The sequence below is a fragment of the Capsicum annuum genome, chromosome 7 (genome assembly GCF_002878395.1).
Source record: "Capsicum annuum cultivar UCD-10X-F1 chromosome 7, UCD10Xv1.1, whole genome shotgun sequence".
In the NCBI taxonomy this organism is placed as follows: domain Eukaryota; kingdom Viridiplantae; phylum Streptophyta; class Magnoliopsida; order Solanales; family Solanaceae; genus Capsicum; species Capsicum annuum.
In genome coordinates, this window is record NC_061117.1 from 211,518,706 (window position 1) to 211,570,186 (window position 51,481).

Sequence of the window (51,481 nt, forward strand, 5' to 3'; positions counted from 1 at the left end):
ATTGTGAATATAGTGTTTTAATCAACTATGTGGTGTATAAATCTAGTTGAGCATGAATTGAGATCACAAAGGTCCCCTAACTCAAGGACGAGTTGAAAGCTTTTCCATCGATTGAGTTTTAGTAGTCAAAACTTGGGTCAACTTCAATCGGTCATTAATCTTTGTATATATTGTATTATAGTACCTACTATATATCAAATGAAAGGCCTTTGTATTATATTTCCAATGATACCAATTTTGCAAAAATCCAACACCCTAGGAAGAAGTTATGGCTGTGTGTTGTGCAGCGCAAGGTGTACGATGCACACCCTAACTTATGCCATAAGGTGTGCGATGCACAACCTAATGTGTGTGATAAAGAATGCGCCGCACAACCTATATTACGTGATAAGGTGTGCGCTGCATACATTACTACTCAAGTGACTTAAACACTCCATTTTTTGGGGCAAAATGGTCCTTTACCCACCCTTATTTAGCCATAAACATGAAATTCAGTCCCTAAATACCCCAAAATACACCTATCAAAATTGCTCAAGAACTCTCCTTAGAGTTTCAAAATAAAAACCCAAGAAACTCAAGATTCAACCGTGGGTTTTTGAAACTAATTGCATATTTGGAATTCCCAGAACGTAGGCTTCAAGAAACCCTTATCATCTTCACATATAGAGGTACGTGGGGTTATCTCAAAAATATCATGGGCTTAAAAATTCATGTTTTAAAAATGAGGGTTTTAAAATTATGAATATAATCCCATTTTAAAAGTTTTATGATATTGATTTGGTCTTTAGGCCTATTCCCGAAGTGGTTTGATATATGATATATGTATATGCATGTATTCCAAAAAGATGTTAACTTGAGAACATGAATTATATGAAATCCCTCTCTTTATATGATCTTGTTTTAAATTCTCATATGATGTGAAATGTTTGAAATCATCTTGACAAGCGTGACATGAAATATTTTAAAAATGGTCATGGTTTTGACTTGCAATGAGAGGTTTGTTATGTTGAAATATGATGAATATAATGGTTGAATGAGAATAATGATGTGATAGTGATGGCTTGCAAGTTGGGTATGACGATACCCTACAGAATATGATATGTGATTGAATCAAATGAAATTTGAATGCATTGATTTTACATGTGGATGCCCGAAGAAGGCGTTTGAGTGTAAGGGCTCATCGCTGGAAACCGTGTTTGGTGACATGGGAATTTAGTACCCTGCTTTGTGATCTTGCGTACCTGACTTTATGTCATTCCCAAGTTAGGACTATGGTTAGGAGCCCTGCTTTGTGATCTTATGCACTACCATAGGGTCGAGACACCCTGCTGTGTGATCTTATGTATCTTCCCCTCACTTATCCTCTAATATCAGTGGCAACCGAGGTTTGACAGTTGGTGTAAATATGATATGTAGGGTATTCCACCTGGCTCAGTTGCATTACATTGTTGTTGAAAACAATTACATTTTGCCCATGTGCTTTCAAATGATTTGATATGAAACTGCTTTATAATGGCTCTCACTATATTTTGTAAAAATATTATGTTTTGTTTTGATATCTCTACGTACCAATACTTTTGTATTGACCCCCTTCTCTCCCAGGTTTAGAGGCACAGTCTAGGGGTCCAAAAAATCAGTAGATTCCTCAGACTGATTTGCAGAGTCACTTGGTGAGCCTTCTATATTTCGAAAGGCCTGATATCTGCCAGTTTCACTTATCATTTATTAGTTTTGGGTCTACTGGGGGCTTTGTCCAAGTTTTTAGATAGATATTTATTTCAGTCATGTAGTAGAGATTTCGCAGGCGTTATAGAGATGTTGTGTTGAAATTGTGGGACATTATTCCCCGTTATTGATTTCATATGATTCTTGACTATGTTTCTATAATATTGTTTATCTTTTGCATTTCTTTTATCATATGAGTTATGTGAATGATTATCAGACAAATAGGGGTGTTTTGGGCCTTCATGGTTCGGAAAACTCGTCACGGCCAGGGCCCCAGTTCGGGTCGTGACAAACTTGGTATCAAAGAACGGTTCATAGTCCTAGAGTATCTGCAAAATCACGTCAGGTAGAGTCTTATTTATGGGTGTGTAGCGCGTCACACTTATAAGCAGGAGGCTACTAGGCATTTAGGAATGTCTCTTTTTCTTTATGTTCCATTTCGTGCAATACAGTCAAAATTTTCCTCTTCCATATTGTCATTCGTGCTATGGTGTTTCCCATATGAAGGTAAAGTCATCCCAAATTCTTTCCTTACTCTGATGTTCTCAGACATGTCCCATTATTGGGGTGATTCAAGTGCAAAAAGTTTAGAATCTACATGATATAGTCTTTTTCGATTGTGTCATATAAGATTAAAAAAATTGTGCAAAGACTCGAGAGGATTCTGTTGGTGCTTCAATATGTGTTGATTCTGATATAAACATTGATCCTGATGGAATCGTGCTTTCCATCTTAAGGTATAAAGTGCATCTAGTCCCTCCCAAAAATCTTGATACAAATGTGGACGGTGTATAGCAAAATATTGGAACTGTATTTCCACCCGAATAGTAGCATAAGTTAAAGTGTTGTTGTCATGACCTAGCGGTAACAAAATTATACCAAGAAGTTAGTGATGTGAAGTCACAAAGTTAGAAGTCAGAGTGAAGGTGATTTTTGGTGTAAATGAATATTTCAGTTGAATAACCGATGTTTGAGGATGATTTACCCCTTTATAGTGATAAGCTAATGTGGTAGATAGTAGCATGTGTGGATGGTATGGTAATCCATGGGGGAAGTATTTTACTCAGATTTTTATTTATACAGAGTAAGATGTGTATTGTAGTAGTTGTAAACTAGTACTACTTATGAGAAGGTATGTAGAAAATTTTGAGGTATTTGGATAGAATGTTCCAATTTGATGGATTAGTATATTATGTTGCACTCGTCATTGGTGATGATTGACACTAAACTATAGGCTTGAATTCAAGTGTAGAATGTGGTGGTAAAAATAATGGCATGAGATTAATGATGTATGCTTTGAATTTAGTAGGCTTGATGTGTTGAAATAGTACGTGCTAATGAGTTATAATAAGGAAGACCGTAAGGTCAAGATTGATTATTGTGGTTATGAAGTTCTAGTGTACTAGTGTTTCTTGATGCTTATATCATGGTTTCCAAGTGAGAATCACGTGTAAGGTGGGTTTGAAAAATCATGTTTAGCACTAGACCTTAAGTTTTGAACAGTTGAATTCTATGAAGGTAGATGTGATGATTTCTTGTTTAATGATGCTAGTTATATGGTAATGAAAGTGATCTAATAGTCTTGAACGGTGTATGAAACGGCTTAAGTTTAAGTTGATTCATAATGAAGTATAATGTTGTAGGTATGGTGTGTAAGTATGCCCAAGGAGATATGGAGTTATGGCATTTCTCTAAGACTATTACATGTTGCGTGTGACTAGTGGTACTATTGAGTTGCTAGTTGGAAAAAGACTAGTTAGATGGTATATGGTGTTCTAGATAGCCAAGTTAAGGATCCTTGATTCATAGTGTTAAGCCTTTTGATGTGATCTCGATTCTCATGGTAGCGAGATATAAGTTTGGAGTAGCAATATTGGTATGCTAGGACAGAAGTGGTATGGTTCATCAAAGGCTTAGTGATATCCATGTTAAGTGTTAGAATCTAAGTTTGAGTTTTGAAAGTTGAATCGATAGAAATAAGTGTGCAAGCATTATACTATGACTATTGGGGCTATCGAAATATAGAGTGTATCTCAGAAGGTAGTATTAGCAGTGGGCTTTCCACTTTCATGTGTGGGCTTTCGGGTTAAGTTCTATTAATTTTGTGTATTGTCATATTTCAGACCCCAGAGTACAGTGAGTGCGGTTAAGTTTAAAGTCTAGTAAGGGATCTTCCAAACTTAAGATGATGGCTTAAAGCCAAGGGGTAGATGATAGAACAAATAACCAAGTTAGGCTCTCAGATTCTAGTAGTGATGTCATGACGAAATAAAACATCAGAAAGTGAGACTGAGACTTAACCCATTCCTATCTCAGTATTTTTCAGTGATCCCAATACATACTCATGCCTTATATGTCAGTTCGATAATCATAGTTCATGATCATGCTTGTGATAGCGAATCATGTACTCTTCCAGTTCTAAAATAAAGAGTTCCAGTTCATTTAGTAGTTGAAATTACATTCCATATGTTACAAACTCCAAATTGAGGTCATGCAGCTCATGAAATATATGTTTACGCCCTATAGTATGCTCAGTCTCCATAACTCATGCTTTATGCCAAATGATTGGCGAGATTCAGCTTATAGCCATGAATACCCTAAATTCAGAGTGCTTTAATAAATCCTGAATGTTGATTTGCAATTCCTCATGCCTCAATTAAGTGTTAAGTTTCATATAATACCCTTTTATGTTTCAAAATCTTATGTTTTAGCCGTTTGTGACTCCTTCTTATGTAAGGATGGTTGTGAGGAGTAAATGTTTTCCTGTTGATAAAAAGCATAGTATGCTTGTTTTAGATAAGGCCTTAAGTGTTAAGTAAGTTTGGGGCCAAATCTTTGATATATGTGATGGTTAGTGAGAATTTGTGTGTGTATGTTCTTGGGGTAGCGCGTGGGAGTTACATTGATAGTGATTTAGAGAATATGTGAAGTATGTCCTTATGGGTGTTTGCCTTGGAGGTCATATGTGGTTATAAAGATAGGCTTGAATGACTTGTTGGGATTTAAGTGGAGGGACACAATATGCTCTAGTAAATCCATAGTAAGAGTTAAGAGCTGGTCGTTGAAGTGGTAAGGCACGTTATGTAAAGCGCACTCACTCTAACGGCTTACCTTTTGCATGATGGGTCAGCGAGGAAATGGGAACAGCGGCTTAAGCCATTAGGTGTAGGCGCTTTCCAGAGGTGGAATCTTCTAGTTCTTCCTGGTTAAGACTAGTATCGTGGTGTGGCATGTTGTATTTTGTGATTTAAAATTTGACTTGATCACCGTAAAAGGATTTAAGCTACTTTAGACAATAGTAGAAAGATTTATAAGGATTATAACTTGAATCAATGAGTATGGTAATTAAGGAGAATGGTAAGTTAAGGGATACTCAAGAAGTGTTCTAAGCTTGAAAGTATAAAGTCGCATTGACTAAGGCCTGATAATTCTATCCTGATTTATGAATTATATGTCTATATTCCAGACTGTAGAGTAGTGTAAATGTTGTGATTTCCTCAGTTGGATGTCTCGTATAATCCATACCTAAGATTCGTTGCTCCCTATTACTGCTAGAGCTTCTTTATAGAGAGTATTAAAGAGATACTCCAGATTGAGTATAAGTTTCCAGTATAGTTCAGTCTATGTGGCCAGCAAATCAGTTTAGCAGTCAGATTCGCATGACTTGTTTTCTCGTCTCTTTATTTAATCATGCTACCCAAAATCTCAGATATGTTACTATTCCAAGATAGAGTATACTAATATTTGCGAGTATAGCTCAATTCATGTGTCATGTACTAGATTCAGATTCCAGATGTTCAGATATGATTAAATTTGTAGGTGCCTAGTGCATCGCCTCAGGTTTCTGAGCATCTTAATAAATTGAGCATTCATAAAGGGACATAGGGTCCCAAGGGGGAGATACCCCATTCAATTGCATGCATAGATTCTTATTACAAGATCCTCACCAGTTATCATTGTGTATTCAGTATACGTTCCTACATCAGTCCAGTCAGATATACATGCATTAGAAATGCATGTCCAATAGAAAAAGTTTAGCTTATCAGTGTATTTAGTTCTGCGTTCATGAGAACAACTTAGTAACAAATCCATGCATCTTATGTCCGATATAAGAATTCAAAATATCAGTAGTTCCAGTCGTGTATTCCATGCATCAGATATGCATGTCCGATATGAGAATTCAGAATATCAGTAGTCCAGCCATATGGTCATGTTTCAGATCAGTGTATTCTTTATTAGAGGGAATGTCGTGTCCCATTATTCCATACCTTTAAGGCTTCAACAAGTTCCTACCCATCATTTGAGGACGAATGATCCCAAGGGGGAGATAATGTAACACCCCATAGTTTTAGACTTGAACGCAAATTGTCATTTCTACTTGTACACATTCCAAAAATCATAAATCTATTGTGAATATAGTGTTTTAATCAACTATGTGGTGTATAAATCTATTTGAGCATGAATTGAGATCATAGAGGTCCCCTAACTCAAGAACGAGTTGAAAGCTTTTCCATCGATTGAGTTTTAGTAAGCGGCAAAACTTGGGTTAACTTCAATCGGTCATTACTCTTTGTATATATTGAATTAGAGTGCCTACTATATATGTATATGCATGTATTTCCAAAAGATGTTAACTTGAGAGCATGAATTATATGAAATGCCTCTCTTTATATGATCTCGTTTTAAATTCTCATATGATGTGAAATGTTTGAAATCATCTTGACAAGCGTGACATGAAATATTTTAAAAATGTTCATGGTTTTGACTTGCAATGAGAGGGTTGTTATGTTGAAATATGATGAATATAATGGTTGAATGAGAAGAATGATGTGATATTGATGGCTTGCAAGTCGAGTATGACGATACCCTACAGAATATGATATGTGATTGAATCAGATGAAATTTGAATGCATTGATTTTACATGAGATAGGTGGATTCCCCAAGAAGGCATTTGAGTGTAAGCGCTCATCGCTGGAAACCGTGTTTGCTGACATGGGAATTTAGTACCCTGCTTTGTGATCTTGCGTACCTGACTTTATGTCATTCCCAAGTTAGGACTATGGTTAGGAGCCATGCTTTGTGATCTTGTGCACTACCATTGGGTCGAGACACCCTGTTGTGTGATCTTGTGTGTCTTCCCCTCACTTATACTCTAATCTCGGCGGCAACCGAGGTTTGACAGTTGGTGTAAATGTGATATGTAGGGTATTCCACCTAGCTCAGTTGCATTACATTGTTGTTGAAAACAATTACATTAAGCCCATGTGTTTTGAAATGATTTGATATGAAACTGCTTTATAATGGCTCTCAACTATATTTTGTAAAAATATTATATTTTGTTTTGATATCTCTGCGTACCAGTACTTTTGTATTGACCCCCTTCCCTCCCAGGTTCGGAGGCATAGTCTAGGGGTCCTGAAAATCAGTAGATTCCTCAGACTGATTTGCAGAGTCACTTGGTGAGCCTTCTATATTTCAGAAGGCCTGATATCTGGCAGTTTCACTTATCATTTATTAGTTTTGGGTCTACTGGGGTCTTGTCCCAGTTTTTAGATAGATATTTGTTTCAGTCATGTAGTAGAGATTTCGCAGACGTTATAGAGATGTTGTGTTGAGATTGTGGGACATTATTCCCCATTATTGATTTTATATGATTCTTGACCATGTTTCTGTAATATTGTTTATCTTCCGTATTTCTTTTATCATATGAGTTATGTGCATGATTATCAGACAAATAGGGGTGTTTCGGGCCTTCATGGTTCGGAATGCTCGTCACGGTCAGGGCCCAGGTTTGGGTCATGACATGAACAAATAACTTGCATCTCTGTGCAAAAAGTTTTCTAATACGACTCTTATTTTTGTAGTATTTTATGTTTTGGACATATAAGAAATGTCGTAAAACATCGGTTAAGTAATAAATTGTAATACTTAGGCCAAGGGTTCTGTTCTTTTCCGGTATCTCTATTAGTTGGTCTTTTTTTAAGGTATTACTATTCTGCTAGTTGTTTCAATTTACTTTCTTCTCTCTTTCATTTTATTTAAAAGAACTCTTTCAGATTCATTTTTTAATGCCAAGTTCACTTATCATCTCTTCAGGTTGCTGATCATTTACTTGTAACTTGAAAATATAAAACTACTTACACCATTGGTAAAAGTTAAACTCTGTTGGAAAAAGAAAATCACTATTCTCTCATCTCTCGTCCAACTACATTTCAGTAGCTTTCAGTTCTCACTTCGACAAAAAACGCTTGTCAAGAAAGATAACATTTAGTAATTTCTCAATTAAGGTAAAGAAAAAGGTACACCTTTTCAGCCTTTTTCTGAGCCTCATTTTTCCTGGTATTGGGACATCATAGGCAACAACAGTTATATCTTCTCCACCAACACATTCCTTCCTCCCGTCAGCTCCATCAATGACCTTCCCATAGAATTTTATAGGATATCGAATATCATTCCGGACAATTTCCCATGGATTTCCCATCTGAGAAAATAATAGTCTTATCACTTCAGAGCATAGGAAAGAACGTATCCAATCATGTAATTTTTGCTTTTTGTCCAACTACACTCGTCTGTTTCATAAAACAACAGAGCTAAAGTGAAAGTAATTAAACTTTGACCATCCAACTCCACATGATACAAATTTAAATCAAATGGAAATATCAAGCGATTTCCAAAGTTCTAATCATTTGGAGATTAAGAAATCAATAGAGTGAACATATTATAGTTCTGGAAGTATGAATACAATTCCTAATGCGAAACTGAGTGCATAAATAATGAAGAACCTTGTTGAAGTATTGAGTTATTTGCTGTTATTTTTCTTTTTAGTTTAGTAATTTTATTTTTGATATTCAGTTATTTAAGTTGATATAGAATAAGATTTATTAGTGTCCTAGTTAAAGGTAGAATAGGATTTTATTCGTTTCCTAGTTAGAAATAGAATAGGATTCTTTTGTCCATTTATATTCTCAGATGTGAATGAATAAACAAGAAGAATATTTTTTTTATCCTCAAACGTTTTCTTCAATTGGTATCAAGAGCTAATTTCTTGAGAGATCTGTGAGAGAGAAGACCCCAAAAATAACCCTACGTAAAAGTAAATATTGTTATGGCTTCCAAAAATTTTTCAATTCCTTCACCCCCAATTTTTTCTGATAAGAATTATCCAATTTGGGCTATCAAGATGAGAACATACTTGCGAGCATATGATCTGTGGCAAGTGGTAGCAATTGGAGGAGAGGTAAATCCTTTGCTAGATAATCCAACTATGGTGTAAATTAAGAATCACAGAGAAAGGTTGCAAAAAACTTTAAAGCTCTCTCTTGCATACAATCAACACTTTCGGAAGTAATTTTCGCTAGAGTTATGGCGAGTGAGACTGGAAAGGAGGCTTGGGACATGTTGAAAGAAGAATTTCATGAAAGTAACAAGATTAGGCAAATAAAAGTGATAAATCTGAGAAGAGATTTTGAAATTCTCAGAATGAATGATTCAGAAACTATTGAAGAATTCTCCAACAAGTTGATGAAGGTTGTAAACCAAATCAGACTTATGGGAGAAGAGCTTACAGATTCAAGAATTGTGGAAAAGGTTCTTGTGGGTTTTCCGGAAATATTTGAAGCAAAGATCTCCTCACTCGAAGATTCAAAGGATCTCACAAAACTATCACCTTAAGAACTTGTCCATGCTCTTCAAGATCAAGAATAAAGAAGATCCTTGACACTAGAAGAAGATACTGAAACTGCTCTTCAAGCCAAGTTCAAAGTGAAGATGCAGATGCAAGAGGAAGGTAAAATCCCAGAAACTTCTACTAATTCTAGTAGAAATAATCAAGGCAATTCTCGCAATGGAGTCAAGAAAAGAGAAAACTTTTCTCCATGCAAGTATTGCAGAAAACCCAATCATAAAGAGGATGATTGTTGGTTTAAGGGGAAGAAAACACCTCTCTAGTGTAGATATTGCAATAAGTTTAGTCATATTGAAAGATTTTGTAGAGTTAAGAAGGAGAACAACCAACAAACTCAAAAAGCCAACGCTTTTGAAGTTGAAGAACAGGAGGAGTTTCTGTTTATGGCGATAGCTGCAACAAGATTGAATGATGAAAACACATGATTTCTGGACAGTGGTTGCACTCAACACATGACCAGCAAATGAGAATATTTTACGAAGTTGAAATATGCTAAAGGTAGTGTCAAGTTGGCCGATAAAACTATGTTGGAGATTGTTGGTAAAGGAACTATGGCAATTAAAGCACCCAAAGGTACTAAATTTATTCAAGATGTTTTGTCGGTACTTGATCTTAACCAAAATCTATTGAGTATTGTTGACACCTAATTTTTGTCCTCCATAATCCAATTTAATTTTGAGTTTCTTTAATTGTAAGATAAAATCACGACAATTATTTTATTCAAATAAATGCAATTTAAAATATTTATTTGATTTAATTTTATCATTTGATTAACGATTATACATTTTGTTATTCAAATGAATATTTTATCAAGTTAGACTTTTATTGATTAAACTTGAAAACTAATCCAAATGGATAAAGTCTTGATTTTTAAATATGATTTGTTCTCGAAATATTTTGTTTGGAGGAATATTTGTTGGATTTTTATCAAATTAAGAAACTCGAGGTTAATTTGTTACTTGATTCGTGCCAGATTGCGATTAAATTTAGCGAACGAATTGAATATGACCTCAATTGAAATCCAATTGGTCCAATTGTAATGCAGTTGACCAATAGATATTCAATTTGGTTATAATTTAAATAAGTCATTTAAATTGTAATTTAATCATAATCCCAAAAGTTACCATTTCTTAATTGGAATTATTTTAATCCAATTAAATTTAATTTGAGTTATTCTTAATCCAATTAAATATAATTATGATTATTCTAATCTAATTAATTTTAATTTTGGTTATTTAATAACTCAATTAAATTTAATAGGGGTTATTAAATTTAAATCTCTCAGCTTGTCGACCGGACGTTCTCATACTGTCCTTTTTTACATACATATGATGTTCATTTAACCCTTTTTAGTTCATAATGCTTGCGTTTTTACAATTCTGTTTGTTTGTTATCTCTTCGAAATATAGAATAGGAGACCAATGAGTCCGTCAAAAGTCCCGAAGCACCGATTCAATAAGGTCGGCTAAAGCTTCTGACTTTACTGTTTTGCACAACTTGATCAAAAGAATGGAAGATTTGGTTCAGGACTTGAGTTTTTGATTAAGTATAGTTGGCTCCATGCTTGAAATCATTTGAAAACTTGCTTCCTTATGATTTCTTTGACACTTTAAAAGGATTTTATTTAATTTGTTGTTAGTATTCGGATTGTTCCCTCTTCCCTCTTTTATTTATTCACTATCAGTTATCCTTTCCCCTCAAATAGGTTAGGTTGGGAGGTTGAATCACTGTGTGAGTAATGAATCTTTATATGTTTCAAGATCCTTCTAATTTTTGTCGTTGGTTGAACTATAGCTGCATTTTGCGGCAATTTTCTTTAGTTGTTTTGTCTTGATTTCCTATTGGGCTTGAGTTCCTCATAATGACGCATATGCTTTTGGGTTCAGCAATAAGACTTGATAAATTAATTTAATATTTCCGTTGATTAAAGGAATTGGGTGTTTCGGAAGTTACTCCAAATGATGCTCATATTTCAAAATACAATGCTCGGAACCATAGCGGATAGATATTGCCTTTTAGCTTGCTAGAACGAGTTGAATTTGAGCGAATTCCAAATCATGTATTCGTATTGCCAATTTTGAATCGCTATTATTTTACCTTCTATTAATGTAGAATTCTTTGGTCGATATATGCTTCTCTCTAAATTCTTGAATCATTTTTATATTCTGTGTGTTGGTTGCAAATATGGAATGAGCATTAATTTCTTCACCTCTTTCTTTGCATGAACCCGCTTGGGAGTCCAAACGGACTCTTTCCCTTGGCATTTCATAATGGCCATTGAGTCCCGTCGCATTGAGTCGAGCCCGTAGGAAAATCTAAAGTCGCCCGAAGGAAAATCTAAAGTCGGACACATGGGGTACGGATGCGAGAGGATGGAAGCAGAAGCAATGGGTAGAAACCTATTGGCAAAGAGACTCGAAAGTCTCATTTTTTATTCATTTATTGCGTCTTTTATTTATTCATTTATTTAGTTCATTATTTATTCATTTGGGCCTCGAAGCCAAAGTTGTATTTAATACAGGTGAAGTGAAAACTCGAGCCGAAAAGGGTTCGAAAACATAGAATTAGGATAGGTGAAAAATGGGTTGAAAACCCAACTAGATTAGGACAGGGTCGACGATTTGGGCTTAAAAGCCTAAATCACTACTTTCCCGTTTTTTCCCCTTTCCCTTTCGTTTACTTGTTTACGTGCTTCTTTGCGAACCTAGTTAAATCCTTACGTCGCTAAGAACTGATTTCGCGAAAAGCTTCTCCTTAATCAATTACTTTTCTAACAAATCAATTTTCCAAAGTTAGTCAAAAGAATATTTTCAAACAGATCGGATAAAAGTGTCTAACACCTTCCTAAAACGTTAATAGGAACCGCTTATTCAGAATCTCTGACTTAAACAATTTTATTATTTTGAATCATCTAAGTATTTTTACGAAGGTTTCTTAATTCCTTTTTTTCAAAATTAAGTGGCGACTCTCTTCTAAAAAGTCAAAATTTCTACAAAACAAGTGTTGGTCAAATGCTAAAACGAGATTATATGTTACTGTTCAAAGAAAAAAATGTGTTGTTTCTGATTCTAGCAGCAAAGAAGTGATTACAGTTGAAATGATAAAAAGAAGTTTTCCTTTGAATTGGAACACAAATTCTGAGCAAGTTTGTCGAATTAGTCAATGTGACCAGGTTATTGTGACCACCAAGCACAACGATGATGATTTTATTTTTTATTCTGGAAAAAATAAAAATTGCTGCGCTACAATGGAAATTGAAATCGAAAAAATCACTTCTCAAGAAAATCCTCAAAAGCTTCAAAACAATGAGGCAATAACTAAGGATAATCCACATACTGTAGCTGGGACCACATCCGGATCTGGCAATAATAACAGTTCCAATTCAAACCTCATATTTCATGAAGATCAGAAGGACGGAGATGATGGGATGGATGATTGCGATGATGTGTCAAACTATGATGATGTTGATGACTATTTATCAGAATCCCGTTGCAAGAATGATAGTGTTCCAGACAATGCTTCACCTCATTCTGGTCCTTCACAGAAATCTGGTTAAGGAGAGCATCCTCAGGAGACGTTTCTTTAGATCCTGCAACATCGAGTTCTGAACCCAGTAAGGATGCAACGTCAAAAGATCTTAACTTCGCAGATGAAAATACTACTACAAGTGAAAAGCAGGTGCTTATAAGATATTGCTTTATGGTATCTGAAAGCAGTTGTTATGCCGACCCATAGTTCTTAATTATAGCCATGTTTATTGTGAAAATTGTGTGATCAATCTTTGCGACAAGCTATGTAGATGTTCAATTTTTCAATTGGAACATCCAAATGGATACCCCAGCATTTGTTTGATTCTTTCACACTACCTAGAAGAGTAGTTTCCCAAGTTGTATGCATCAAGGGAAAAGGCATCAGTGTACAAAACTACTCGTCAGATCCCATCAGCACAAAATTAGGACGAAGCTACTGGCTGCAAATCACTACCTAGATTTGATCTTTCTGCATGGTTAACAGGAGGAGTTGTGATCATTGTGGGATGTGTCCTATTGTTGGGAACGGTACAAATGCAAAGACTGCAAAGAGAAAATAGGAGCTTGGAAGATGTTCATTATGAATAACTGTGAGGAGCTTATGCCCGAGTACCTTGGATTTGTGAAGGGTGTTGTGGACTCTGATTATTTGTCTCTCAACATCTCTGGTGAGATGCGACAACAAAACAAGATTCTCAAGGTGATTAGGAATAACCTTGTGAAGAAATGTATTGAGATGTTCAATGAAATTGCTAAGACCAAGGCGGATCAACTCGCTGATATATTTACCAAAGCTCTTCCCAAATTCAGATTTGAAACTCTTCGTGAACAACTTGGAGTTACCAGTAAACATCTCAAGGAGGAGTGTTGAAGTATTGAGTTATTTGCTATTATTTTTCTTTTTAGTTTAGTAATTTTATTTTTGATATTCAGTTATTTAAGTTGATATTGAATAGGATTTATTAGTATCCTAGTTGAAGGTAGAATAGGATTTTATTCGTTTCATAGTTAGAAATAGAATAAGATTCCTTTGTCTATTTATATTCTCAAATGTGAATGAATAAACAAGCAGAATATTTTTTTATCCTCAAACGTTTTCTCCTTCTCTGTGTTCTGTAGAACAACAAACCTCATGGTCCCTTTCTTATTAGGTTACCGGACAAGAAGCTCCAAATTCTCTCACTGGTTGAACTACTTGGAGTTACGACAGATGCAAAAATAAAGGCTTAGAGAAAGGTTGCAGATGCTTAAAATTTAAGAGCATGTCAAAGCAAAGCAAAGGAGAAGTTCTATGTCTCTTACTCTCTTTTGTTGACTACAGTCTTATTAAAGTTCAAGCAAAATTTCTCCATCAAATCAAAATGATTTTCATTGGAAATTCTATAGTTCCTATTTTAGATGATAACATAGGCACAAGTAAAAAATGACATATCTGCATAAAAGTAAAAAACGATTAAAAAAAACATAAAGAGGTAATAATTGAAAATAACAAAAAACGAAAACAAACAAAACCACCCACCATTACAACTCATAAACCAACCACATCAGCAATACCCACATGCTTCACCTTCACCATCGTTGGCTTCGTCACCATCACCGGTGACAGAGGAAGTCTAGAAGAGAAGTTGGTGAGGTTTGCTTTATCTTAAAAGTTCAACGAATAACTCAACGGATCATAACGGAAGTCCGCTGAAGAATGCCGGTTGTGTCTATTCCCGTTATCTTTACCGTTAAGAAAACTAAAGATGCTACACCACTTTCCAGAGTTATCATCGAAGGAGGACGACGGCGGTGGTTGCAGCGGATGAAGCAGAGGAGAACGGTGGTGGTGGGGGGGGAAGCAGCACGAGAAACACAGAGAGTTTTTGAGTGTTTGTATCTATGAAATGGCTGATGAAAGAAACTGATTGTTCTAGAGCATTGAAAAGGTGATTTTTATTGGCATGAAATTACTTCTTCGCCCTTGGTCGTCCCTTCATTGCCTTTTTTATATAGTAAGTAATAGGTGGATGCCGTGGATTGAATTCAGACCACCAATTATATTGAGCTGTAGTTTTTTTAATCTCTAGTCAATATTCAACCGCTGCAACAGAGGTTAGAAGTCAACCAAAATTTGCAAGATATTAGCACATTGAAGAAGTTTCCATGAGGCCCCTCTACATGTTGACTGGGCAAGTATTGACAGAGATAAATGTTAGAACTTTGTTATACTTTTCTTTCCTTATAATGTACACAATGTTAGAAACTTTTTTATCGGCCAAAATGATCATGGAAGATAAAAGTTCAATAGATGGCTTTTGACTATAACATCTTACTTTTATTTTATTTAGGGATAATACTCACAAAAATACTTGAACTCTGACCGGATTTTCAGTTGAGCATACTGAACTTTGCGGGGGTTCTATTACCCCCTAGACTTTTTTTTTCATATTTTAATGGCATATATTTGTCCACTTGGACACGTGTAAATATGAGGTTGGCGCGTGTATTACACACACTAATACACGTATAAAAATGTGATTTGGCGCGTGTATTACATGAGCCAACGCTGAAAATGGGTATAGAGTTTCGGCGGAATAAATCCACTTTAAAAAGTCTAAGGGGCTAATAGGGCCCGCAAAGTTCAGTATGCTCAACTGAAAATTCGGTCAAATTTCGGGTATTTTTGTGAGTATTATCCCTTTTATTTACTAAAGAAACTGATTTTTGTTATCATCCTATTGCAAAAAAAAAAAGTCTCACATCGGTTATATGGGGAACTGATGTAGGGATATATTATATAACCTTGGACTCTCCCATGCATCTTAATAGTTAGTTTTTGGAGTGTGGTTCTCATTCAAATGGCCGCCTTAGCTTTCAATGACATCATTCAAATTCAGTACGTGGGGCATCAATCTTTGGTTGCATTAAGGAAACGTCATCCTACATGGAGGGGCCGATTTGAGTACACCAAAGAGCAATCCTACGTGTGAAAGATTGCTTGGAGCATTGATGATTGAGGACTCACGGTTTTGGGCCTTCATTAAGGACATTTTGGTTACTTAGCCTTGTCCAAGTAACACTCCATGGCCACTCCTTTTCATAAAGGGTATTGTGGTTATTTTGTTATATAATACGTTAGACTATAAATAGGTTCTATTAGTTCATTTGCTAGTTAGTTTATGAAAGATGAAAGATTGAAACACTCGAAATTCTCTCTCTTAAGAGTAGACCACCTTAGTTTAGTCTTGGTTAGGACTCGGAAAAGTCATCCTTAATATAGGGCTTGGAAAAACCAATATTATTCTTTTCTTGGAAACGGTGGATCTTGAGGTGAGGGTCACCATAAGAGTGTGGTTTTGATTATTACATTCATTAGGGGTTAATATTGAAATATACTTGGTTCTTAATCTTGTAATAATCTTGGTCTCACTATCTATCCTTTTATTATTTTGAAAATCCGTGTGTTTTTGTGTTTGTCATCTTGTATCCCTTTGTGTTGCTTGTTCTTCTCATATTTTGTGGACTATTTTGGCATCTTGGTGGACTGATTTGTATCATCTTAAGGTTGTATCAATGGTATCAGAGCTTTATGTAACCCTCCGTGCCCTAAAGCCGGTGTGATAGTATTCGACCAGGCATCTTAGTGTATAAAGAACAACAATCCCGGCGCCTAGGCACCTGACTCTAAAAGGGCTACCCGGGATAGAGCTTCCTGCACAAGAAGAGTAAAAGCTATTCTCTGGGGCAGAGCCACTTTATGGTTAGGGTTAGGGGTTTCATCTGAACCCATTCGATGAAAAATTATACTATTTCAATATGGTTAAAATTAGTTTTTCTATATATATATATAATTGATATTTGTTCGCAACAAATTTCCATAAGTGCACCGAAAATTAACTGTTAGCAAAAATAAATAAAAGAAAATAATAATTTTAGTAAGATGAAACTTGGGAGTACAATTCCGTTATTCTCTCGATTCTTCTCTCCTAAGTTTTTCCGTGATTTGAGGACCTTTGAAGCGTGATTCTCGAATGTAGGATGATTTGAGCCTCCTAGAAATGCATTTGGATCTCCAGGAATGTGAGACAGCACTTAGTCTTGTCGAGTTGATCTCCAGGCAGAACTCCGCTAGTCAATTCTTTAAAGAGCTATGTAGTCAATGCAGAGCTTTCTCCAATGGTTGCAGAATGTCCTCCTTTTTCTTTTCTCCCCTTTAGAATGTTATGTTACTTCCCTATTTATAGTTGTAGGGGGTAGGCCTAGTTGCTTGTGATTGGATGAAACATATCACTTTGCCACTTGGCCCCTTTTTACTGGTTGTTGAGTTTGAATGAGATTTCCACATCATTTGTACATGTGGAAGTGTCTCATTAGTCTTGGATTTGACTGGGATACCTCGTCACTTGATGAGTTTGGGCTGCAAGGTTAGATGGACCTTGATGAGGAATACAATAGGCTTATTATTTTTTTAAGCCCAAAATAAGTTTAAACCCAATAAAATGTGGATCAAATTTAAATTTTATATGAATTTGATCCAATAAATTTTATGTATCCACAGATGCCCCCTACTCAAGGTTGGTCGATGTGTAGGCTTGCCGAAACTTGGCGGCGAGACTTAAAGTACTCATGAATGTATTTTCATTCTCTTGATTTCAAAGGTATTTGTTTCTCCCAATGTTGATCATGTCAAATTGAAGCATCGTACATTTGGTACCGGCACTTATCGCCAGATTGAAGTTTTACATAGTTGGCATCAATCCGCATAGAACCGAGAAGCTTCATCCGATCAACACTATAGATGTGTTACATCTTTATTTTTTTGTGCAAGTTTATGCAAATGGTCTTGATGTCACACCAAAAAAGCCAACATGATTGATGTTGAACCATTTAGTGCACTACTTCCTTACTGATTGATAAGAAAGTGACTTGGAATGATCTGATTTTATCCTTGACAACGCTGAAAGTTTTCCATTTTAGCTTCAGCGAGCATGTACTTGGTGTCATTCTTACAACCTTGTGATGATGAAGTTTTGAGTGTCTTCAGTCCATCGTTGCAAAGTAAGCATGTGGTGTCTCATCCGTGGGGCTCGGTGATAAAGAGGCTTCGAATGAGAGCATCCCATTCTTTTCAAGGAGCACGTATGTGGTGCCATCCAGCTTGATAATATTGACACAAGGAGTAGCCTTTTCTGACTTTGGTGAACAAGTACTTGGCACACGTCCATAAAAATATTTATTCTCCGATGGGATAACAAAAATATGAGTTGTTTGATTCATAAAAAATGGAATTCAATGTCCTATTTTATTAGTTTCGCGCAGCGTCACGATAAGTTCCGTATTTTGATATAGGAGTATCAAAATCAAGAGCCATTTTTTTTCTTTTGCGTTAGAAAATAGACTCATAGAGCTACGTATTACGCAGGAATTGCAATCAGATTGCATCCGAATCATCCTAGATATTGCTCCAAAAACAACCTTCTAATCTTGGTTCGCTGTTTATTTCAGCTTTGCGCAGCGTCACGATAAATTCCATATCTTGACGTGAAAGTATTGGAATCAGGTTCTAGTTTTTTCATTGGAAATTAGATTTTTAGATCTACATCTCGCGTGGAAACCACAATTAGATTGCATCTGAATCGTCCTAGATATGCTCCAAAAACATCCTTCTAATCTTGGTTCGCTGGTTATTTCAGCTTTGCGCAGTATCACAATAAATTCCATATCTTGACGTGGAAGTATTGGAATCAGGTTCAATTTTTTGCATTGGAAAGTAGACTTGCAAAGCTACGTCTCTAGCAGAAACCACAATTAGGTTGCATCTGAATCATCCCAGATATTGCTCCAAAAGCAGCCTTCTAATCTTGGTTCGCTGGTTATTCCAGCTTTGCGCAGCGTCACCATTAATGCTATATCTTGTCGTGGAAGTATTGGAATCTGGTATCATTTTTTGCATTGAAAAGTAGACTCACAGATCAACATTAAGCATGAAATCCATCAGCATATAACCTTTATATTTTCTCAGGTACTTTTCTAAAGTTTCAGCCTAAATCTTGTGATATTCTAGTTCTCCTCAGATTTTGGATACTTCATGAATTTCTTCATCTACTTCAATTTTTGGGCCACATCACTTCTGTAATATGTTGAAGGCCAGACTAGAGTAATATTCAAAGTATCACGAGTATTTTTCTTATAGAAAATACTTTATTGCTTGGGAAATAATGAAGAATCCTTTTGCTTTAAGACGACATCTCCAAAGGACTCCAAATATGCATTCAAGCTTCATACTTTTCCTTTCTTTTTTTTTAGATCCGTTTACAGTTTAGACTCATGTGGTCTAGGAGTGACATGCAGTTTAAGCTCGTGCCTTAAGGAGCATTTTGACTTGCAGTTTAGGCTTGTGCGTCGAGGAGCGGCTTGGGAAAGAATTCTTGTAATGTAGCTTTCCTCCAAACCCTTTGTAATGAAGTATTGTTGCACTTCAATTTGGTATTTATTGCCCCCATTGATTGAAGCAGATATGCATTTGATCTTTTGTCATCTTTTGAAAGTTGGAGTGTAGAAGCTCTTTGACAACTTTTTCTTTTGTGAGCGATCAATGTCCAAGTGTCACCCATCTTGCTATTGGAGAAGTCGTTTTCGATGAATTTACTTGTTGTTTTCTTCAGGGCTGGAATCTCAATTGGGTCAAAGCTCCCAAATTGTAGCATGATGATTTCTTCAATTTTTGGTGATTCCACGGAGCGCGTATCTTGTAGAACTTTTGAAATTGAACCTTTTTATAGTCCAGTTCAGTGCTAACATAATTTCCATCATCTGTATCGCTATCATCGATGATGATCTTTCCCTTTTTCATTAATGTCACGATGTTTTTATTCAAGGTGAAGCATTTTGTGGTGTGATGACCAACAATGCGGTGAAATTTGTAGTACTTAGGATCGTCCACTTTGTTTGATTCTTCAGGTCACTTTGACTTAGGAATCTTAATGACTTCTTTAGCTAGCAACTCGTCAAGAATTTTAGGAACATCAGAGTCGGGAAAAGGATATACCCTTGCTTGTAACTCTTTGAAGGTTGGTTGATTTTTCACCTCTCACATTTGTTGCTTTGGAGCTTCCTCTTTTAACTTCTGTCTTGTAGGGGACTTCGTAAAACTCACAGTTTTTGTCATAGATTCCCCAATTTGGTTTTCAGATGAGTCTTCGAATTTCGTGACTTTCTTCCTAGGATAAAAAAATAGGTGACACCATTCTATGACTTTCAATACTGATACGAGTACGATCACAATCACGATCATGGATACTTTTGATTATTTTGAAGACCACCTAAATATTGCACAAGTCTAAGTATGAAGGAGGCCCAAAACCATCCCAATCACACACCGCGGGCTGTTTTTGGAGCCCTTTTCACTAAAGGATCTTTTAGTCTTTTGTCTTTTATTTTGTAATGTAATATAAATTGAACATTTTAGGGTTTTTGTTGGTAGTTTTTATGAACGTTGAAGAAAGAACACTCCTCTTAGAGAGAAAGAGTCCACAACCGAAACTAGGTCATAGCATAAAGGTGAATTCTCTTGTGTATTGCATTTTTCTTGATACGTTGGTGCTTGGATGGTGGACGCCTCTCTTGTTTCAATTATAAGAGTGAGGTATTTTTTGTGTGAATTATTAAAGGTCCTAGAGTGGAATATGCTCGTGGGTTGTTAGGACTACATCAACACTTGTCTAACTATCTATCTTGTATCTTGTTTTAGTTTCGACTTCTTGTGTTGTTAATGTAACTCGTTTGTTACTGTTGCTATTGGAATATTGTGGAGCTTCATCTTGTGTTGCTAAACTTGTTTTTGGATGGCTGTTTTGGTGTATTAACACCTTGTATCCTTTTCTTTCTTGTTCTAGATAGTGAATTCGAGAGAGGTCCCCCATTTGGTCCCCCATTTGTTTTTATTTGTGGACTATTTTGGGGTGTGATTTCGTGTTTCGTTGTTTTTTCCATATCATTTGGTATCAAAGAAAGGTTTGATTTTTTTTCCAACAAAATCAATCTTGGGATTGTTATCTTGAAAATAAAAAAATAAAAAAGAAGAAAAAAGAAAAATGTTATTGTTCACGTTTTTTGGGTCTTTCAAAAAACTTGATTTTTGTGTGTTTTGTGTGTTTCTAGTGTTAGATCTTTGCTCTCTAACACTATCAGAGTCTATAAATTGAAAATCCCAATAGAAAAGAAGTGTCAAAATTGAAAATCTCAAAAAAATACTAAACCCGTTTTTGACCCTATGTCAAATTTTGAGTTTTTAATTTTGTGTTTTTCTTGTGTTTTTAGTGTTAGATTTGTGTTCTCTAACACTATAGGAGTATTGGGTTTGAATTTGAGCTAAATTGGAGGTTATTTGACCCATCCACCATTGTTGAGCTTGAGTTTGAAGAAACTTGAAGGGTTATTTTTGGTACAACCCTCATGGAACCTGAGGCTTCAAATGCACAAATAATGGAAAATAATGCCATCAATCTCATTTTGGCTCGCCTTGATGATATGTCCCGAGACCTTGCTAGGGCGAATGTGGGTCTTGAAAAAATTGGCTCGTATGTGGTAACTATGAGTGAGAGATTGGATCGAATAGAGAGTCGAAGGAACTCTCGTGCTTTGACTCCCGACACTTTACTTCCAATGACCAATCCTCCAAGACCATCACTTGATTCCGCAAGCCAAGCTCCAAATAGCCCTCAAAACCAAGACATAACTAGGCCCATTTCCCTATAATTCGATCAAGTCCAACAAGGACTTGGACTCCAAATGCCTACACTAAAACCGAACCCTCCCATCCAAGATCCACTTAACCAAAGGCGTCAACTTTCACCAATTCAAATTCCTTCCGTCCAAGCTACACAACCGAAGCTCCACTTTACTAAACCAACCCTCTTGACCGAAGCTCCACTTTACCAAAACCGATATGTCCATGTAAAGGAGAATGGTAGAAAGGAACATAAAGGATATGGGGTCTACAATAATGCTTGTATGATGGTAGGATACTTAAATTGGATGAGATTGAAGGTAAAGCTCAAGATGGAGAGGAAGCCAAGATTCAAAATGAAGATGTCGGCCAAGATTTTGTTGTTATTGAACTTGTGGATTCTCCATGTTTTGAGGACTGTTTTGGGTGGTTTCTTTTGGAGGGCCAATCGTACGAGATGAAGCCGTGAATTTGTGGTCAAATTCCTCTCAAGATGGAGTGGATGATATGAGTACGATCATGATCATGGCCACTTTTTGAGTATTTTGAAGACCACCTAAAGAGTGCACAAGTCTAAATGTGAAGGAGGCCCAAAACCGTCCCAAGCATACTCCATAGGCTGTTTTTTAGAGCCCTTTTCATTAAAGGGCCTTTTAGTCTTTTGTGTTTTATTTTGTAATGTAATATAAATTGAACATTATAGTGTTTTAGTTGGTAGTTTTTATGAATATTGAAGAAAGAACACTCCTCTTAGAGAGAAAGAGTCCACAATCGAAACTAGGGCATAGCATAAGGGTGGATTCTCTTGTGTGTTGCATTTTGCTTGATACATTGGTGCTTGGGTGGTGGATGCCTATCTTGTGTCAATTGTAAGATTTAGGTGTTTGTTGTGTGAAGTGTTAAAGGTCCAAGAGTTAAATATGCTCTTGGGTTGTTAAGACTACATCAACACTTGTGTAACTATCTATTTTGTATCTTGTTTTAGTTTCGGTTTCTTGTGTTGTTAATGTAACTCGTTTGTTCTTGTTGCTATTGTAGTATTGTGGAGCTTCATATTGTGTTTCTAAACTTGTTTTTGAAAGGCTGTTTTGGTGTATTAATACCTTATATCCTTTTCTTTCTTGTTCTAGATAGTGAATCCGAGAGAGGTCCCCATTTGGTCTACGATTTGTTGTGATTTATGGACTGTTTTGGGGTGTGATTTTGTGTTTCCTTGTTTGTTCCGTATCAAATACTTAGCTCCATGTCATGACCGCGCGTAGCTAATTCTTCAAAAGTTTAAGGCTTAATTCCTTGGAGGATATACACAAGGCCCCAACGCATCCCTTGAATGCAAACTTCAACCGCAGAAGTTTCAAAAAGTTGATCCTTGCAATCAAAGCTTAATGTTCGCCAGTGATTTATGTAATCCAGTACAGGCTCATCTTTAATTTGTCTTGTATTTGTCAACTCCATCATGCTGATCATACGACGGGTATTGTAGAAACGATTTAGGAACTGACTTTCTAGTTGCTCCCAACAATCAATTGATCCAGACGCCAAGTCTGTGTACCAATCAAAAGCATTGCCTTTCAAGGAGCGAACAAATTGCTTGACAAGAAGATCACCGTGTGTACCAGCACTGCTACAAGTCTCAACAAAATGACCGATGTATTACCTTGGATTTCCCTTTCCATAAAATTATTAAAATTTGACAGTTGATATCTAATTGGCATCGGTAAGCCCTCGATCCACTTAGAATACGGCTTTGAGTATCCTATAAAACTTTATGACGGACCGTCATATTGTACCTTGATGGTGTTTGCAATCATATCTTGCAGTTGTTGAACTGTTAGAGTAGCCACTGAAGTGGATCGATCATCTCACTTGTCTTGATGAGAGATTCACCATCAATTTTTTCTCACGGTGTTGGATTATAATTTGACTCTCCAGGATTGTAGAGATCTAACTTGCTCATAAGTCGGGCGATTTGATGATCTTTCTCATCAACAAACTTCTTCAAGGCTTCAATAGTTTGCTCCATCATTGCTAACATCTCGTCCAAGTCAATTTCATCAACCATGAAGGTGTTGACTTTCATTGAAGTTGGAGAATTCATTAAGTTTTCAAATTCTCCAAAGTTGCAGCCAGTTTTAGATGGGTCATCTGATAAAATAGATGCAAAGTTGCCCCCAGAGGTTGTAGTTACTGCCGAAATTTGAGATTTTCTCCTTTTTGTCATCTCCAAAATGGTGAAGTATTGGGATCCATCCAAAACACAAGCGTTAAGATTGCGTCGATTAATGGGGCCAACAAGTTTGATATCAATAGACGTGGCAATAGTAGACTTCTTACACGAAACTTCATTGATTTTTCTGAAGTCCATTGTAGTAGTTGAATATGTGATTTCCTTTGACTTGTAGGAGGAAGAGATGAGGAGCAGAACTGGTCCCACTGGGCGTGCTAAAATTTGTCCGCAACAAATTTTCGTAAGTGCGCCGAAAATTAACTGCAAGCAAAAATAAATAAAAGAAAATGATAATTTTATTAAGATGAAACTTGTGAGTACAATTCTGTTATTATCTCGATTCTTCTCTCCTAAGTTTTTTCGTGATTCGAGGGCCTTTGCAGTGTGATTCTCAAATGTAGGATGATTTGAGCCTTCTAGAAATGCATTTGGATCTCCAGGAATGTGAGACAACACTTCGTCTTGTCGAGTTGATCTCCGAGCAGAACTCCGCTAGTCAATTCTTTAAAGAGCTGTGTAGGAAATACAGAGCTTTCTCCAATGTTTACAGAATGTCCTCTTTTTTCTTTTCTCCCCTTTAGAATGTTATGTTACTCCCTTATTTATAGCTGTAGGGGGTAGGCCTAGTTGCTTGTGATTGGCTGAAACATGTCATTTGCCACTTGGCGCTTTTTGACTGGTTGTTGAATTTGAATGAGATTTCCACATCATTTGTACACGTGGCGGAGTCTCATTGGTCTTGGATTTGACTGGAATACGACGTCACTTGATGAGTTTGGGCTTCAAGGTGAGATGGACCTTGATGAGGAATATAATTGGCTTATTATTTTTTTAAGCCCAAAATAAGTGTAAACCCAATAAAATGTGGATCAAATTTAAATTTTATATGAATTTGATCCAATAAATTTTATGTGTCCACAATATTGAATACCCTCGGCTAGTTCGTATGCCTACTTCTTCCAATTTTGAACCCGCTTAGTGAAAGTTCAGGCTCCACCACGGGCTACCCATAGTGGAGCCATCAAGGATGACAAATTTAGAGCGTGGTGCTTTGTTATGATCATATTGCATACAAAGGTCTCACATCGGTTATATGGGAAACTGATGTGGGGCTTATATAACCTTGGACTCTCTCACTTTAATAGTTAACTTTTGGGGTGTTGTTCTGGTAAGGTTGTAACATTTTTGTAAGAGGTGGAACATGGTATCTCTTCAATTACTGAAACAAACTGAATAGATGATTACTCACTAGGATATTTACCTATACTATGACTTATAAAATACAACAACAACATACGCAGTATATTTACACAAAGTGGGAATCGAGGAGCGCAGAGTGTACCACTAGCTCAAAGGTAAGGTAGAGAGGTTAAGGAGAATTAGCAAATGATAGAAAAGTCAAAAGTTTGATTTATCGGTGTCTGTCCCACCGTCTTAAGTGTGCAGCTGGAAGATGAAGACTTGCCTTGGCTACGCTGATTTGCTAGGTTTGACTGAAAAGCCAAAAGAAATATAGCAACAATATTTATTTAATTTGGTAGCTTATGTTGGATATCGTTGCTTCGGCTTTTGGGAGTACAGTCTGAAAAGAGTCCAATGGCTCTTGATTATCGCCCTTATCATGCCACTCTTTTCATGGCTAATCTCCTCATCCTTTCTCATAGCATTTGATTAGTGGTCAACCTCCTGGAACTTTTATTACAAATTCCTCCATTTCCTGGATCAATAGACCCTCCGATACAGTGAATTCCACAGATGGAGCCACACACCCATCCCATCGAGAGAAGGGAATGGGACTATGTTTGTCTGTGGTTTCTTATGTGACCATGATGGCACTGCTTGCGTTTTTGCTGTCCTTATATTCCCAAGTGAATATGATTCTTATCTGTATTACCCAAGATTAGTTTGGTCACCTAATCGGGATAATCCAGTCAAAGTTAATGCAACCTTACAACTTAGGCAAGACGGAGGCTTGCTCTTGATGGACTCGAATGACACTTTGATTTGGAAAACGAACACACGTGGAAAGCTTGTTTCAGGATTCAAGTTGACGGAGATGGGAAATCTTGTCCTCTTTTGCAAAAGTAACGACACTATTTGGCAGTCCTTTGATCATTCTATAGACTCTTTGGTTCCGGGACAAATAATGGCCCCTGGACAGAAGCTGATATCCAGCATATCAGCAACAGGCTAGAGTGAAGGTATGTTCACACTTGGTGTTAACAGTTCGGGCATTTTGCTCACATTGAGTCAAATCCACGTCAACTCTATATCTCGACACTCGATGTGGGGAAACCTGTTCCTGGACTAAGCTTCCTATTGAAAAGTAGAGGTCCCAGAGGGATGGTAATCATAAATTTGGAACTTTTAAATGCCTGATTCATGAGATTTGGAGCTTCTGGGCATTTAAGGTTGTGTAAGTGGACAGGATCTTGGTCAGAAGAAGCTGATCTATTGACACACTCCATTGGTGAGTGCGGGTATCCAACCGCATGTGGAAATTACTCTGTTTGTGGAAATGGGCAGTGTAGTTGTCCTCAAACCGTGGTTGGTCAGACTAACTTTCTCCAGCATATCAATTACAGGCAGCCAAACCAGGGTTGTGTCCTTGTCACACCTATTTCTTGTGAACATTCCCAATATCATATTCTTATGGAGCTTAAGGACGGCTTATATTCCCCAGTATTTGCAGTATGGTATAAAAACAGATTTGGAACATTGCAAAAGGTCTTGCTTAAGCAATTGTTCTTGCAAAGCAGCTCAATTTCGATTTAGTGATCCTGGTAACAGTGGGAGACTGCACATTGTTGAATGAAGTGTTTTCACTCACGAACGATGATGGAGCACTCAATAAGACCACACTTTTCATCAAGGCGCAGAATTCTTCTAACCTACAAGACTCTCTGTCACATGTCTCTTCAGCAAATAAATCAAGGCGTCTAGCATTATATGTAGGAGCCATCACTGGATCTTCAATTGGTTGGATTTGTGTTATCATAACCTGCTATGTTTTTCTTTGAAAAAGGAGAGAAGGAGTTGAGGAGGCCGAGGAGGATTTCCTTGACCAAGTACCTGGAATGCCTATTAGATTTTCGTACGAGGAACTAACTGTTATGACAGAAAATTTCAGTAAGAAGCTTGGGGAAGGAAGATTTGGTTCTGTCTTTGAAGGAATCATGAGTGATGGCACCAAATTAGCTGTGAAGCACCTCCAAGGTGTCAGTAATATGAAAAAATCATTCTTAGCAGAGGTAGCTACAATAGGTAGCATTCAGCATGTCCATCTGGTAAGACTTGTTGGATTTTGTGCTGAGAAATCACACATGCTTCTCATTTATGAATACATGGCCAGTGGCTCTTTGGATAGGTGGATATTTCACGGAAAGCATGAACGATCACATGGGATGTTCGGAAAAGAATCATATCAGACGTTGCCAAGGGCTTAGCTTACCTACATGAAGATTGTAACAACAAAATTATTCATTTGGATATTAAACCGTAGAACATTCTTCTTGATCATAATTTCGATGCAAAAGTATCAGATTTTGGGTTATCAAAGCTCGTGGGAAAGATGAAAGTAAGATAGTAACAACAATGAGAGGTACACCAGGTTATTTAGCGCCAGAATGGTTGAACTCGGTCATTACTGAGAAAGTAGATGTTTATAGCTTTGGAGTTGTGATCTTGGAAATAATCTGTGGCCGAAAGAATTTAGATAGTCTTCAAGATGAGGATGATATGCATTTGCTTAGTTTGTTCATGAGAAAGGCAGTGGAGACAATTCTCGGAAATGGTGGACAAGAACAGTGAAGACATGCAGCTCCATAGAGAAGAGGCTGTTGAAATGATGAAGGTTGGTGATTATACCAAGAGGACTTCCATGTCCTTGGTAGTTAAGGTGTTGCAAGGTTTAGTGGCTGCTGAGACCAACTTGGACTACAACATCCCGTATCCACCAACGACGAGAAGAATTGCTGACGCTAATCAAGAAAGGGAAGATGTGGTTGGTATAACTTTACCATTTCCATCAGAGTTGTCAGGACCTAGGTAAACAGCTTATTAAGTTCCAACGCCGTCACTGCAGAATCGCTCCTCCGTCACTTGCATTAATTCTGTTATAAATTGTATATATATCGTTAAAGTACTATAATTTCAATTTTTACGACTTGCTTTGTGATCCTTTGTAGCATTTATATCAAGATTGAATAGTTAATGAATCACAACCATATGTCCATTCCTCAGAGTTCACTTGTTATTTGTTTCCAAAAGCCATTTTATGTACTTCAGTATCAACCATTGTATCACATGCCTGTTCTTAAACCACATGGTACACACAAGCTTTCCTTGGAGAAAAGAATGTGACCAGCAACTTCCACTAAGGAGATCCTCTGTATTAATTAAAACTTCAGCACGACTTTGAGTGGACTTAAACAAGAGAGGGTTACTCGGATGGTGTGCACCTTCCAGCTCCAATCCTAAGGTTGTGGATTCGAGTCACCAGGGGAGAAAAAAAGGGTAGGATCTCCTATGGATTGGTAAAAAAAATGTGAACTGGCATATAAGAGTGGAAAATCATCACGAGTCCGGAGTCCTTTAAGGAATATTTTTAATTAATTTCTGTAGAAATAATAAGTGAGAAGCATAAGCAAGGCATGGAACCTTACTTTACTAGACTAAATACAGGAAAAGAAATCCCCTTTACCTTCCTGTTTACACGATGTAAAACATTAGCAATGGGGCAAATTGAGTAAACTAGGATTAGCATTGCTTTATACAATACTCAGTTAAAGATGGGTGACCAAACAAGAGGATTTGATGTTAGTAAGATTCCAATTAGTTAGAAACTGTTGGTTGGTACAGTACTTAGATATCTTATTTATTGATATACAAAGATGCAAATTAGCAACTTAGAAAAGAAAGATAATTGTTTATCTATTAAAGCTAGTGTAATTCTCCTTCTATATTATGATATACTTTACGTGTTGGCTAAATTTCGTGCTACCAAAGTGAAGGAAGAAATTTTGGGAAACAATAGTACAAGAGAAAGATGGATCTGGTGATGAAGCATGAAAATACAAACACAGATAGACAGATTCCTCCATTCTTCTCAGAAGGAAAAAAAATGTTTGCCTTGGTCAGGATAAAATTGAAGGCAGTAATGAACTGCTACTGTCTTCCCCCTGCTGGTTGTCTGCCCCAACCTCAGGTAGGCTTGTGAAATCGTAATCCATGTTGGTTTCAACAGACACCAAACCTTCCAATGCCTTAACCACCAATGACATGGAAGGCCTCTTTGTAAAATCAACCTGTAGACACCACGCAGCAATGCCCATCATTTCTGTCACTGCTTCTTTGTGCATCTGCATATCCTCATTGTTTTTGTCAACCATAGCCATGAGTTGTTGTTGTTCAGCTTTTCTTTCAAAAGCACTTAGCAAATGGATATCTTCATTAGCCTGGGATGAGTCCAAATACTTTCGCCCACAGAGAACTTCCAAGAGCACAATACCAAAGGCATACACATCTACTTTCTTAGTGATTACTGATTTCAACCATTCAGGGGCTAAATATCCTCTTGTCCCTCTCATTCTAGTTTCAATTTTGCTTTTGTCTATCTCAATTAGCTTTGACATCCCAAAATCAGATATCTTAGCATTGAAATTTTGATCAAGAAGGATGTTTTGTGGTTTGATATTCAAATGAATTATCTTCTGGCTACATTCGTCATGAAGATAAGCTAATCCTTTGGCAATATCTGTTATTATTCTTTGCCATGTAAGTCCATTCTCTTGATTCTTATTATAAATCCACCTATCTAGTGATCCATTTACCATGTGTTCATAGATCAGAAGTCTCTCTCTCTTTTCGGCACAAAATCCAATGAGTTTTACCAGATTGACGTGGTGAATGCCACCGACTATCTTTACTTCTGTTACGAATGACTCCATCACATGACCTAGACCATCCAGACGCTTCACAGCTATTTTGGTGCCATTACTCAGTGCTCCTTCATATACAGCGCCAAATCCTCCTTCCCCGAGCTTTCTGCTGAAATCTTCTGTTATTATTTTTAACTCATTGTAAGTGAACCGAGTTAGCATTCCCGGTAAGATAGAAAATCCCCAGCCTTTATGGAATCGCATGTCCTCTTTTTGAAAAGAACAAAGCAAGCAGTGATATTTAAATTTATCCCAAAGAAAGCTGCAAGAGTAGATCCTAGTATCACAATGTGAGATCTTGATTTTTTTCCTCCAGAAATGATTGAAGACTGATTCTGTGCTTTTGAGGAATTCTGCACCTTAAGAAATACTCACTTGTCCGTTCCTTCCTCGTCTATGAGAGAAAAGACGTCAGTCAGTAATAAACAGCTCCCACTTGTAGCCCCATCCGAATCATCTCTGAAGACCACAGCTTTGCAGGAACAGTCTCTCAGGCAGGTCCTTTTGCAATCTTCCAGCTTTTTCCCCTCAAACCGTAATATGCTTGAAGCTAGTTCATGATTCAATTCAAATGCAAAATATGTAGTATTCCTGAGCTCTATGAAACTATGATACTGGGAAGAGTTGCAGTTAATGGATGTCAGCTGTGAACATCCTAGATCTTTTTTCCTCTCATCTGAAGAAATTTTCCTCTGGCAGACAACTACATTGCCCGTCACCGGTACAAATGCCATATTTTCCTTGGGTACCCACAGTACCCTCCATAGGGAATGAAAATCACAGATATGACTTCCCAATTAAGTACTTTGACGTCCCATTGGTATACCCGTAAATTTCCATCAGAATTGAGCTGGTGATGTTAGAGGTTCTTGTAGAGCAGTAAGTGTTTGACCATCAAAACTCAAATAAATACTATCTGGAGAACTTGAAGCATAGTAAACTGAGGTGGATCAGAATTGATGTAAGTACGCCAACTTCCATTGAGAACAGTTAAAGAAAGCAAACCTTGACTCGAATTGGCGTATGAAACGCTGGCTACGAGCTTCTTTCCAGACACCAAACTCTGCCCAGGGAGCAAGGCATTCTGTAGGATGATCGAAAGATTGCCAAATTGAGCGATTGACTTTATCAAAGAGCACGAGATTCCCTGTGTCTGTCAATTTTAAGCCTGAAACAGATTTTCCAGTAGTATTAGTGGACTAAACAAGAGTGCCATCCGAGTCTAGCAAGACCAAGTTACAATCTTGGCGTAATTGCAAGGTTGCATTGGCTTTCACCGGATTGTCTCGATTAGCCGACCAAACTAACTGGGAATCCATTAACTTCCTCTCACTAGAGGAGGTGTCAGGGATTGTGAAGAAGATACCGAGAAGACATTCGGCACTTTGATCATTGCAGTAGAAGCCACAGAAGTGGTACTTAGCTCCATCGTTACCACTCAGTAGGATGGGCGTAAAGTACAATAAGCCATATGTGGAATCTGCAGTAAGTGAAAACGGCCTGTTGGTCCAGGAAGTGGAAAGTCCAGCAGTAGAATTCAAAAGACTGGAATTTACGTACCACGAAATTGTCTGGGATGAAGCAGACCTTGATGATAACAAGTGGAGATAAATGATGAGTAGGATAGGAAAATATAATCTCTTTTCTGCAGACATTGATTCAATACTGTAGCTTAAAAAAAAAGTTCGAATTTTGGGCCAAAATAGCTAGCTACTCCCCCTGTGTTATACTAATGCTTGCTGTTCTGCCTGTTTCTTGGAATGTGTTTGATAAAAGAGAGCATTTTATCTATTTAATAAAAATAAATTATTTCACATGTGGCATTTTATCTATTGTATATAAACCAATAACTGAATGCGTGTATCTGGGGGTTCCCTTTTACACGTGAAGCATGAATATGTGTTATAATATACAATATTGGTTCCCCCTTCCACTAGCTTTCTTATATTAAAGCAAGTGGGAAGACAGACTGGTGTCTTCCTTTATCCTCATTTAGTATATTTTAGAAGTGTTCCAGGTTGCTACTTGATAGTATAAAATAATGAAATTAAAAAAAGGAGACGAGAAAAGGAGGAGACCATCTAGTAAGTCAAAAAGTTTCATTAATAAACAGCGAGTCGGTGAGAGGCAACTGTTATTTCATTTATTTGAGATCTTTTGTATGTTAAATGATCTTTTCAAGTCTTATTTTTAATTAAATAAACTATAAGTATTATTTTTTAGGGGAATGACTCCATTTTTTAGACAAATTTAGAATCTATCCGATCAATATATAGACAGATCAATTATCAATCCAACAGATGATTATTGATCCGACTTATATATGGACAGATCGATTATTAATCCAGCAAATAAGAAAATAAAAATAGGTCATTTTGCTAATTGAAAATTTTAAGAGGCTTAAAAACTAAATTTTCTCAGTAGGCCATTTTACTAATTGGAAACTTGAAGAGGTTTAATAGCCAATTTTTCTCCATTTCTGAATAGCTTAACCGATTGTGCTGCTGATGCCTTCTTTCTTTCCTTTTCCTAGCTCTCATTCATCCATCTATCTGTCTGTTTAAGATTTTTCATTTTTATTATCGTTGTCTGCCTGGCTCGATGTATTTTTCTTTGTTGTGAGAACATGTGAAGACATATTTGAAGCTCTAACGATATGGAAAATAAGACATTTAACTACAGTTTTCGCTGCTGTTAATAGAATAAGTAGACCCTTTGCTATTAGAAATATAAAATATGCTGCATATGAGGATGTATTGATACACAAAGATACAAATTAGAAAAAAGCGACAATTGGTTAGCTATTAAAGCTACCTTAATTTTCCTTTTACATAATGAAATTATTTACTGGTTAACCAAATTGCAATGCTAACAAAGTCAAGCTGCGGGAAGAAATTTTCGGAAACAGTATGTACAAGAGAAATATGGATCTGGTGATGAATAATGGAAATACAAAGTCGATAGATGCAATCCTGAATTCTTTACAAAAGAAAGAAATAGACTGAGAAAAGGAAAAACTACCTCTTAAACTTATTGTTCACCTTGGACCGGATAAAATTGAAGGCACTACTAAACTGATAGTGTCTTCCCACTATTGGTTGTCTGATCCAACCTCAGGTAGGCTTGTGAAATCATAATCCAAGATGGTTTCAACAGACACCAAACCTTCCAATGCCTTAACCACCAATGACATGGAAGGCCTCTTGGTGAAATCTCCCTGTAGACACCATGCAGCAATGCTCAGCATTTCTGTCACTGCTTCTTTGTGGGTCTGCATATCTTCATTGTTCTTGTCAACCGTATCCATGAGTTGTTGTTGATACGCTTTTTTTCAAAAACAGTTAGCAAATGGACATCTTCATTAGCCTGGGATGGGTAAATTCTTCCGCCCACAAAGAACTTCCAAGACCACAATACCTAAGGCGTACACATCTACTTTCTCAGTGATTACTGAGTTCAACCATTCAGGGGCTAAATATCCTCTTGTCCCTCTCATTCTAGTTTCAATTTTGCTTTTGTCTTTCTCCATAAGTTTTGACATATCAGAGATCTTAGCATTGAAATTTTGATCTAGAAGGATGTTTTGTGGTTTGATATCCAAATGAATTATCTTCTGGCTACATTCGTCATGTAGATAAGCTAATCCTTTGGCAATGTTAGGCCCACTGATGACAGCGGCCCAATGTAGAAAAATGCTCAAGTTTACAGACCCGGGCCCCCAATTTTATTTTCTGTAATGTACGCATGTATCATCAGATATTTTGGATGATTGATCAATAAGTGTGGGACAGCTGTAATAAGGAACGATCGAGAAACATAACTGTTTTTCTCTATTCAGCTTCTCCATTTTTTACTAAGGTTTTCTCCATAGAAAATCATGGCGATCTTGTATTTCTGAATGTTAACATGGTATCAGAGTTGCGTAATTGATCCTTCGTCTTCTCCGCTTTCTTCCGATTGTACCCCCATTTGTAGTCTCGAAGGTTTTCGGTTGTTCTCATCAAATCGATTGAGGTGTCCAGCTTTGTTTTCAGCGTTTGAGGTGGAGTGTTCAGCTCTGGTCTAGGCGATTGAGGTGTTCAGCTCCATTTTTAGTTTCATCTTTGCTGATTAACTCAAGATCTTTACTCCTTCAGGTTTTAGAAGGAGATCGGTAACCTTGTTCCTCTTATTGTGTTTGATCGACCTGATATGTATATATAGAGCTAGTCGTTTCATCTTGTATGATCTATTGACATTGATTTGCCGTAAATCCACGTTACTATTGTTCTTCTGTTTTGTCAATACTTATAGCATATTGGTTATCGCTTGAACTTGTTTTAATAGCTTCGGAATCATCGAAAGGTTTTACCCCATTCTCGTCAGATCCATCCCTTTCCTTCTATGTGCACCTTTTTGATAGCCCTAGAAGTCAGATTGTGGCTATACCATTTTCTGGTTTTGGATTTGTTATCTGTAGAAGTAGCATGTTGACCTCTCTCTCAGCTAAAAACAAGCTGAGTATCTTAGATGGGAGAACCCCTGCTCCTAACCTAGGCTTACCATATTTCCCTTATTGGGAACGGTGTAATGACATACTTAAGGCTTGGATTCTCAATTCTGTGTCTCGTGATACTGCTATTAGTGTTATATGTCTCAAAACTGCAAAGGAAATTTGGGAGGATCTAAATATTAGGTTTGGCCAGTCAAACGGATCTAAATACATTCAATTTCAAAAGGAGATCAATTCTACTGTTCAGGATTCTTTTAGTATTGCCGATTATTATACTAAGTTTAGTAGTCTTTGGGATGAGTTACAATCTACTTATATTGGGCCCACCTATACTTGTGGTGCCTTACCCAAATTCATAGAGGATCAACAGCTTTTCCAATTTCTAAATGGACTTAATGATTCTTTCTCTACTATAAAGAGCATAATATTGATGATGACACCTCATCCATTGGTAAACAAGGTCTACTCTTTGTTGTTACTTGATGAAGCCCAGATAGAAAACCACTCCTCTACCCCTAATTTCTCTGGTGATGTAGCTTCTTTTTTAGCTACACCTAATAGTCACAAGAGTTCATCTCAACTTCTCTCCAATAGAGGTCTCTCACAAATAAATAGAGGTGGTTATTCTCAGAGTAACAAGGGTTATTTCCAAAGGGTCAATTTTGAACCCAACACAAGGAAATTCCTATCCCCTCTATTTTGCAGTTACTGCAAAAGACCTGGACATTCCATGGAGAAATGTTACCGATTGCATGGATTTCCTTCTGATTTCAAGTTTATCAGGAACAAAAACACTTCCACTTGTGTTCAGGCTGACACTTCTCCTTCTGAAACTACCGCACCAGTCCTTCCATCACCGGCTCACCCTGTTGATGTCTACTCTCATGGCTTCAGCAAAAAAATAATATCAGCACTTGTAGACCTTGTTTAACCAACAGCTATCTGTTACACCAACTTATTCTGATACTGACGCTTTTTCTTCAGAATCTGCTGGCTTTGCATACTTTATAGGTCTCTTTACTGGTTATGCTATAAATTTCTTAAATAATTGTAATTCCACCCCTGCACATGAAGGTATACAACCTTGGATTTTGGACTCCGGAGCCACAAATCACATGACCCCTCACAAATACCTGTTGCATGATATTTCTCCCCTTCCCAAGCCTTTCCTTGTGACACTACCAGATGGATATAAAGTCAAAGTATTTTCTACTGGCTCTCTCATTCTTAGACCTAATATTGTCCTTACTCGTGTTCTCTTAGTTCCATCATTCCATTTTAATATCATTTCTATTCACTAGTTAATATCTCAATTAGATTGCTATGCCTTATTTACCAAATCTAATTATTATTTACAGGGCCCTTCACTGGAGAGGCCTCTGGGAATTGGTAAAGCTGCTGGAAGATTATACTATCTTCACTAAGATGCTGATCTCTTCTCCAACATACAACATAATTCCATCAACTAATTGTTTTCAGTTCCTCCTTCCAAATTGTCTCTTAATTCTGATGTTACTTGTCTTTCTCTACCTACTTGTACCAATTCTACTATTGCTAATAAAATGGATCTGTTTTGGCACCAAAGGTTAGGTTACATACCATTTCATAACTTGCATAAAATTTCTTTTTTATCTGATAAGGTTTCTGCTCAACAATCTTTTATATGTTATATATGTCCCATGGCAAGACAATAAAGATCATCTTTTCCTACTTCTGTTATTCACTCTACTGCACCTTTCCAATTGGTTCACATTGATATTTGGGGTCCCTATAACACTCAAACTTATCATGATTTTTGGTATTTCCTTACACTTGTAGATGATTTTACAAGGGTGACTTAGACCAATCTCCTTTTCTGCAAAAGTAATGCTCTTCCCATTCTCAAAGCTTTCACTGCCATGTTTAAAACTCAATTCAAGTCATTTGTTCAGACCTTTAGGTCTGATAATGATTTAAACTTGGGAGTAGTGCTGCAACTTTTTCTTTTTTTGCTGAACATGGCATCCTCTATGAAACCACCATACCACACACTCCACAATAAAATGGAGTGGTTGAAAGAAAACATAAGCATCTGTTAGATGTTGCTAGAGCTCTCCTTTTCCAATCATATCTTCCTTTGAAATATTGGGGTGATTGCATTCTCACTGCCACATACCTTATAAATAAGATGCCTTCAACTGTCTTGTCCAACCTATCCCCTTATGAGAAGCTATATGCCATTACACCTTCCTATGATCACCTCAAGTCTTTTGGGTATTTGTGCTTTGCTACTTGTCCTAAGGTTGGGAGAGACATATTCCAATCTAGGTCACTCCGATGTGTGTTCCTTGGTTACCCTTATGGCAAGAATGGTTACAAACTTCTCTCTCTCTCTACTTTTTCTATTTTCTTTTCTAGAGATGTTATTTTTCATGAACATATATTTCCTTATTCTTCCCCTTCTACTTCTAATATATTTCCTTCTCCTACTTACCCATTTGTCGACTTTCCATTATTTCTCCCTCCCCTCCCTATAAAATCTACTCCTTCCTCTTCTATATGTCCTTCTCCTCTTTCTTCCCCACCTGTTGCACCTATTCCTTCCAGGAAGTCTTCTAGAACTACATCCACACCTACTTATCTTTCTGATTATGTGTGCTCCTCAGCCTCCTCTTTAAAGTTTCCTGCTCTTGCGCATCAGTTGCATGAGCCTCAACATTACCAGCAGACAGCTTCTCATCCTGCTTGGCAAGGGGAAATGTAAAAGAAATTTAATGCTCTTGATGCCAACCACACTTGGGATATTTTCCCTCTTCCTCCTCATAAGAAGGCCATTCCTTGTAAATGGGTCTATAAGATCAAATACAAGGCTGATGGTACTGTGGAGAGGTATAATGGTCGGTTGGTTATTAGAGGTGACACTCAAAAGGAGGGGGTTGATTTCACTAAAACATTTTCTCCTGTTGTGAAGCTCACTACTGTGAAAGGTCTCTTAACTCTTGCTATTAAAAAGGGTTGGATTATATTTCAATTGGATGTAAACAATGCTTTCCTACATGGTGATCTACATGAAGAGGTTTATATGAAAGACCCTCTTGGGCTTGATGTCAGTTCTTCTGCCTCCTCTTCTACATCCCCCCTGGTTTGTCGTTGGAGAAAGTCTCTTTATGGACTTAGGTAGGCATCCAAACAATGGTTTTCAAAATTGTCTGAAGCCTTGCTATCCAAAGGCTACATTTTTAGTAAAAATGACTACTCCCCTTTTACCAAAACTGTGGCTGGTTCTCTGGTTATTCTTGTGGTATATGTGGATGACATCCTCTTGGTTGGTGATAATACTGATGAAATGCAGTCTCTCAAGTCATACTTGGACTGTCAGTTCAAGATCAATGATCTGGGGTCTATCCACTATTTTTTGGGTCTTGAAGTCTCTTCCCATCCTCAGGGATACCTTATCAACCAACACAAATTTGCTACTGATCTACTAACTGAGTTTCATGCTGAACATTTTTCTCTTGTTGTTACTCTTTCGGATGCTTCTATTAAACTCACTTCTGACATTGGTGATCTTTTACCTGATCCTGGTTGCTATCGAAAATTGATTGGTAAACGTAATTTCTTAGAACATACTCACCCTGATATTGCCTTTGCTATCCAGCACTCGAGTCAGTTCTTGCAACAACTTAGAACTCCTCATATGCTTGCTGGCATTCATGTACTTAGATACCTCCTTAATGACCCTGGTCAGGGTATTTTGCTTTCCAAGGAGCCTATTTTCTATTATGTGCTTACTCAGTTCTGAGTGGGCTGGGTATGCTTCTTCTAGGAAATCCATCTCTAGTTTTTAATTACTCTTGGTGGCTGTCTTATTTCCTGGAAAAGTAAGAAGTAACCTACTATCTCCCTATCTTCAGCTGAGGCTGAATCTCGTGCCCTCCTCAAAGTTATGGCTGAGACTGCTTGGTTAGTTTATCTCCTCGGGGACCTTGTATGACATATTTCTGAACCTATTTCTATTAATTGTGATAGCCAGGCTGCTCTACATATTGCTCGGAACACCATTTTTCATGAGTGTACTAAACACATTGACGTTGATTGCCATTTTGTTCGCGGTTGTTTGGTTGATAGACTCATTTCTCTCCATTACATTCCCAGTTCTCAATAGCTTGCAGATATTATGAAGAAGTTTCTCACTAGTCATCTTCATTGTCTATTTTTTTCCAAGATTGGTGTTTCTTCACCCTCAAGCTTGAGGAGGGTGTTAGGCCCACTGATGATAGTGGCCCAATGTAGATAAATGCTAAAGTTTACAGACCCGGGCCCAATTTTATTTACTGTAATATACGCATGTATCATCAGATATTTTGGATGATTGATCAATAAATGTAGGACAGCTGTAATAAGGAACGATTGAGAAACATAACTGTTCATTTTCTCTATTCAGCTTCTCCATATTTTACTAAGGTTTTCTCCATAGAAAATCATGGTGATCTTGTATTTTTGAATGTTAATAGGCAATATCTGTTATTATCCTTTGTCTTGTACGCCATGTAAGCCCATTATAAATCTACCCATCTAGTGATCCATTCACCATATGTTCATAGATCAGAAGTCTTTCGTTCTTTTCAGCACAAAACCCAATGAGTTTTACTAGATTGACAAGGTGAATGCCACCAACTATCTTTGCTTCTGTTAGAAATGACCCCATCACATGACCTAGGCCATCAAGACACTTCACAGCTATTTTGGAGCCATTACTCAGTGTTCCTTCATATACAATGCTAAATCCTCCTTCCCTGAGCTTTCTGCTGAAATCTTTTGTTATTATTTTTAACTCATTGTAAGTGATCTGAGTTAGCATTCCCGGTAAGATTGGTTTGAGATCTAGAAAATCTCCAGCATTTCTAGAATCATGTGTCCTCTTTTTCAAAAGAACAAAAAAAGCAGTGATACTTAAAATTATCCCAAAGGAAACTGCAAGAGTAGATCCTATTATCACTATGTAAGATCTTGATTTTTTTCCTCCAGATATGATTGGAGGATGATTCTGTGCTTTTGTGGAATTCTGCACCTTAAGAAATACTCTCTTGTCTGGTCCTTCCTTATCTATGAGAGAAAAGACCTCATTCAGTAATATACAACTCCCATTTCTAGCCCCATCTAAATCATCTTTAAAGACCACAGCTTTGCAGGAATAGTGTCTCATGTAGGTCCTTTTGTAATGTTCCATATTTTTCCCCTCAAACCATAATATACCCGAAGCTAGTTCATCATTCAATTCAAATTCAAAATATGTGGTATTCCTAATCTCTATGAAACTATGATACTGCGAAGTGTTGTAGTTAATGGATGTCAACTATGAACATCCTACATCTTTTTTCCTTCATCTAATGGCCTGAAGAAATTTTCCTTTGGCGGAAAACTACATTGCCTATCACTTGTACAAATGCCATATCTTTCACAGATCATTAGATACCCACAGTTCCCTTCATTTGAATTGGAAATATCAGATATAACTTCCAGTCTAAGTACTTTCTCATCCCATTGGTATACTGTAAATGTTCATCAGGCCCAAGCTTTATGACCTGATCTAGTGATGTAGGAGGTTCTTGCAAAGCAATAAGTGTTTGACCATGAAAACTCAAATAAATACTATCTGAAGAACTTGAAGCAAAGTAAAGCTGAGGTGGATCAGAATCAATATAAGTAGGCCAGCTTCCATTAAGAACATTTAAAGAAAGAGAACCTTGACTCTAATTAGTGTCTGAAATGCTTGCTATGAGCTTCTTCCCTAGCACCAAACTTTGCCTAATAAGCAAAGAATGTTAGGTACGATGTAGTTTTGATGATTGACAAAATGACAAAGTGATATAAAACATGTTAGTCAAGCTGATTCACAGGCACACTGTCTCATGTAGCTAAAATTTGTAGCAAAATCATCGATGATTAAAGACAAGCGTTCAAAAATCTAGGAAGAACCAGATGGGTGGCTAATTCATATAAACTCAAGGAAATAAACATGTGCTGATTTAAAGAGTTAGAGTTTGACTACGACACTAAGGACACAAGTGTTGGAATTGAACAAGGAGTCTCACTTGAAGTAGAATTCTATGCAATGAGAGTTCTGATTAAAGAAGGAGTTTGAAATAAATAATGACTTTTTAGAGAGTTGTGCTTAAATAAAAGATGTATTATTCAGAATAACTTGCACACTTACAAAGAGAGAAAAGGCTAAACATGAGCAAATTGAGAAAGTTTATAATTGAGAGAATTCTGACTGAAGATTCAAGCGCTGCTAGTACAAAGGAACATATTGATGAACCTGTTCCACAGGAAAGAACTTTACAGTTCATGAGTAAGTTTAAATATATTGTTCTTATTGAGTTGTAATTTATTGCTTTCCTAGATTGATTGTTTAGGAACAATACTAAGCTCAGTTAACTTCAAGTTTGGGATAACTCGAAGTGGGTTCAATAGTCATGGGTCATTGTTGAGTTATAGGAATTAGAGTTTATGATTTCTAGTTGTTGAGTTATAGGAATTAGAGTTTATGATTCCTTGTTATTGAGGTATAGGAATTAGAGTTTATAATTCCTAGTTGTTGGTTACAAGAGTTTTGTAATCAGTTGTTGTTAAGGCTTAGAGTTATTTAGTAAAGTCGGGGTTAAATCCTGTTGAGGTACAGGTCGTAGTTTTTTACACCTTTTTGAGCCGGGCGTTTTCCACGTAAAAATCATTGTGTTCTTTACTTCCTATTTTACTGCTTCCTTGGAATACGTCAGGCAACCGGTTCCATCCATAGGCAACTCTTACGTTGAAGTCACTGGTCAGTAGGGTATGTACTCTAACAAGTGGTATCAGAGCCAGGTTGTCTTAAAAAGGGATAACACCTATGACAAAGATCAATATGATGAATTTCGCACCACTTACTAGTCACAGTGAAGGTCAATCCACTATTATACCTCCACTCTTTGATGATTCTCACTTTATTTGGTGGAAAGCTAGGATGAAAACATTCATTTAAGGGGAAGAGTACGAGTTATCGAACAGGATCACTAATGGTCCTACTATTCTAATGAAGTTAGAAAATGGTAAACAGGTCAAGAAGGTAAGAAGTGAGTTTACCTCTGATGACTTAGTGGCATTAAAGAAAAATCCTAAGGCTAAGAACATCTCAGTCTGTGGACTAAGACCGTCTGAATACAATAGAGTGTCAAACTGTACCACTGCTAAGCAAATCTGAGAGGCACTGGTCAATGCACATGGGGGTACCTCTCAGGTAAGAAAATTCAGGATTGCTCTTCTCTTTACTGAATACGAAGCTTTTAAGATGAAGGAGAATGAAACCCTGCATGAAATGATGACAAGGCCTACTGTCTTGGAAAATGAGTTGACTTCTTTAGAAAAAGTCATCATTGTTGAAGAACAAATTGAAAAGGTGTTGAGGGTGCTACCAAAATCAAAATAGAATGTTAAAGTGACTGTATTAGGGAGGCAAATAAGGATCTCACAGATATGACACTAAATGAACTAGTAGGGAATCTGAGAACTTATGAAATGGAAATTAATGGAAATTGAACTTGATGAAAAACAAGTTGCCTTTACATCTAAGAACTTTAGCAAATTCTTCAAAAAGAAAAAGGGAACAGGTAGCAAGAAATGGTCCAATAACAATCCAAATGGATGCTACAAGTATGGTAAGACTGATCATCAGATCATGGATTGTCCTGTCTGGGAAATAGAATAGAGAAAGGAAAGGGCTGAAAAGGAATTAAAAGAAAAAACTAAAAAGAAGGAAGAATATGCAATGGTAGCAGCTTGGGGATCTGACTCAGATGATGATGAAGTTGCTGAAATAGGACTCATGTCTCTTGGAGATTCAAAATTGGAAAAAGAAGATGATGCTTCTGAGGTAAGTATGCTTGAACTTAAAGAAAATTTGCATTTGTTTGCTAAAACAAAACTTATTTCCTTTATGAGTGCTCTAATTGATGATTTCCAATAATTAACTTCTAATAGGGATGAGTTATTCAATAATCTTGCAAGTCTCAAGTTTGATTTCATTGATCTAGAAACTTGTAAGAACACTATTGAAAAGGAAAACTGCACTCTTAAGGAACAAGTTAGAAAACTTGATTCATCAAACCTGACCCTCAAATCTAAAATCTTAAAATTGACTCTTTTTTAGAAAGGAAAAAAGGTCAAAAGTGAGAAACAAGAAAAAATTGAGTCAGAATTGACTAAGATTAAATATGAATACTTTTGTGAAAAAGAAAAAGTTAGTCAATTTAGTCAAGAACTTTCTAAATTGAAACTTGATCTTGAAAGAGCTAATAGATGGACACATTCTTCAAGAATTGTTCATAAGTTAGGTCAAAGAATTCACAATGAAAAAAGCTGGGTTGGGCTTTTATAAAAGTTCTAATGCCTTTAAAGATCTATGTTATATTTGTGGTAACCAGGGGCATCCAACCACTGAATGTCCAGTTGCAGCAAAATGCAAATCAAGAAGCATAAGCCTTGCAAAAAAATCTGATTCCACATTAGCACAAGCTAACAAAAAGGTCAAATCTGGTCAGAAAAATAGGTCACATAACTTGTTGCCTCGATAGGCTAGAAGGAAACTCATACATCTTTTTTTTTCTCATAAGAAAGGACCCAAGCTTGTCTGGGTGCCTAAAGTTAACCCCTAATTTTTTTTGCAGGTGAGAGTGAAAAGGGGAAAGCAAAATTTGTACATGGATAAAGCTTGCTCAAGGTATAAGACTAGAAGCAAATAAAGTTTCTTTCACTTACCATATTTAAAGGGGGAATGGATCTTTTGGAGATGGCAAAAAAAAAAGAGGATGACAGTGAAACTGATGAGCATGCATAGGACCATATTGTACCACCTGGTTCAACTGTTGTACAGACTGAGGGCATATTGACAAGGGGAACAAAAAATCAATAAACTAATGCATTAATAACACCAACACAAGCTAATGATAATTTTGTTGGTAATTCATAAGAATTGATATTGTCACAAGAATCTTGAGATATCTCATGAGAATCAATGGCTTGAGACTATGGTATTCAAATGAAAGTAATTTCACTCTTGAGGGCTATAAAAATGTTGACTATTCAAGTTACTTAAATAATTGAAGAAGACCCAAAGACACTAAGTAGAGAGCGTTTTGAAAGGAATAGGTTAGATTTGGGGATGATTAAAATTAAGTGAACTTCCCTCAATGATTGACTAGAATAACCATTTTTAATTTAAATTTTATTAGCTAAAATATTATTCAATTCAGTTTTGCACATTTAGTTGTGTGTCCCAATTTCAGATTTTTGACTCTTCTAACCTAATTTTGTGTTAGATTATGCAGAAAATAGGTACAAGCAAGCAATTGTGACCACAAAGTTCTTCTTATTAGGTATGCTCTACACTAACATAAGCATAGGCTATCTAAGCTGAAATAGTTGAGCACACCTATTTCATTCCTCATACTTCATCCTCCCCTTGTCCTATGATGCTGACAAATTTATTGACCAAATTTTCTTTGACTCTCTCCAAATGGTTGTGCACAAATGTGTTAATTCTATATCAGAAATTCTTTCTTCTCTATCAACCAAAATATCAATTTTTGTATCATGAATTTTCCAAACTTGACCTTCAATCGTATGCAGCATATGTTTATGAAGAATGAAAAGGGGCATGCTCTCCCTTTTAGTTCCTAATTGGCTACTTTTTTAGGGACGTCTCAGTCCTAGTTCAGGTTTGACTTATAAAACAACAATGGATGTTCTTGAGCTAATGAATCATGCTTCTATACCTGTTTCAATAAGGAGGGATAACACTCATTTGAAAAATAAATTGATAAAAAAAAAAATTAGCTAAAAAAAATTTGAACTAGAAGTTACACAAGACAATCATGAAGTGGAATAAGAGGTCCTTAAAGATAGGATCATGACTTTAAAGCTTGACCTTGATTGATAGAGTAATGAAAATGTTGAATTCATTCATCAATTGACACAATTGATATCACCTGTTCCATCTTTCTCATCAGCTCCTCACTATTTGTATCCTTAGCCATGTCCCACTTTTATACCATATTCTTTTTTTATTAATGCTTAGTTGTTTTTCCTTGTTCAGTACTAGCTTTGGTTTAATGTGGTACATGCTCTGTCAGTTAAATGGAATGGTTATCTTTACTAAATTGAATTATATTCTTGCTCTCTTTAATATATTACTATGTTGGCTAAAGTCTTTGTCTGATTATTTTAGTGATAGCCCCAGTGGCCATGAATAGCATAACAAATCACTTTGGCTAGTATATTATTGCATTAAAAATGATTTTTCGAAGATGCAAAAAGAGGGAAGATAAGAGGGTTGCAATGTTTATAACCTATTGACTAACTTGTTTCATTCTAGTGTTTTATACTTTAGTGCCTACAGGTGAAGATGTTTGAATGCATAAAGAAAAGAGGTTTGTCATCATCAAAAAGGTATAATTTGTTGGGTATGATGTAGTTTTGATTATTGACAAACTGAAAAAGTGATATGAAACATGTCAGTTAAGCTGGTTCACTGACACACTGTCTTATGTAGCTGAAACTTGTAGCAAAATCTGTTATCTTTTATGTATTCGGGTACAAGAATCTATATATAAAAAACACAAACTTCAATACTAGTTCAAGTCCAAGAAAAGAACACTTATGAAGTTCTGTAATACCTTCGACACTAGATTAAGAATAATATATCTAAGAAGTATGTAAAGATTTAGAAAAGAGATGAAATAGAATTTAAGACAAAGTCCTCCGAATTCATGGAGTGTCCTTAAGGAATAATTCCCCTCACTGTACCCGAGGTTTTGGAATCTTCCTCCCAGTATAAAATGGTCTCCAATCCAAACAATAGCGGTACCTCAAATTGTTGGATTTAATGAACTCACTTAACCGTTTGATAGATCACACAAAAAGTTTTTCAATACAAGAAGAGAGTTTGTATTTTAGAAAATTTGCACCAAAACCTATGGATGAAAATAGGTTTACATAACCAACATATGCCTCTTCTGAAAAGTGGTAATGGTTCACTTAAAAGGTGTGAACTTTCTGGAAAAGTCATGTCTGTTTGTCCAAATAATGTGTCTTTTTCGAACAGGCATACTATTTTATGAATCAGTGTGTTATTTCATTGAAGGGTTGCATCCCTTTGTTTCAGCACTGCATTATTTCAAAACACTGTTTCAAAATCTGCATGCATACATATAAATGGAGTATCAAAACACAAAAAAATTACATTTTTCCCTTTGGTATTTTTGAACTGAATTTCTAAATTTTTGTCAAATAAACTTTGTCCAGAAATATAGATCTCATCAATCAATCATTTGAATTCGAAGCCGAAGCCAAAGCCGAGTCGAGCTAGCGACGACGACGACGACGCCAGGCATCTCTTATTTCTTGCCTCACTTACTATGTGGAGTAAGTGTTCCTTATTTTAAATACTCACAAGTTCTCTTCTTCCACTAATATGGGAGAAAGAGTGAACTTTTCAATTTGGGAGTACACTTTCTAAATTGGTGTCTCCATTCTCCACCATTTTTTCTCCATTTTTTCATTCACACTTTTTCATATACTTTGAACCCAACAATCCCCCACATAAATGGGAAATGACTATTTTTCATAAAATTTTTATGGACAAGTATGTGGTCATCAAGAAAAGACTGATTCCATCTGGATAAGTGGGTTTCCCTTTGAACTTTCCATAGCGAACATGCATCGGATGCACTCAGTCAATCGGTAGATTTGATATCTTTAAACCGTCGAGCTTTAGTGTACACCTAAACAACTGATGTCACACAGCCAACCTTTTACCAGTTATGGTTCTCATAGTTTTGTTCTTTTTATCCATGAGCACGTTCCGATTTCATGAGAACTTAGAGAATAGGCCTTTACTAACACTCTCCTTGAAGCGGCTTCCACTTCGCCCTCACATAGGTGATTTCTAAAAGTTCAATCCTATAGATTAAACTATTTGATCAAATATACCAAATTTAGATAATCATTAAAAGACTTTTCACCATAAGTCTTATCCTTGTTTACTAAATATTGTCTACATCATGAGAATAGGTTGAGTAATTGACAATGTTAAACCTGTCAGACACAACTTTGTTTGATCTCCTTGAACCTAGCTCTTGGGATCTCCGGTCTGCTTGGTAGATTTAAAGCTATGCTGACTTGTCCTAGGTCTTAAACCCTTTTCCTTGGATGTCCTTTGCACTCCTTCTCTAAATAATCCTTTTGTAAGTGGATCCAACACATTATCCTTTGACTTTATAGAGTCAACAGTGATAATTTCACTAGAGAGAAGTTCTCTAACAATATTATGTCTCCATCGTATGTGACGAGATTTATCGTTGTACATCATGATCCCTACCCTACCTATTACTGTTTGGATATCACAGTGTATACATACTGGTGCCACTGGTTTGGGCCAATAAAAAATATCTTTCAAGAAATTTCAGAGCCATTCTGCTTCTTCACCGGCTTCATCCAATGCAATAAATTCAGATTTCATTGTAAAACAAGCAATACAAGTCTGTTTGGATGGTTTCCAAGAGACTGATCCTCCACCAATAGTATATACATATCCACATATGGATTTTACTTCATTCGATCCGGTGATCCAATTTGAATCACTATATCCTTCGAGTACCATAGGATATTTATTATAATGCAAGGCATAGTCTTGAGTGTATTTAAGATACCCCAAAACTCTTCTCAATGGCATCCAATGAGTTTTGTTGGGATTACTCGTGTACCAACTCAATTTACTAATAGCACATGCTATGTCTGGTCGTGTATAGTTCATTATATACATTAAACATCCTAATACTCTTGCGTACTCCAATTGTGAGTCATGTTCACATTCATTCTTTTGAAGTGCAAAGCTCACATCCAATGGAGTCTTGGCAATACCAAATTTCATATACTTGAATTTTTCAAGTACATTTTTGCTATAATGAAACTGTGACAATGTCAACCCTTATGTAGTTCTATGGATTCTTATTCCTAAGATCACATCTATAACTCCAAGGTCTTTCATATCAAACTTACTCTCGGGCATTCATTTTGTTACATTTATGTCAGAAATGTCTTTACTGATGATCAACATATCATCCACATATAAACAAATAATGACTTGGTGATTCGGAGTGTCTTTAATATAAACACATTTATCACATTCATTTATCTTGAACCCATTTGTCAACATAGTTTTGTCAAACTTTGCATGCCATTCTTAGGTGTTTTCTTTAGTCCATACAACGGCTTAATAAGTTTACACATCTTATTCTCCTTTCTTGGAACCACAAAACTCTCAGGCTGTTCTATGTAAACTTCTTCCTCCAATTCTCCATTTAGGAATGCGGTTTTCACATCTATTTGATGGATTTCAAGATCATATACCGCCGCCAAGTCAATTAACATTCGAATCGATGTTATCCTTGTTACTGGCGAGTATGTATCAAAGTAATCAAGGCCTTATTTTTGTTTAAAGCCTTTTACAACAAGTCTTGCCTTGTATTTGTCAATAGTACCATCCGCCTTCATTTTTCTTTTGAAGATCCATTTATATCCTAAAGGTTTATTTCTTGGAGGAAGATCAACCAATTCCTATGTATGGTTGCTTAAGATTGAATCAATCTCACTGTTGATTGCCTCTTTCCAAAAGGATGATTCTAACAATGACATTACTTCTTTAAATGTTTGAGGCTCATTTTCTAAGAGAAATGTTACAAAATCTGATCCAAATGAAGTAGACGTTCTTTGATGTGTACTACATCTTGGATTCTCTTCATTATGTATATTCTCACTTGGTTCATCTCGAGGTCGTTTAGATCCTCCACTAGACTATTCATGTCTAATTTTATACGGGTAAATATTTTTAAAGAATTCAGCATTATCTGATTCAATTATCGTATTTTCATTTATATCCGAATGTTCAGATTTATGAATCAAAAATCGACATGCTTTATTACTTTTAGCATATCCTATGAACACGCAGTCCACAGTTTTAGGTCCTATCTTAACCCTTTTAGGCATAGGAACTTGGACCTTTGCTAGACACCCCCATACTTTGAAATATTTCAAGTTGGGTTTCCTTCCTTTCCATTTTTCAAAAGGAATTGATTGTATCTTACAATGGAGAACTCTATTGAGTATACGATTGGCTGTAAGGATAGCCTCCTCCCACAAGTTTTGTGGTAAATCGAAACTTATAAGTAAGGAATTCATCATTTCCTTCAACATTTGGTTTTTCCTTTCTATAACTCCGTTAGATTAAGGAGAATACGGGGTCGTAGTTTTATGAACAATTTTATTCTCTACACATATTTCAGCGTAGGGAGATTCATATTCTCCGCCCATATCACTTTTTATCATTTTTATCTTTTTCTCTAGCTGATTTTCTACTTCAGTTTTGTATTGCCTAAATGAATCTATTGCCTCATCCTTACTATTTAGTAAGTAGACATAATAATATCTCAATAAAAGTTATAAAATACTTTTTCCCACCATGTGATGGTGTTAACTTCATATCACAAATATCAGTTTGTACTAAGTCTAAAGATTGGAATTCCTTTCAACGGACTTATAAGGATGCTTTGCATACTTTGATTCCACACACGTTTGACACTTTGATTTATTGCACTCCAAGTTTGGCAAAGCCTCTAAGTTAATCAGTTTTCGTAACATTTTGTAATTAACATGACCTAAACGTTCACACCACAAATTATAAGACTCAAGTAAATAAGAAAAATTTAAATTTTTATTGATTTCAACATTCATTACATTCATCTTATAAAGGCCCTCGGTGAGATAGCTTTTTCCTATATACACTTCTCCTTTTCTAATTACAATTTTTCCAGAAATGGTTACACATTTGAATCTGGTCTTGTCTAGAAGTGAAACAGAAGTTAAGTTCCTATTGTTAAGTGTCAAGACCTTTTCTGAAGTCAGTTTCAAGCCCACTTTTCCTGTTCCTTCTACCTTAGTTGTACCGGAGTTATCCATGTAAATAATTTCTTCTACTTGAGCTGGAGCGAATGACGAAAACAACTCTTTGCTGGCACAAACATAGTGGGTGGCAGTAGAATCCATCCACCATTTGTGAGGATTCCCCACCAAGTTGCATTCTGAGAACAGAGCACACAGATCATCACTTTCTTTGTTGGACTCAATCATATTTGCTTGGTCCTTTTTCTTGCCTTTCTTAGGGGCATGACAATCCGTGGACTTATGGCCAATCTTGCCTCAGTTGAAGCACTTTTCCTTGAACTTCTTCTTGGATTGATGGATTTCTTGTTCAACTTTCTTTCTTTTCTTAGAATTATTTTGGTCATCTTCTACAATATGTTATCCATTAATTATAGAATTCCCTTTTGACCTTCTCTCAGTAGCTTTATTATCCCCTTTAATATATAGTTGGACAATAAGATCTTCGACAACCATCTCCTTGTGTTTGTGCTTCAAATAGTTTTGGAAGTCTTTTCACATAGGTGGTAGCTTCTCAATGATCGCTGCTACTTGAAATGCATCATTTATAATCAAACCTACAAAATAGTTTATGTGAATACTAAGAACATTTTTAATTTGTTCAAGTAAGTTATTTTTCAAAGATATACCTTCTGCTAGGAGATCTTGAATGATTACTTGCAATTCCTACACTTGAGAGACAAGTGATTTGCTATCTATCATTTTAAATTCCAAGAACCTTGCAACAAAGAATTTCTTAATTCCTACATCCTCTATCTTGTATTTTTGTTCTAGTGTCCCCTACAATTCCTTCGATGTCTTAGCACCACTATAAATATTGTAGAGGTCGCCTTGGAGACCACTCAATATATAATTCCTGCAAAGAAAGTCTGGGTGTTTTCAAGCTTCTATAATCATGAAATTCTCTATGTACGAGGTTCCCTCAGGAAACTGAGGAGTATCCTCACTAGTGAACCTTTGAAGGTATAGAGTGGTGAGGTAAAAGAACATCTTTTGCTTCCATCGCTTAAAGTCAATACCTGCAAATTTTTTGGGCTTCTCCGCAGGCGCCATTGGTTACGGAGCATTTGCTCGACTTGTGGAGGGAATACTAGTTGCCCCCACAGTCGTAGCTGCATCTTGCATTTGACTTTCGTTAGTCATTTTTCCTGTCACTACAAGACAATAGAATTTAGTATTTTCAGAATACTATTTATAAAGTTAAGAAACTTTAAACTCTTTTTCTTGTTTCTAGTTAACGATGAAGTTTTTATGACTTTAAATCGTCAACCGAATGATCTTTAACTTGTGATGAAGATTTTATGTCTTTGAATCACTAGTTAAGTTTAACCGGAGTAGAAAGCTTAAAGCTTTAATCTCCAAAAACAAGCAATATAGATTCTGCAAAAGATTATTCCTTAAGATTGTTATCTTTTATGTATTCGGATATAAGAGTCTATATATAAGAAACACAAACTTCATCACTAGTTCAAGTCCAAGACAAGAACACTTATGAAGTTCTGTAACACCTTCAACACTAGATTATGAATAATCTATCTAAGAAGAATGTTAAGATTCAGAAAAGAGATGAAACACAATTTAAGACCAAGTCCTCCGAATTCATGGAGTGTCCTTAAGGAATAATTCCCCTCACTATACCCGAGGTTTTGGAATCCTCCTCCCAGGATAAAATGGCCTTCAATTCAAACAATAGCGGTACCTTAAATTGTTGGATTCAATGAACTCACTTAACGATTTGATAGATCACACAGAAAGTTTTTCAAGACAAGAAGAGAGTATGTATTTCAAAAAATTCACACCTAAACCTGTGGATGAAAATAGGTTTATATAACCAACATGTGCCTCTTCAGAAATGTGGCAATGGTTCACTTAAAAGGTGTGACCTTTCTGGAAAAGCTATGGCCTTCAATCCGAACAATAGTGGTACCTCAATTTGTTGGATTCAGTGAACTCTCTTAACAATTTGATAGATCACACAGAAAGTTTTTCAATACAAAAACAGCGTTTGTATTTCAAAAAGTTCATAGCTAAACCTGTGGATGAAAGCAGGTTTATATAGCCAACGTATGCCTCTTCTGAAAAGTGGGTGGTTCACTTAAAAGGTGTGACCTTTCTGGAAAAGCCATGTTTGTTTGTCCAAAGAATGTGCCTTTTCTGAATA

General features: G+C 36.5%; 1 protein-coding gene and 3 pseudogenes across 1 annotated transcript; 2 read left to right on the plus strand and 2 right to left on the minus strand.

The window, feature by feature from the left end:
• The first annotated feature begins 24,299 nt into the window (after positions 1-24,299).
• Positions 24,300-26,071, plus strand: LOC124885888 (EP1-like glycoprotein 1). Its single transcript, XM_047394140.1, has 2 exons — positions 24,300-24,419; positions 25,607-26,071. The coding sequence occupies exons 1-2, from the start codon at positions 24,300-24,302 to the stop codon at positions 26,069-26,071; spliced, it is 585 nt and encodes a 194-aa protein (XP_047250096.1).
• An 827-nt stretch (positions 26,072-26,898) lies between these two features.
• On the plus strand, positions 26,899-28,842 carry LOC124900106 (annotated as a pseudogene).
• Positions 27,937-32,443, minus strand: LOC107876838 (annotated as a pseudogene).
• A 268-nt stretch (positions 32,444-32,711) lies between these two features.
• LOC107876836 lies at positions 32,712-41,087 on the minus strand (annotated as a pseudogene).
• Positions 41,088-51,481: the final 10,394 nt, after the last annotated feature.

What these genes read in the sequence shown, in the direction of transcription:
- LOC124885888 (XM_047394140.1), top strand. Translation starts at nt 24,300, where the DNA reads ATGCATTTGGATCTCCAGGAATGTGAGACAACACTTCGTCTTGTCGAG. An exon ending in AATACAGAGCTTTCTCCAAT is followed by an intron (nt 24,420 to 25,606) that starts GTTTACAGAATG and finishes CTGGATCAATAG; the next exon opens with ACCCTCCGATACAGTGAATT.